The following is a 72,089-nucleotide window of genomic DNA, read 5'->3' on the forward strand; positions in this document are numbered from 1 at the left end:
TGATTTGAACAACTCCTTGACCCAATGAAAAAGACCTATTTTTAAAATTCCATTTTTCGCGAAATTCAAAAGTTCCGTATGAAATTTTAACTTTTTTCCAAGACTAGTTATACCAAAATTCTTTTTGCTTTACTCTCTCATTACACTGGTGATACTCCCTACCAAGCTGGGTTTGATTTTGACATCTCCTCGACCCGATGAAAAAGAACTATTTTTGAAATTCGCAAGAATTCGCAATTCGCGAGATTCGCAAAACTACGTATGAAAACCCAATTTTTTCCTAGACAAGCTATACCAAACAATTTTTTTGCTTTACACTTTCATTACACCGTTGATTTTCAATTCCGAATTTGGTTTGATTTGGACAACTCCTTAACCCGATGAAAAAGAATTTTTTTAAAATTCTCCAGAATTCGCAATTCGCGAAATTCGCAAAGTTCCGTATGAAAAACCATTTTTTTCCTAGGCAAGCTATACCAAAAACTTTTTGCTTTACACTCTCATTACACTGGTGATAGTCCATACCAATTTTTGTTTGATTTCAACAACTCCTTGACCCGATGAAAAAGACCTATTTTTAAATCTCCAATTTTCGCGAAATTCAAAAGTTCCATATGAAATACTAACTTTTTTCCTAGACAAGCTACACCAAAAAACTTTTTTGCATTACACTCTCATTACACTGGTGATACTTCATGCCGATTTTGGTTTGATTTGAACAACTCCTGGATCCGATGAAATAGACCGATTTTTAAAATTCCTTTTTCGCGAAATTCAAAAGTTCCGTATGAAAAACTTACTTTTTTTTCTATGCAAGTTATACCAAAAATTCTTTTTGTTTTAACCTCATATTACACTGGTGATAATCCATAAGGAGTTTGGTTTGATTTGAACAACTCATTGACCCGATGAAGAAGAATATTTTTTATATTCCTTTTTCGCGAAATTCAAAAGTTCCCTATGGAATACTAACTTTTTTCCTAGGCAAGATGTACCAAAAATTCTTTTTGCTTTACACTTTCATTACACTGTTGACACTCCATGCCAAGCTCGGTTTGATTTTGACAACCTCTTGACCCGATGATAAAGAACTATTTTTAAAATTCGCTAGAACTCGCAATTTGCGAAATTTGCAAAATTCCGTATGAAAAACCAATTTTTTTCTAGGCAAGCTACACCAAAAAATTTTTTTGCATTACACTCTCGTTACACTGGTGATACTTCATGCCGGTTTTGGTTTGATTTGAACAACTCCTGGATCCGATGAAATAGACCGATTTTTAAAATTCCTTTTTCGCGGAATTCAAAAGTTCCGTATGAAAAACTTACTTTTTTTCTATGCAAGTTATACCAAAAATTCTTTTTGTTTTAAACTCACATTACACTGGTGATAATTCATAAGGAGTTTGGTTTGATTTGAACAACTCATTGACCCGATGAAGAAGAATATTTTTTATATTCCTTTTTCGCGAAATTCAAAAGTTCCGTATGAAATACTAATGTTTTTCCTAGGCAAGATGTACCAAAAATTCTTTTTGCTTTACACTTTCATTACACTGGTGACACTCCATGCCAAGCTCGGTTTGATTTTGACAATCGCTTGACCCGATGATAAAGAACTATTTTTAAAATTCGCTAGAACTCGCAATTCGCGAAATTCGCAAAATTCCAAATGAAAAACTAACATTTTTCCTAGGCAGGTTATACCAAAAATTCTTTTGCTTTACCCTCTTATTACACTGGTGATATTCCATGCCACAATTGTTTTGATTTAGACAACTCCTTGACCCGATGAAAAAGAATTTTTTTAAAAAATAGCAAAAATTCGCATTTCGCGAAATTCGCAAAGATCCGTATGAAAAACCAAGTTTTTTTCTAGGCAAGCTATACCAAAAGATTTTTTGCCTTACACTTTCATTACACTGGTGATAGTCCATGCCGAGTTTGGTTTGATTTGAACAACTCCTTGACCCGATGAAGAAGAGCTATTTTTAATATTCCTTTTTCGCGAAATTCAAAAGTTCCGTATGAAATACTAACTTTTTTCCTAGGCAAGATGTACCAAAAATTCTTCTTGCTTTACACTTTCATTACACTGGTGACACTCCAGACCAAGCTGGGTTTGATTTTGGCAACCTCTTGACCCGATGAAAAACAACTATTTTTAAAAATCGCTAGGACTCGCAATTCGCGAAATTCGCAAAATTCCGTATGAAGAACTAACATTTTTTTCCTGGGCAAGTTCTACCAAAATTTCTTTTGTTTTACCCTCTCATTACACTGGTGATATTCCATGCCGCAATTGGTTCGATTTAGACAACTCCTTGACCCGATGAAAAAGAAGTTTTTTAAAAAATAGCAAAAATTCGCATTTCGCGAAATTCGCAAAATACCGTATGAAAAACCAATTTTTTTCTAGGCAAGATATACTAAAAGTTTTTTTGCATTAGACTTTCATTACACTGGTGATAGTCCATACCGAGTTTGGTTTGATTTGAACAACTCCTTGACCCGATGAAGAAGACCTATTTTTAAAATTCCTTTTTCGTGAAATTAAAAAGTTTGTATGAAAAACTAACTTTTTTCCTAGGCAAGATGTACCAAAAACTCTTTTTGCTTTACACTTTCCTTACACTGGTGACACTCCATGCCAAGCTCGGTTTGATTTTGACAATCTCTTGACCCGATGATAAAGAACTATTTTTAAAATTCGCTAGAACTCGCAATTCGCGAAATTCGCAAAATTCCAAATGAAAAACTAACATTTTTCCTAGGCAAGTTATACCAAAAATTCTTTTTGCTTTAACCTCTCATTACACTGGTGATAGTCCATACCGAGTTTGGTTTGACTTGAACAACTCCTTGACCCGATGAAGAAGACCTATTTTCAAAATTCCTTTTTCGCGAAATTCAAAAGTTTGTATGAAAAACTAACTTTTTTCCTAGGCAAGATGTACCAAAGACTCTTTTTGCTTTACACTTTCCTTACATTGGTGAAACTCCATGCCAAGCTCGGTTTGATTTTGACAACCTCTTGACCCGATGATAAAGAACTATTTTTAATATTCGCTAGAACTCGCAATTCGCGAAATTCGCAAAATTCCAAATGAAAAACTAACATTTTTCCTAGGCAAGTTATACCAAAAATTCTTTTGCTTTACCCTCTTATTACACTGGTGATATTCCATGCCACAATTGATGGTGATTTAGACAACTCCTTGACCCGATGAAAAAGAATTTTTTCAAAAAATAGCAAAAATTCGCATTTCGCGAAATTCGCAAAATTCCGTATGAAAAACCAATTTTTTTCTAGGCAAGCTATACCAAAAGTTTTTTTGCCTTACATTTTCATTACCCTGGTGATAGTCCATACCGAGTTTGGTTTGTTTTGAACAACTCCTTGACCCGATGAAGAAGACCTATTTTTTAATATTCCTTTTTCGCGAAATTCAAAAGTTCCGTATGAAATACTAACTTTTTTCCTAGGCAAGATGTACCAAAAACTCTTTTTGCTTTACACTTTCCTTACACTGGTGACACTCCATGCCAAGCTCGGTTTGATTTTGACAATCTCTTGACCCGATGATAAAGAACTATTTTTAAAATTCGCTAGAACTCGCAATTCGCGAAATTCGCAAAATTCCAAATGAAAAACTAACATTTTTCCTAGGCAAGTTATACCAAAAATTCTTTTTGCTTTAACCTCTCATTACACTGGTGATAGTCCATACCGAGTTTGGTTTGACTTGAACAACTCCTTGACCCGATGAAGAAGACCTATTTTCAAAATTCCTTTTTCGCGAAATTCAAAAGTTTGTATGAAAAACTAACTTTTTTCCTAGGCAAGATGTACCAAAGACTCTTTTTGCTTTACACTTTCCTTACATTGGTGAAACTCCATGCCAAGCTCGGTTTGATTTTGACAACCTCTTGACCCGATGATAAAGAACTATTTTTAATATTCGCTAGAACTCGCAATTCGCGAAATTCGCAAAATTCCAAATGAAAAACTAACATTTTTCCTAGGCAAGTTATACCAAAAATTCTTTTGCTTTACCCTCTTATTACACTGGTGATATTCCATGCCACAATTGATGGTGATTTAGACAACTCCTTGACCCGATGAAAAAGAATTTTTTCAAAAAATAGCAAAAATTCGCATTTCGCGAAATTCGCAAAATTCCGTATGAAAAACCAATTTTTTTCTAGGCAAGCTATACCAAAAGTTTTTTTGCCTTACATTTTCATTACCCTGGTGATAGTCCATACCGAGTTTGGTTTGTTTTGAACAACTCCTTGACCCGATGAAGAAGACCTATTTTTTAATATTCCTTTTTCGCGAAATTCAAAAGTTCCGTATGAAATACTAACTTTTTTCCTAGGCAAGATGTACCAAAAATTCTTTTTGCTTTACACTTTCATTACACTGGTGACACTCCATACCAAGCTGGGTTTGATTTTGACAACCTCTTGACCCGGTGAAAAACAACTATTTTTAAAATTCGCTAGAATTCGCAATTCGCGAAATTCGCAAAATACCGTATGAAAAACTAACATTTTTTTTTCTAGGCAAGTTCTACCAAAATTTCTTTTGTTTTACCCTCTCATTACACTGGTGATATTCCATGCCGCAGTTGGTTTGATTTAGACAACTCCTTGACCCGATGAAGAAGACCTATTTTTAAAATTCCTCTTTCGCGAAACTCAAAAGTTTGTATGAAAAACTAACTTTTTTCCTAGGCAAGTTATACAAAAAATTATTTTTGCTTTAACCTCTCATTACACTGGTGATAGTCCATACCGAGTTTGGTTTGACTTGAACAACTCCTTGACCCGATGAAGAAGACCTATTTTTAAAATTCCTTTTTCGCGAAAATCAAAAGTTCGTATGAAAAACTAACTTTTTTCCTAGCCAAGTTATACCAGAAATTCTTTTTGTTTTAACCTCTCATTACACTGGTGATATTCCATACCGAGTTTGGTTTGATTTGGACAACTGCTTGACCCGATGAAAAAAAGTTTTTTTAAATTCTCAGAAATTCGCAATTCGCTAAATTCGCAAAATTCCGTATGAAAAACCATTTTTTCCTTGGCAAGCTACACCAACAACTTTTCTGCCTTACACTCTCGTTACACTGGTGATACTCCATGCCGATTTTGGTTTGATTTGAACAACTCCTTGACCCGATGAAAAAGACCCATTTTTAAAATTCCTTTTTCGCGAAATTCAAAAGTTCGTATGAAAAATTAGCTTTTTTCCTAGGCAAGTTATACCAAAAATACTTTTTGCTTTACACTTTCATTACACTGGTGATACTCGATACCGGATTGGTTTGAATTGAACAACTCCTTGAACCGATGAAAAATTTAAAGTTCCTTTTTCGCGAACTTCAAAAGTTCCGTATGGAATACCAACTTTTTTCCTAGGCAAGTTATACCAAAAATTCTTTTTGTTTTAGCCTCTCATTACACTGGTCATAGTCCATACCAAGCTTGGTTTGATTTGGACCACTCTTTGACCCGATGAAAGAGAAGTTTTTTTAAGTTCTCAAAAATTCGCAATTCGCGAAATTCGCAAAATTCCGTATAAAAAACCATTTTTTTCCTTGGCAAGCTACACCAAAAACTTTTTTGCTTTACACTCTCGTTTTACTGGTGATACTCCATGCCGATTTTGGTAGATTTGCACAACTCCTTGACCCGATGAAAAAGACCCATTTTTAAAATTCCTTTTTCGCGAAATTCAAAAGTTCGTATGAAAAACTAACCTTTTTTCTAGGCAAGTTATACCAAAATATTATTTTGTTTTAACCTCTCATTACACTGGTGATAATCCATACCGAGTTTGGTTTGACTTGAACAACTCCTTGACCCGATGAAGAAGACCTATTTTTAAAAATCCTTTTTCGCGAAATTCAAAAGTTCCGTATGAAATACTAACTTTTTTCCTAGGCAAGATATACCAAAAATTCTTTTTGATTTACACTTTCATTACACTGGTGACACTCCATACCAAGCTGGGTTTGATTTTGACAACCTCTTGACCCGATGAAAAACAACTATTTTTAAAATTCGCTAGAATTCGCAGTTCGCGAAATTCGCAAAATACCGTATGAAAAACCAATTTTTTCCTAGGCAAGCTATACCAAAAGTTTTTTTGCCTTAGACTTTCATTACACTGGTGATAGTCCATACCGAGTTTGGTTTGATTTGAACAACTCCTTGACCCGATGAAGAAGACCTATTTTTAAAATTCCTCTTTCGCGAAACTCAAAAGTTTGTATGAAAAACTAACTTTTTTCCTAGGCAAGTTATACAAAAAATTCTTCTTGGAACAACTCCGTGAACCGATGAAAAAGACCTATTTTTAAAGTTCCTTTTTCGCGAACTTCAAAAGTTCCGTATGGAATACCAACTTTTTTCCTAGGCAAGTTATACCAAAAATTCTTTTTGTTTTAGCCTCTCATTACACTGGTCATAGTCCATACCAAGTTTGGTTTGATTTGGACCACTCTTTGACCCGATGAAAGAGAAGTTTTTTTAAATTCTCAAAAATACGCAATTCGCGAAATTCGCAAAATTCCGTATGAAAAACCATTTTTTTCCTTGGCAAGCTACACCAAAAACTTTTTTGCTTTACACTCTCGTTTTACTGGTGATACTCCATGCCGATTTTGGTAGATTTGAACAACTCCTTGACCCGATGAAAAAGACCCATTTTTAAAATTCCTTTTTCGCGAAATTCAAAAGTTCGTATGAAAAACTAACCTTTTTCCTAGGCAAGTTATACCAAAATATTATTTTGTTTTAACCTCTCATTACACTGGTGATAATCCATACCGAGTTTGGTTTGACTTGAACAACTCCTTGACCCGATGAAGAAGACCTATTTTTAAAAATCCTTTTTCGCGAAATTCAAAAGTTCCGTATGAAATACTAACTTTTTTCCTAGGCAAGATATACCAAAAATTCTTTTTGATTTACACTTTCATTACACTGGTGACACTCCATACCAAGCTGGGTTTGATTTTGACAACCTCTTGACCCGATGAAAAACAACTATTTTTAAAATTCTCTAGAATTCGCAATTCGCGAAATTCGCAAAATACCGTATGAAAAACTAACATTTTTTCCTGGGCAAGTTCTACCAAAATTTCTTTTGTTTTACCCTCTCATTACACTGGTGATATTCCATGCCGCAATTGGTTTGATTTAGACAACTCCTTGACCCGATGAAAAAAAATTTTTTAAAAAAATAGCAAAAATTCGCATTTCGCGAAATTCGCAAAATTCCGTATGAAAAACCAATTTTTTCCTAGGCAAGCTATACCAAAAGTTTTTTTGCCTTAGACTTTCATTACACTGGTGATAGTCCATACCGAGTTTGGTTTGATTTGAACAACTCCTTGACCCGATGAAGAAGACCTATTTTTAAAATTCCTCTTTCGCGAAATTCAAAAGTTTGTATGAAAAACTAAATTTTTCCTAGGCAAGTTATACCAAAAATTCTTTTTGCTTTAACCTCTCATTACACTGGTGATAGTCCATACCGAGTTTGGTTTGACTTGAACAACTCCTTGACCCGATGAAGAAGACCTATTTTTAAAATTCCTTTTTCGCGAAAATCAAAAGTTCGTATGAAAAACTAACTTTTTTCCTAGGCAAGTTATACCAGAAATTCTTTTTGTTTTAACCTCTCATTACACTGGTGATATTCCATGCCACATTGGTTTGATTTAGACAACTCCTTGACCCGATGAAAAAGAATTTTTTTAAATATCGCAAAAATTTGCATTTCGCTAAATTCGCAAAATTCCTTATGAAAACCCAATTTTTTTCCTTGGCAAGCTACACCAACAACTTTTTTGCTTTACACTCTCGTTACACTGGTGATACTCTATGCCGATTTTGGTTTGATTTAAACAACTCCTTGACCCGATGAAAAAGACCCATTTTTAAAATTCCTTTTTCGCGAAATTCAAAAGTTCGTATTAAAAATTAACTTTTTTTCCTAGGCAAGTTATACCAAAAATACTTTTTGCTTTACACTTTCATTACACTGGTGATACTCGATACCGGATTGGTTTGAATTGAACAACTCCTTGAATCGATGAAAAAGACCTATTTTTAAAATTCCTTTTTCGCGAACTTCAAAAGTTCCGTATGGAATACCAACTTTTTTCCTAGGCAAGTTATACCAAAAATTCTTTTTGTTTTAACCTCTCATTACACTGGTCATAGTCCATACCGAGTTTGGTTTGGTTTGGACAACTCCCTGACCCTATGAAAGAGAAGTTTTTTTAAATTCTCAAAAATTCGCAATTCGCGAAAATCGCAAAATTCCGTATGAAAAACCATTTTTTTCCTTGGCAAGCTACACCAACAACTTTTTTGCTTTACACTCTCGTTTTAGTGGTGATACTCCATGCCGATTTTGGTTTGATTTGAACAACTCCTTGACCCGATGAAAAAGACCCATTTTTAAAAATCCTTTTTCGCGAAATTCAAAAAGTTCCGTATGAAATACTAACTTTTTTCCTAGGCAAGATATACCAAAAATTCTTCTTGATTTACACTCTCATTACACTGGTGATACAACATACCAAGCTGGGTTTGATTTTGACAACTCTTTGACCCGATGAAAAAGAACTACTTTTAAAATTCGGAAGAATTCGCATTTCGCGAAATTCGCAAAATTCCGTATGAAAAACCAATTTTTTTTCTAGGCAGGCTATACCAAAAGTTTTTTTGCCTAACACTTTCCTTACACTGGTGATACTCCATCATGCCGATTTTGGTTTGAGTTGAACAACTCCTTGACCCGATGAAAAAAACCCATTTTTAAAATTCTTTTTTCGCGAAATTCAAAAGTTCGTATGAAAAACTAACTCTTTTCCTAGGCAAGATATAACAAAAATCGTTTTGTTTTAACCTCTCATTACACTGGTGATAGTCCATACCGAGTTTGATTTGACTTGAACAACTCCTTGACCCGATGAAGAAGACCTGTTTTAAAAATCCTTTTTCGCGAAATTCAAAAGATCCGGAATGAAATACTAACTTTTTTCCTAGGCAAGTTATACCAAAAATACTTTTTGCTTTACACTTTCATTACACTGGTGATACTCGATACCGGATTGGTTTGAATTGAACAACTCCTTGAACCGATGAAAAAGACCTATTTTTAAAATTCCTTTTTCGCGAACTTCAAAAGTTCCGTATGGAATACCAACTTTTTTCCTAGGCAAGTTATACCAAAAATTCTTTTTGTTTCAACCTCTCGTTACACTGGTGATACAAGATACCAAGCTGGGTTTGATTTTGACAACTCTTTGACCCGATGAAAAAGAACTATTTTTAAAATTCGGAAGAATTCGCATTTCGCGAAATTCGCAAAATTCCGTATGAAAAACAAATTTTTTTTCTAGTCAAGCTATACCAAAAGTTTTTTTTGCCTAACACTTTCATTACACTGGTGATACTCCATCATGCCGATTTTGGTTTGAGTTGAACAACTCCTCGACCCGATGAAAAAAACCCATTTTTAAAATTCTTTTTTCGCGAAATTCAAAAGTTCGTATGAAAAACTAACCCTTTTCCTAGGCAAGCTATATCAAAAAATCGTTTTGTTTTAACCTCTCATTACACTGGTGATAGTCCATACCGAGTTTGATTTGACTTGAACAACTCCTTGACCCGATGAAGAAGACCTATTTTTAAAAATCCTTTTTCGCGAAATTCAAAAGATCCGGAATGAAATACTAACTTTTTTCCTAGACAAGTTGTACCAAAAATACTTTTGGCTTTACACTGTCATTACACTGGTGATACCCAATACCGAGTTTGGTTTGATTTGGGCAACTCCTTGACCCGATGAAAAACAACTATTTTTAAAATTCTCAAAAATTCGCAATTCGCGAAATTCGTAAAATTCCGTATGAAAAACCATTTTTTTCCTTGGCAAGCTACACCAACAACTTTTTTGCTTTACACTCTCGTTACACTGGTGATACTCGATACCGGATTGGTTTGAATTGAACAACTCCTTGAACCGATGAAAAAGACCTATTTTTAAAATTCCTTTTTCGCGAACTTCAAAAGTTCCGTATGGAATACCAACTTTTTTCCTAGGCCGGTTTATACCAAAAATTCTTTTTGTTTCAACCTCTCATTACACTGGTGATACAACATACCAAGCTGGGTTTGATTTTGACAACTCTTTGACCCGATGAAAAAGAACTATTTTTAAAATTCGGAAGAATTCGCATTTCGCGAAATTCGCAAAATTCCGTATGAGAAACCAATTTTTTTTCTAGTCAAGCTATACCAAAAGTTTTTTTTGCCTAACACTTTCATTACACTGGTGATACTCCATCATGCCGATTTTGGTTTGAGTTGAACAACTCCTCGACCCGATGAAAAAAACCCATTTTTAAAATTCTTTTTTCGCGAAATTCAAAAAATCGTATGAAAACTAATTCTTTTCCTAGGCAAGCTATATCAAAAAATCGTTTTGTTATAACCTCTCATTACACTGGTGATAGTCCATACCGAGTTTGATTTGACTTGAACAACTCCTTGACCCGATGAAGAAGACCTATTTTTAAAAATCCTTTTTCGCGAAATTCAAAAGATCCGGAATGAAATACTAACGTTTTTCCTAGGCAAGTTATACCAAAAATACTTTTTGCTTTATACTTTCATTACACTGGTGATACTCGATACCGGATTGGTTTGAATTGAACAACTCCTTGAACCGATGAAAAAGACCTATTTTTAAAATTCCTTTTTCGCGAACTTCAAAAGTTCCGTATGGAATACCAACTCTTTTCCTAGGCAAGTTATACCAAAAATTCTTTTTGTTTTAACCTCTCATTACACTGGTCATAGTCCATACCGAGTTTGGTTTGATTTGGACAACTCCTTGACCCGATGAAAGAGAAGTTTTTTTAAATTCTCAAAAATTCGCAATTCGCGAAATTCGCAAAATTCCGTATGAGAAACCATTTTTTTCCTTGGCAAGCTACACCAACAACTTTTTTGCTTTACGCTCTCGTTTTACTGGTGATACTCCATGCCGATTTTGGTTTGATTTGAACAACTCCTTGACCCGATGAAAAAGACCCATTTTTAAAATTCCTTTTTCGCGAAATTCAAAAGTTCGTATGAAAAACTAACAATTTTCCTAGGCAAGCTATACCAAAAAATCGTTTTGTTTTAACCTCTCATTACACTGGTGATAGTCCATACCGAGTTTGGTTTGAACAACTCCTTGACCCGATGAAGAAGACCTATTTTTAAAAATCCTTTTTCGCGAAATTCAAAAGTTCCGGAATGAAATACTAACTTTTTTCCTAGGCAAGATATACCAAAAATTCTTTTTCAATTACACTCACATTACACTGGTGATACTCCAAACCAATTGGGTTTGATTTTGACAACTCTCTGACCCGATGAAAAAGAATTATTTTTAAAATTCGCAAGAATTCGCATTTCGCAAAATTCGCAAAATTCCGTTTGAAAAACCAATTTTTTTCTAGGCAAGCTATACCAAAAGTTTTTTTTTTGCCTTACACTTTCATTACACTGGTGATACTTCATACCAAGTTTGGTTTGATTTTGACAACTCCTTGACCCGGTGAAAAAGAATTATTTTTAAAATTCGTAAAAATTCGCAATTCGCGAAGTTCGTAAAATTTCGTTTGAAAACCCAAATTTTTCCCTAGGCAAGCTATACCAAAAATACGTTTTGCTTTACACTCTCATTACACTGGTGATACTCCATACAGATTTTGGTTTGATTTGAACAACTCCTTGACCGGATGAAAAAGACCTAGTTTTAAAATTCCTTTTTCGCGAAATACAAAGTTCCGTATGAAAAACTAATTTTTTCCTAGGCAAGTTATACCAAAAATTTCTTTTTCTTTTAACCTCCCATTAAACTGGTGATATTCCATGCCAAAAATGGTTCGATTTGACAACTCCTTGACCCGATGAAAAAGAACTATTTTTAAAATTTGTAAGAATTCGCAATTCGCGAAATTCGCAAAATTCCGTATGAAAACCCAATTTTTTTCCTAGACAAGCTATACCAAAAATTTTTTGCTTTACACTTCCCTTACACTGGTGATACTCAATGCCGAAATTGGTTTGATTTGGACAACTCCTTGACCCGATGAAAAAGAATTTTTTTTAAATCCTCAAATATTCGCAATTCGCGAAATTCGCAAAATTCCGTATGAAAAACCAATTTTTTCCTAGGCAAGATATACCAAAAATTCTTTTTGATTTACACTCTCATTACACAGGTGATACAAAATACCAAGCTGGGTTTGATTTTGACAACTCTTTGACCCGATGAAAAAGAACTATTTTTAAAATTCGGAAGAATTCGCATTTCGCGAAATTCGCAAAATTCCGAATGAAAAACCAATTTTTTTTCTAGGCAAGCTATACCAAAAGTTTTTTTTTGCCTTACACTTTCATTACACTGGTGATACTTCAAACCAAGTTTGGTTTGATTTTGACAACTCCTTGACCCGGTGAAAAAGAATTATTTTTAAAATTCGCAAAAATTCGCAATTCGCGAAATTCGTAAAATTTCGTTTGAAAACCCAATTTTTTTTCTAGGCAAGCTATACCAAAAGTTTTTTTTTGCCTTACACTTTCATTACAAAAAAGTTCGTATGAAAAACTAACTTTTTCCCTAGGCAAGCTGTACCAAAAATACGTTTTGATTTACACTCTCATTACACTGGTGATACTCCATACCGATTTTGGTTTGATTTGAACAACTCCTTGACCCGATGAAAAAGACCTTTTTTAAAATTCCTTTTTCGCGAAATTCAAAGTTCCGTATGAAAAAAACTAATTTTTTCCTAGGCAAGTTATACCAAAAAATTCTTTTTCTTTTAACCTCCCATTAAACTGGTGATATTCCATGCCAAATTTGGTTCGATTTGACAACTCCTTGACCCGATGAAAAAGAACTATTTTTAAAATTTGTATGAATTCGCAATTCGAGAAATTCGCAAAATTCCGTATGAAAACCCAATTTTTTTCCTTGACAAGCTATACCAAAAATTTTTTTGCTTTACACTTCCCTTACACTGGGATACTCAATGCCGAATTTGGTTTGATTTGGACAACTCCTTGACCCGATGAAAAAGAATTTTAAATTCTCAAATATTCGCAATTCGCGAAATTCGCAAAATTCCGTATGAAATACCAATTTTTTCCTAGGCAAGATATACCAAAAATTCTTTTTGATTTACACTCTCATTACACAGGTGATACAACATACCAAGCTGGGTTTGATTTTGACAACTCTTTGACCCGATGAAAAAGAACTATTTTTAAAATTCGGAAGAATTCGCATTTCGCGAAATTCGCAAAATTCCGTATGAAAAACCAATTTTTTTTCTAGGCAAGCTATACCAAAAATACTTTTTGTCTTAACCTCTCATTACACTGGTGATAGTCCATACCGAGTTTGGTTTGACTTGAACAACTCCTTGACCCGATGAAGAAGACCTATTTTTAAAAATCCTTTTTCGCGAAATTCAAAAGTTCGTATGAAAAACTAACTTTTTTCCTAGGCAAGCTATACCAAAAAATCTTTTTGTTTTAACCTCTCATTACACTGGTGATAGTCCATACCGAGTTTGGTTTGACTTGAACAACTCCTTGACCCGATGAAGAAGACCTATTTTTAAAAATCCTTTTTCGCGAAATTCAAAAGTTCCGGAATGAAATACTAACTTTTTTCCTAGGCAAGATATACCAAAAATTCTTTTTCAATTACACTCACATTACAATGGTGATACTCCAAACCAAGCTGGGTTTGATTTTGACAACTCTCTGACCCGATGAAAAAGAACTATTTTTAAAATTCGTAAGAATTCGCATATCGCGAAATTCGCAAAATTCCGTATGAAAAAGCAATTTTTCTTCTAGGCAAGCTATACCAAAAGTTTTTTTTTGCCTTACACTTTCATTACACTGGTGATACTTCATACCAAGTTTGGTTTGATTTTGACAACTCCTTGACCCGGCGAAAAAGAATTATTTTTAAAATTCGCAAAAATTCGCAATTCGCGAAATTCGTAAAATTTCGTTTGAAAACCCAATTTTTTCCCTAGGCAAGCTATTCCAAAAATACGTTTTGCTTTACACTCTCATTACACTGGTGATACTCCATACCGATTTTGGTTTGATTTGAACAACTCCTTGACCCGATGAAAAAGACCTATTTTTAAAATTCCTTTTTCGCGAAATTCAAAGTTCCGTATGAAAAACTAATTTTTTCCTAGGCAAGTTATACCAAAAAATTCTTTTTCTTTTAACCTCCCATTAAACTGGTGATATTCCATGCCAAAATAGGTTCGATTTGACAACTCCTTGACCCGATGAAAAAGAACTATTTTTAAAATTCGCTACAACTCGCAATTCGCGAAATTCCCAAAATTCCAAATGAAAAACTAACATTTTTCCTAGGCAAGTTATACCAAAAATTCTTTTTGCTTTAACCTCTCATTACACTGGTGATAGTCCATACCGAGTTTGGTTTGATTTGAACAACTCCTTGACCCGATGAAGAAGACCTATTTTTAAAAATCCTTTTTCGCGAAATTCAAAAGTTCCGGAAAGAAATACTAACTTTTTTTCCTAGGCAAGATATACCAAAAATTCTTTTTCAATTACACTCACATTACACTGGTGATACTCCAAACCAAGCTGGGTTTGATTTTGACAACTCTCTGACCCGATGAAAAAGAACTATTTTTAAAATTCGCAAGAATTCGCATTTCGCGAAATTAGCAAAATTCCGTATGAAAAACCTATTTTTCTTCTAGGCAAGCTATACCAAAAGTTTTTTTTTTGCCTTACACTTTCATTACACTGGTGATACTTCATACCAAGTTTGATTTGATTTTGACAACTCCTTGACCCGGTGAAAAAGAGTTATTTTTAAAATTCGCAAAAATTCGCAATTCGCGAAATTCGTAAAATTTCGTTTGAAAACCCAATTTTTTCCCTAGGCAAGCTATACCAAAAATACGTTTTGCTTTACACTCTCATTACACTGGTGATACTCCATACCGATTTTGGTTTGATTTGAACAACTCCTTGACCCGATGTAAAAGACCTATTTTTAAAATTCCTTTTTCGCGAAATTCAAAGTTCCGTATGAAAAACTAATTTTTTCCTAGGCAAGTTATACCAAAAAATTCTTTTTCTTTTAACCTCCCATTAAACTGGTGATATTCCATGCCGAAATTGGTTCGATTTGACAACTCCTTGACCCGATGAAAAAGAACTATTTTTAAAATTCGCTAGAACTCGCAATTCGCGAAATTCGCAAAATTCCAAATGAAAAACTAACATTTTTCCTAGGCAAGTTATACCAAAAATTCTTTTTGCTTTAAACTCTCATTACACTGGTGATAGTCCATACCGAGTTTAGTTTGACTTGAACAACTGCTTGACCCGATGAAGAAGACCTATTTTTAAAATCCTTTTTCGCGAAATTCAAAAGTTCCGTAATGAAATACTAACATTTTTCCTAGGCAAGATATACCAAAAATTCTTTTTCAATTACACTCACATTACACTGGTGATACTCCAAACCGAGCTGGGTTTGATTTTGACAACTCTCTGACCCGATAAAAAAGAACTATTTTTAAAATTCGCAAGAATTCGCATTTCGCGAAATTCGCAAAATTCCGTATGAAAAACCAATTTTTTTTCTAGGCAAGCTATACCAAAAGTTTTTTTTGCCTTACACTTTCATTACACTGGTGATACTTCATACCAAGTTTGGTTTGATTTTGACAACTCCTTGACCCGGTGAAAAAGAATTATTTTTAAAATTCGCAAAAATTCGCAATTCGCGAAATTCGTAAAATTTCGTTTGAAAACCCAATTTTTTCCCTAGGCAAGCTATACCAAAAATACGTTTTGTTTTACACTCTCATTACACTGGTGATACTCCATACCGATTTTAGTTTGATTTGAACAACTCCTTGACCCGATAAAAAAGACCTATATTTAAAATTCCTTTTTCGCGAAATTCAAAGTTCCGTATGAAAAACTAATTTTTTCCTAGGCAAGTTATACCAAAAAATTCTTTTTCTTTTAACCTCCCATTAAACTGGTGATATTCCATGCCAAAATTGGTTCGATTTGACAACTCCTTGACCCGATGAAAAAGAACTTTTTTTAAAATTCGCAAAAATTCGCAATTCGCGAAATTCGTAAAATTTCGTTTGAAAACCCAATTTTTTCCCTAGGCAAGCTATACCAAAAATACGTTTTCCTTTACACTCTCATTACACTGGTGATACTCCATACCGATTTTAGTTTGATTTGAACAACTCCTTGACCCGATAAAATAGACCTATTTTTAAAATTCCTTTTTCGCGAAATTCAAAGTTCCGTATGAAAAACTAATTTTTTCCTAGGCAAGTTATACCAAAAAATTCTTTTTCTTTTAACCTCCCATTAAACTGGTGATATTCCATGCCAAAATTGGTTCGATTTGACAACTCCTTGACCCGATGAAAAAGAACTATTTTTAAAATTTGTAAGAATTCGCAATTCGCGAAATTCGCAAAATTCCGTATGAAAACCCAATTTTTTCCTAGACAAGCTATACCAAAAATTTTTTTGCTTTACACTTCCTTACACTGGTGATACTCAATACCGAATTTGGTTTGATTTGGACAACTCCTTGACCCGATGAAAAAGAATTTTTTTAAATTCTCAAATATTCGCAATTCGCGAAATTCGCAAAATTCCGTATGAAAAACCAATTTTTTTCTGGGCAAGCTATACCAAAAGTTTTTTATGCCTTACACGTTCATTACACTGGTGATACTCCTTGCCGATTTTGGTTTGATTTGAACAACTCCTTGGCCCAATGAAAAAGACCTATTTTTAAAATTCCTTTTTCGCGAAATTCAAAGTTCCGTATGAAAAACTAACTTTTTTCCTAGGCAAGTTATACCAAAAATTCTTTTTGTTTTAACCGCTCATTAAGCTGGTGATATTCCATGCCAAAATTCGTTTGATTTGGCAACTCCTTGACCCACTGAAAAAGAATTATTTTTAAAATTCGCGAAAATTCGCATTTCGCGAAATTCGCAAAATTTCGTATGAAAACCCAATATTTTTCCTGGCAAGCTATACCAAAAACACTTTTTGCTTTACACTCTCATTACACTGGTGATAATCCATACCGAGTTTGGTTTAATTTGAACAACTTCTTGACCCGATGAAGAAGACCAGTTTTTAAAATTCCTTTTTCGCGAAATTCAAAAGTTCCGTAGGAAAAACTAACTTTTTTCCTAGGCAAGCTATACCAAAAAATCTTTTGTTTTACCCTCTCATAACACTGGTGATATTCCATGCCACATTGGTTTGATTTAGACAACTCCTTGACCCGATGAAAAAGAATTTTTTTAAATATCGCAAAAATTCGCATTTCGCTAAGTTCGCAAAATTCCGTATGAAAACCCAATTTTTTACAAGGCAAGCTATACCAAAATTACTTTATGCTTTTCACCCTCAATACACTGGTGATAATCCATTGCGAGTTTGGTTTGATTTGAACAACTCCTTGACCCGATGAAAAAGACCTATTTTAAAAATTCTTTTTTCGCGAAATTCAAAAGTTCCGTATGAATTACTAACTTTTTTCCTAGGCAAGCTATATCAAAAATACTTTTTGCTTTACACTCTAATTACACTCGTGATACACCATTCCGAGTTTGGTTTGATTTGGACAACTCCTTGACTCGATGAAAAAGAATTATTTTTAAAATTCGCAAAAATTTGCAATTCCCGAAATTCGTAAAATTTCGTTTGAAAACCCAATTTTTTCCCTAGGCAAGATATACCAAAAATAATTTTTGCTTTACACTCGCAGTACACTGTTTATAATCCATACCAAGTTTGGTTTGATTTTGACAACACCTTGACCCGATGAGAAAGAATTATCTTTAAAATTCGCAATTCGCGAATTTCGCAAAATTTCGTTTGAATACCCAAATTTTTTTCCTAGGCAAGCTAAGCTATGCCAATTTTTTTTGGTTTACACTCTCATTACACTGGTTATACTCCATCCCAGGTTTGGTTTGATTTTGACAACTCCTTGAGCCGGTGAAAAAGAGTTAATTTTAAAATTCGCAAAAATTCGCAATTCGCGAATTTCGCAAAAATCCGTATGAAAACCCAATTTTTCCCTAGGCAAGCTATATCAAAAATATTTTTGCCTTACACTCTCACTATACTCGTGGCACTCCATGCCGAGTTTGGTTTGATTTGAACAACTCCTTGACCCGATGAAAAAGACCTATTTTAAAAATTCCTTTTTCGCGAAATTCAAAAGTTCCGTATGAATTACTAACTTTTTTCCTAGGCAAGCTATATCAAAAATACTTTTTGCTTTACACTCTCCTTACACTCGTGATACAACATTCCGAGTTTGGTTTGATTTGGACAACTCCTTGACCCGATGAAAAAGAATTATTTTTAAAATTCGCAAAAATTTGCAAATCCCGAATTTCGCAAAATTCCTTATGAGAACCCAATTCTTTCTCTAGGCAAGATATACCAAAAATGAATTTTGCTTTACACTCACATTACACTGGTTATACTACATACCAAGTTTGGTTTGATTTTGACAACTCCTTGACCCGATGAGAAAGAATTATCTTTAAAATTCGCAATTCGCGAAATCGCAAAATTCCGTTTGAATACCCATTCTTTTTCCTAGGCAAGCTAAGCTATGCCAATTTATTTTTTTTGGTTTACACTCTCATTACACTGGTTATACTCCATACCAAGTTTGGTTTGATTTTGACAACTCAGTGACCCGGTGAAAAAGAATTAATTTTAAAATTCGCGAAAATTCGCAATTCGCGAATTTCGCAAAATTCCGTATGAAAACCCAATTTTTTCTTAGGCAAGCTATATCAAAAATAATTTTGCCTTGCACTCTCACTACGCTCGTGGCACTCCATGCCGAGTTTGGTTTGATTTGAACAACTCCCTGACCCGATGAAAAAGACCTATTTTTAAAATTCCTTTTTCGCGAAGATCAAAAGTTCCGTATGAAATACTAACTTTTTCCCTAGGCAAGTCATACGACGTATTCTTTTTGCTTTACACTCACATTACAATGGTGATTCGTCATGCCGAGTTTGGTTTGATTTGAACCATTGCTTGACCCGATGAAAAAGAAATATTTTTAAAATTCGCAAAAATTCTCATTTCGCGAAATTCGCAAAATTCCGTATGAAAACCCATTTTCTTCTAGGCAAGTTATACCAAAAATACTTTTTGCTTTACGCTATCATTACACTGGTGATAATCCATACCATGTTTGGTTTGATTCTGACAACTCCTTGACCCGATGATAAAGAATTATCTTTAAAATTCGCAATTCGCGAAATTCGCAAAAATTTCGTTTGAAAACCCAGTTTTTTTCCTAGGCAAGCTAAGCTATGCCAATTTATTTTCTTGGTTTACACTCTCATTACACTGGTTATACTCCATACCAAGTTTGGTTTGATTTTGACAACTCCTTGACCCGATGAGAAATAATTATCTTTAAAATTCGCAATTCGCGAAATCGCAAAATTTCGTTTGAATACCCATTTGTTTTTTCCTAGGCAAGCTAAGCTATGCCAATTTATTTTTTTTTTTCGTTTACACTCTCATTACACTGGTTATACTCCATACCAAGTTTGGTTTGATTTTGACAACTCCTTCACCCGGTGAAAAAGAATTAATTTTAAAATTCGCAAAAATTCGCAATTCGCGAATTTCGCAAAATTCCGTATGAAAACCCAATTTTTTCCTAGGCAAGCTATATCAAAAATACTTTTTTGCCTTGCACTCTCACTACGCTCGTGGCACTCCATGCCGAGTTTGGTTTGATTTGAACAACTCCTTGACCCGATGAAAAAGACCTATTTTTAAAATTCCTTTTTCGCGAAATTCAAAAGTTCCGTATGAAATACTAACTTTTTCCCTAGGCAAGTCATACCAAATATTCTTTTTGCTTTACACTCACATTACAATGGTGATTCGTCATGCCGAGTTTGGTTTGATTTGAACCATTGCTTGACCCGATGAAAAAGAAATATTTTTAAAATTCGCAAAAATTATCATTTCGCGAAATTCGCAAAATTCCGTATGAAAACCCATTTTTTTCTAGGCAAGTTATACCAAAAATACTTTTTGCTTTTCACTATCATTACACTGGTGATAATCCATACCATGTTTGGTTTGATTCTGACAACTCCTTGACCCGATGATAAAGAATTATCTTTAAAATTCGCAATTCGCGAAATTCGCAAAATTTCGTTTGAAAACCCAGTTTTTTTCCTAGGCAAGCAAAGCTATGCCAATTTATTTTCTTGGTTTACACTCTCATTACACTGGTTATACTCCATACCAAGTTTGGTTTGATTTTGACCCGGTGAAAAAGAATTAATTTTAAAATTCGCGAAAAAAATTCGCGAATTTCGCAAAATTCCGTATGAAAACCCAATTTTCTCCTAGGCAAGCTATATCAAAAATACTTTTGGCACTCCATGCCGAGTTTGGTTTGATTTGAACAACTCCTTGACCCGATGAAAAAGACCTATTTTTAAAATTCTTTTCGCGAAATTCAAAAGTTCCGTATGAAATAATAACTTTTTCCCTAGGCAAGTCATACCAAAATTACTTTTTGCTTTACACTTTCATTGCAATGGTGATTCGTCATACCGAGTTTGGTTTGAATTGGACAACTGCTTGACCCGATGAAAAAGAAATATTTTTAAAATTCGCAAAAATTCGCATTTCGGGAAATTCTTAAAAATCCGTATGAAAACTGAATTTTTCCCTAGGCAAGCTATATCAAAGATACTTTTTGCTTTACATTCTCATTACACTCGTGATACTCCATCCCGAGTTCGGTTTGCTTTGGACAACTCCTTGACCCGATGAAAAAGACAATATTTTTAAAGTTCCTTCTTCGCGAAATTCAAAAAGTTCTGTATGAAAAATCAACTTTTTTCCGAGGCTAGCTACCCCAAAAACACTTTCTGCTTTACACTGTCATTACACTGGTGATATTCAATGCCGATTTTGGTTTGATTTGGACAACTCCTTGACCCGATGAAAACGAATTATTTTTAAAATTCCCAAAAATTCGCAATTCGTGAAACTCGCAAAAATCCGTAAGAAAACCCATTTTTCTTCCTATGCAAGCTATACCAACAACTTTTTTTGCTCTACACTCTCATTACACTGGTGATACTCCCTACCGCGTTTGGTTTGATTTGGACAGCTCCTTAACCCGATGAAAAAGAACTAGTTTTAAAATTCCTTTTCACGAAATTCAAAAGTTCCGTATGGAATACCAACTTTTTTCCTAGGCAAGTCACACCAAATATTCTTTTTGCTTTACACTTTCATTACAATGGTGATTCGTCATGCCGCGTTTGGTTTGATTTGGACGACTGCTTGACCCGGAGAAATAGAAAAATTTTTAAAATTCGCAAAAATTCGCATTTCGCGAAGTTCGTAAAATTCCGTATGAAAACCCAATTTTTTCCAGGCAAGCTATACCAAAAATACTTTTTGCTTTATACTCCCATTACACTGGTGATAATCCATACCATGTTTGGTTTGATTTGAACAATTCCTTGACCCGATGAAAAAGACCTATTTTTAAAATTCCTTTTTCGCGAACTTCAAAAGCTCCGTATGGAATGCCAACTTTTTTCCTAGGCAATTCATACCAAAAGTTTTTTTTTGCCTTACGCTTTCATTACACTGGTGATACTTCATACCAAGTTTGGTTTGTTTGAACAACTCCTTGACCCGATGAAAAAGAACTATTTTTAAGATTCCTTTTTCGCGAACTTCAAAAGTTCCGTATGGAATACCAACTTTTTTCCTAGGCAAGTCATACCAAAAATTCTTTTTGCTTTACGCTTTCATTACACTGGTGATACTTCATACCAAGTTTGGTTTGATTTTGACAACTCCTTGACCCGGTGAAAAAGAATTATTTTCAAAATTCGCAAAAATTCGCAATTTGCGAAATTCGCAAAATTTCGTTTAAAAACCCAATTTTTTTCCTAGGCAAGCTAAGCTACACCAATTTGTTTTTTGCTTTTCACTCTCATTACACTGGGGATACACCATTTCGAGTTTGGTTTGTTTGAACAACTCCTTGACCCGATGAAAAAAAAACTAGTTTTAAAATTCCTTTTTCGCGAACTTCAAAAGTTCCGTATGGAATACCAACTTTTTTCCTAGGCAAGTCATACCAAAAATTCTTTTTGCTTTACGCTTTCATTACACTGGTGATACTTCATACCAAGTTTGGTTTGATTTTGACAACTCCGTGACCCGGTGAAAAAGAATTATTTTTAAAATTCGCAAAAATTCACAATTTGCGAAATTCGCAAAATTTCGTTTGAAAACCCATTTTTTTTTCCTAGGCAAGCTAAGCTATACCAATTTGTTTTTTGCTTTTCACTCTCATTACACTGGGGATACACCATTTCGAGTTTGGTGTGTTTGAACAACTCCTTGACCCGATGAAAAAAAAAAAAACAAGTTTTAAAATTCCTTTTTCGCGAACTTCAAAAGTTCCGTATGGAATACCAACTTTTTTCCTAGGCAAGTCATACCAAAATTTCTTTTTGCTTTTCACTCTCATTACATTGGTGATACTCCATACCGAGTGTGGTTTGATTTGAACAACTCCTTGACCCGATGAAAAAGACCTATTTTTAAAATTCCTTTTTCGCGAAATTCAAAAGTTCCGTATGAAGTACTAACTTTATTCTTAGGCAAGTCATACCAAAAATTCTTTTTGCATTACATTCTCCTCACACTAATGATACTCCATACCAAGTTTGGTTTGATTTTGAAAACTCCTTGACCCGATGAAAAAAATATTTTTAAAATTCGCAAAAATCCTCAATTCGCCAAATTCCCAAAATTCCGTATGAAAACCCAATTTTTTCCCTAGGCAAGCTATACCAAAAATACTTTTTTGCTTAACACTCTCATTACACTGGTGATACACCATTTCGAGTTTGGTTTGTTTGAACAACTCCTTGACCCGATGAAAAAAAAACAAGTTTTAAAATTCCTTTTTCGCGAACTTCAAAAGTTCCGTATGGAATACCAACTTTTTTCCTAGGCAAGTCATACCAAAATTTCTTTTTGCTTTTCACTCTCAGTACATTGGTGATACTCCATACCGAGTGTGGTTTGATTTGAACAACTCCTTGACCCGATGAAAAAGACCTATTTTTAAAATTCCTTTTTCGCGAAATTCAAAAGTTCCGTATGAAGTACTAACTTTATTCTTAGGCAAGTCATACCAAAAATTCTTTTTGCATTACATTCTCCTCACACTAATGATACTCCATACCAAGTTTGGTTTGATTTTGAAAACTCCTTGACCCGGTGAAAAAAAATATTTTTAAAATTCGCAAAAATCCTCAATTCGCCAAATTCCCAAAATTCCGTATGAAAACCCAATTTTTTCCCTAGGCAAGCTATACCAAAAATACTTTTTTGCTTTACCCTCTCATTACACTGGTGATACACCATTTCGAGTTTGGTTTGATTTGGAAAACTCCTTGACCCGTTGAAAAAGAACTGTTTTTAAAATTCGCATAAATTCGCAATTCGCGAAATTCGCAAAACTCCGTATGAAAACCCCATTTTTTCCCTAGGCAAGCTATACCAAAAATATTTTTTGTTTTACACTCTCATTACACTAATGATACTCCATACCAAGTTTGGTTTGATTTTGACAACTCCTTGACCCGGTGAAAAAAAAATTATTTTTAAAATTCGCAAAATTTCGCAATTCGCGAAATTCGCAAAATTCCGTATGAAAACCCAATTTTTTCCCTAGGCAAAATATACCAAAAAAACTTTTTTGCTTTACACTCTCATTACGCTGGTGATACACCATTTTGAGTTTGGTTTGTTTGAACAACTCCTTGACCCGATGAAAAAGAACTAGTTTTAAAATTCCTTTTTCGCGAACTTCAAAAGTCCCGTATGGAATACCAACTTTTTTCCTATGCAAGTCATACCAAAAATTCTTTTTGCTTTACGCTTTCATTACACTGGTGATACTTCATACCAAGTTTGGTTTGATTTTGACAACTCCTTGACCCGGTGAAAAAGAATTATTTTCAAAATTCGCAAAAATTCGCAATTTGCGAAATTCGCAAAATTTCGTTTGAAAACCCAATTTTTTTCCTAGGCAAGCTAAGCTATACCAATTTGTTTTTTGCTTTTCACTCTCATTACACTGGTGATACACCATTTCGAGTTTGGTTTGTTTGAACAACTCCTTGACCCGATGAAAAAGAACTAGTTTTAAAATTCCTTTTTCGCGAACTTCAAAAGTTCCGTATGGAATACCAACTTTTTTCCTAGGCAAGTCATACCAAAAATTCTTTTTGCTTTACGCTTTCATTACACTGGTGATACTTCATACCAAGTTGGGTTTGATTTTGACAACTCCTTGACCCGGTGAAAAAGAATTATTTTTAAAATTCGCAAAAATTCGCAATTTGCGAAATTCTCAAAATTTCGTTTGAAAACCCAATTTTTTTCCTAGGCAAGCTAAACTATACCAATTTATTTTTTGCTTTTCACTCTCATTACATTCGTGATACTCCATACCGAGTGTGGTTTGATTTGAACAACTCCTTGACCCGATGAAAAAGACCTATTTTTAAAATTCCTTTTTCGCGAAATTCAAAAGTTCCGTATGAAGTACTAACTTTTTTCCTAGGCAAGTCATACCAAAAATTCTTTTTTGCATTACACTCTCCTCACACTAATGATACTCCATACCAAGTTTGGTTTGATTTTGACAACTCCTTGACCCGGTGAAAAAAAAAATTTTAAAATTCGCAAAAATCCTCAATTCGCGAAATTCCCAAAATTCCGTATGAAAACCCAACTTTTACCCTAAGCAAGCTATACCAAAAATACTTTTTTGCTTTACACTCTCATTACACTGGTGATACACCATTTCGAGTTTGGTTTGATTTGGAAAACTCCTTGACCCGATGAAAAAGAATTGTTTTTAAAATTCGCATAAATTTGCAATTCGCGAAATTCGGAAAACTCCGTATGAAAACCCCATTTTTTCCCTAGGCAAGCTATACCAAAAATACTTTTTGCTTTACACTCTCATTACACTAATGATACTCCATACCAAGTTTGGTTTGATTTTGACAACTCCTTGACCCGGTGGAAAAAAAATTATTTTTAAAATTCGCAAAATTTCGCAATTCGCGAAATTCGCAAAATTCCGTATGAAAACCCAATTTTTTCCCTAGGCAAGCTATACCAAAAAAACTTGTTTGCTTTACACTCTCATTACGCTGGTGATACTCCGTACCACGTTTGGTTTGATTTGGACAACTTCTTAACCCGATGAAAAAGAACTAATTTTAAAATTCCTTTTTCGCGAACTTCAAAAAGTGCCGTATGAAAACCCAACTTTTTCCTAGACAAGCTAAACCAAAAATACTTTTTTGCTTTACACTGTAATTACACTGGTGATAATCAATACCGAGTTTGGTTTGATTTGAACAACTCCTTGACCCGATGAAAAAGAAATATTTTAAAAATTCGCAAAAATTCGCAACTCGTGAAATTCGCAAATAATCGTTTGAGAACCCAATTTATTTTACTAGGTAAGCTAAGCTATACCAAAATCTTTCTGCCTTTCAATCTCATCACACTGATGATACACCATTCCAAGTTTGGTCTGATTTGGACAACTCCTTGACCCGATGAAAAAGAATTATTTTTAAAATTTGCAAAAATTCGTAATTCTCGACTTTCGCAAAATTCCGTATGAAAACCCAATTTTTTCCCTAGGCCAGCAATACCAAAATACATTACACTTTCATTACACTGGTGATACTCCATACCAAGTTTGGTTTGATTTGACAGTTCCTTGATCCGATGAAGAAGAATTATTTTTAAAATTCACAATTCGCGAAATTCGCAAAATTTCGTTTGAAAACTCAATTTTTTTCCTAGGCAAGCTAAGCTATACCAATTTATTTTTTTTGCTTTACACTCTCATTACACTGGTGATACACCATTTTGATTTTGGTTTGGTTTGGACAACTCCTTGAACCGATGAAAAAGAAGTTTTTTTTAAATTCTCAAAAATTCGCAATTCGCGAAATTCGCAAAATTCCGTATTGAAAACCTTTTTTCCCCAGGCAAGCTACACCAACAACTTTTTTGCTTTACACTCTGATTACACTGGTGATACTCCAAACGGAGTTTGGTTTGATTTGGACAACTCCTTGACCCGATGAAAATGAATTACTTTTAAAATTCGCAAAAATTCGCATTTCGTGAAACTCGCAAAATTCCTTATGAAAACCCATTTTTCTTCCTATGCAAGCTATACCAACAATTTTTTTTGCTCTACACTCTCATTACACTGGTGATACTCTCTGCCGCGTTTGGTTTGATTTGGACAACTCCTTGACCCGATGAAAATGAATTACTTTTAAAATTCGCAAAAATTCGCATTTCGTGAAACTCGCAAAATTCCTTATGAAAACCAAATATTTTCCTAGGCCAGCTGTACAAAAAATACTTTTTGCCTAACAATGTCGTTACACTGCTGATACTCCATACCGTGTATGGTTTGATTTGCACTCCTTGACCCGATGAAAAAGACCTATTTTTAAAATTCCGATTTCGCGAAAACCAAAAGTTCCGTATGAAATACCGACTTTTTTCCTAGGCAATTCATACCAAAAATTCTTTTTGCTTTACACTTTCATTACACTGGTGATAGTCCATACATAGTTTGGTTTGATTTGGACAACTCCTTGACTCGGTGAAAAAGAATTATTTTAAAAGTTCGCAAAAATTAGCAATTCGCGAATTTCACAAACTTCCGTATGAAAACCCAATTTTTTCCTTAGGCCAGTTCTACCAAAAATTCTTTTACACTCTTATTACACTGGTGGTACTCCACACCGAGTTTGGTTTTAGTTGGACAACTCCTTGACCCGATGAAAACGAATTATTTATAAAACTCGCAAAAAAATTCGCAATTCGCGAAATTCGCAAAATTCCATATGAAAACCCAATTTTTTGCTAAAAAAGCTATACCAAAAATTCTTTTAGCTTTACACATTCATACACTGGTGATACTCCATACCGATTTTGGTTCAATTTGAACAACTCCTGGACCCGATGAAAAAGACCTGTTTTTAAAAATCCTTTATCGCGAAATTCAAAAGCTCCGTATGAAATTCTTACTTTTTTTAGGCAAGCTATACCAAAAATTCTTTTTTTTATTTTCTTATAACCCTGGTGATATTCCTTACCAAGTTTGGTACGATTTGGACAACTCCTTCACCCGATGAAAAAGAACTATTTTTAAAATTCGCAAAAATTCGCAATTCGCGAAACTCGCAAAATTCCGTATGAAAACCCAATTTTTTCCTTAGGCTAGCTATACCAAAAATACTTTTTGCTTTACACTCTCATTACACTGGTGATACTCGATACCAGGACTGGTGGTACTCCACAACGAGTTTGGTTTGATTTGGACAACTCCTCCACCCGATGAAAAAGATTTATTTTTAAAATTCGCAATTCGCGAAACTCGCAAAATTCCGTATGAAAACCCAATTATTTCCTTTGGCTAGAAATAACACAATTACTTTTTGCTTTACTCTTTCATTACGCTGCTGATACTCCATACCGAGTGTGGTTTGATTTGCACAACTCCTTGAACCGATGAAAAAGGCCTATTTTTAAAATTCCTTTTTTGCGAAATTCAAAAGTTCCGTGTGAAAAACTAACTTTTTTCCTAGGCTAGCACAACCAAAAACACTTTTTGCTTTACGCTCTCATTACACTGGTGGTACTCCACACCGAGTTTGGTTTTATTTGGACAACTCCTTGACCCAATGAAAATGAATTATTTTCAAAATTCCTTTTTCGCGAAAACCAAAAGTTCCGTATGAAATACCGACTTTTTTCCTAGGCAATTCATACCAAAAATTCTTTTTGCTTTTCACTTTCATTACACTGGTGATACTCCATACCGATTTTGGTTTGATTTGAAAACCTCCTTGACCCGATGAAAAAGACCTATTTTTAAAATTCCTTTTTCGCGAAATTCAAAAGTTCCGTATGAAATTCTAACATTTTTCCTAGGTAAGCTATACAAAAATTTCTTTTTGTTTTACACTCTCATTACACTGGTGATACTCGATACCAGGACTGGTGGTACTCCACAACGAGTTTGGTTTGATTTGGACAACTCCTCCACCCGATGAAAAAGATTTATTTTTAAAATTCGCAATTCGCGAAACTCGCAAAATTCCGTATGAAAACCCAATTATTTCCTTAGGCTAGATATAACACAAATACTTTTTGCTTTACTCTTTCATTACACTGCTGATACTCCATACCGAGTGTGGTTTGATTTGCACAACTCCTTGACCCGATGAAAAAGACCTATTTTTAAAATTCCTTTTTTGCGAAATTCAAAAGTTCCGTGTGAAAAACTAACTTTTTCCCTAGGCTAGCTCAACCAAAAAACCTTTTGCTTTACGCTCTCATTACACTGGTGGTACTCCACACCGAGTTTGGTTTTATTTGGACAACTCCTTGACCCGATGAAAATGAATTATTTTTAAAATTACTTTTTCGCGAAAACCAAAAGTTCCGTATGAAATACCGACTTTTTTCCTAGGCAATTCATACCAAAAATTCTTTTAGCTTTACACTTTCATTACACTGGTGATATTCCATACCAAGTTTGGTTTGATTTGGACAACTCCTTCACCCGATGAAAAAGAATCATTTTTAAATCTCGCAAAAATTCGCAAAATTCCGTATGAAAACCCAATTTTTTTCTTAGGACAGTTCTATCAAAAATTCGTTACTCAATAACGAGTTTGGTTTGATTTGGACAACTCCTTGACCCGATGAAAAAGAATTATTTTTAAAATTCTAAAATTTCGCAATTCGCGAAACTCGCAAAATTCCGTTTTAAAACCCGTTTTTTTTCCTAGTCAAGCTACACCAACAACTTTTTTGCTTTACACTCTAATTACACTGGTGATACTCAGTACCAAGTTTTGTTTGATTTGGACAACTCTTTGATCCGCTGAAAAATAATTTTTTTTAAATTTCTTTTTCGCGAAATTCAAAAAGTTCTATATGAAAACCCAACTTTTTTCCTAGGCAAGCTAAACCAAAAAAACTTTTTGCTTTACACTGTCATTACACTGGTGATACTCCATACCACGTTTGGTTTGATTGGGACAACTCCTTAACCCGATGAAAAAGACAGTATTTTTAAAGTTCCTTTTTCGCGAAATTCAAAAAGTTCTGTATGAAAACCCAACTTTTTTCCGAGGCAAGCTACCCCAAAAAAAAAACACTTTCTGCTTTACACTGTCATTACACTGGTGATATTCAATGCCGAGTTTGGTTTGATTTGGACAACTCCTTGACCCGATGAAAAAGAATTATTTTTAAAATTCCCAAAAATTCGCAATTCGTGAAACTCGCAAAATTCCTTATGAAAACCCATTTTTCTTCCTATGCAAGCTATACCAACAATTTTTCTGCTTTACAATCTCATTACACTGGTGATACTCCATGCCGCATTTGGTTTGATTTGGACAACTCCTTAACCCGATGAAGAAGACAATATTTTTAAAGTTCCTTTTTCGCGAAATTCAAAAAGTTCTGTATAAAAACACAACTTTTTTCCGAGGCAAGCTACCCCAAAAACACTTTCTGCTTTGCAATTTCATTACACAGGTGGTACTCCCTACCGCGTTCGGTTTGATTTGGACAACTCTTTGACCCGATGAAAAAGAATTATTTTTAAAATTCTCAAAAAATCGCAGTTCTCGAAATTCGCAAAATTCCGTATTAAAACCCATTTTTTTTCCTAGGCAAGCTATACCAACAAATTTTTTTTCTTTACACTCTCATTACACTGGTGATACTCCATGCCGCATTTGGTTTGGTTTGGACAACTCCTTAACCCGATGAAAAAGACAATATTTTTAAAGTTCCTTTTTCGCGAAATTCAAAAAGTTCGTATGAAAAATTAACTTTTTTTCCTAGGCAAGTTATACCAAAAATACTTTTTGCTTTACACTTTCATTACACTGGTGATACTCGATACCGGATTGGTTTGAATTGAACAAATCCTTGAACCGATGAAAAAGACCTATTTTTAAAATTCCTTTTTCGCGAACTTCAAAAGTTCCGTATGGAATACCAACTTTTTTCCTAGGCAAGATATACCAAAAATTCTTTTTGATTTACACTCTCATTACACTGGTGATACAACATACCAAGCTGGGTTTGATTTTGACAACTCTTTGACCCGATGAAAAAGAACTATTTTTAAAATTCGGAAGAATTCGCATTTCGCGAAATTCGCAAAATTCCGTATGAAAAACCAATTTTTTTTCTAGGCAAGCTATACCAAAAGTTTTTTTTGCCTAACACTTTTTTCCGAGGCAAGCTACCCCAAAAACACTTTCTGCTTTGCATTTTCATTACACTGGTGATATTCAAAGCCGAGTTTGGTTTGATTTGGACTACTCCTTGACCCGATGAAAATTTATTTTTCGCGAAATTCAAAAAGTTCTATATGAAAACCCAACCTTTTTCCTAGGCAAGCTCAACCAAAAATACTTTTTGCTTTACACTGTCATTACACTGGTGATACTCCATACCGCGTTTGGTTTGATTTGGACAACTCCTTAACCCGATGAAAAAGACAATATTTTTAAAGTTCCTTCTTCGCGAAATTCAAAAAGTTCTGTATGAAAAACCAACTTTTTTCCGAGGCTAGCTAGCCCAAAAACACTTTCTGCTTTACACTGTCATTACACTGGTGATATTCAATGCCGAGTTTGGTTTGATTTGGACAACTCCTTGACCCGATGAAAACGAATTATTTTCAAAATTCCCAAAAATTCGCAATTCGTGAAACTCGCAAAATTCCGTATGAAAACCCATTTTTCTTCCTATGCAAGCTATACCAACAATTTTTTTTGCTCTACACTCTCATTACACTGGTGATACTCTCTGCCGCGTTTGGTTTGATTTGGACAGCTCCTTAACCCGATGAAAAAGACCTATTTTTAAAATTCCTTTTTCGCGAAATTCAAAAAGTTCTTCATAAAAAACTCAACTTTTCTCCTAGGCAAGCTAAACCAAAAGTACTTTTTGCTTTAAACTTTCGTTACACTGGTGATACTCAATGCCAAGTTTGGTTTGATTTGGACAACTCATTGACCCGATGAAAACGAATTATTTTTAAACTTCCCAAAAATTCGCAATTCACGAAATTCGCAAAATTCCGTATGAAAACCCAAATTTTTTCCTAGGCAAGCCATACCAAAACATTTTTTTGCTTTACACTCTCATTACATTGGTGATACTCCATACCGCGTTTGGTTTGATTTGGACAACTCCTTAAACCGATGAAAAAGACATATTTTTAAAATTTTCACGAAATTCAAAAAGTTCTGTATGAAACCCAACCTTTTTCCTAGGCAGGCTAAACCAAAAATACTTTTTGCTTTACACTGTCATTTCACTGGTGATACTCAATGCCGAGTTTGGTTTGATTTGGACAACTTCTAGACCCGATGAAAAAGAATTATTTTTAAAATTCCCAAAAATTCGCAATTCGTGAAACTCGCAAAATTCCGTATGAAAACCCATTTTTCTTCCTATGCAAGCTATACCAAAAACTTTTTTTGCTCTACACTCTCATTACACTGGTGATACTCCCTACCGCGTTTGGTTTGATTTGGACAGCTCCTTAACCCGATGAAAAAGACCTATTTTTGAAATTCCTTTTTCGCGAAATTCAAAAAGTTCTTTATAAAAAACCCAACTTTTCTCCTAGGCAAGCTAAACCAAAAGTACTTTTTGCTTTACACTTTCATTACACTGGTGATACTCAATGCCGAGTTTGGTTTGATTTTGGAAACTCACTGACACGATGAAAATGAATTATTTTTAAAATTCTCAAAAAATCGCAATTCACGAAATTCGCAAAATTCCGTATGAAACCCGAATTTTTTCCTAGGCAAGCCATACCAAAACAATTTTTTGCTTTACACTCTCATTACATTGGTGATACTCCATAGCGCGTTTGGTTTGATTTGGACAACTCCTTAAACCGATGAAAAAGACATATTTTTAAAATTCCTTTTTCACGAAATTCAAAAAGTTCTGTATGAAACCCAACCTTTTTCCTAGGCAGGCTACACCAAAAATACTTTTTGCTTTACACTGTCATTTCACTGGTGATACTCAATGCCGAGTTTGGTTTGATTTGGACAACTTCTAGACCCGATGAAAAAGAAATATTTTTAAAACTCTAAAAAAATTCGCAATTCGCGAAATTCGCAAAGTTCCGTAAGAAAACCCATTTTTCCTAGGCAAGCCATACCAAAACATTTTTTCGCTTTACACTCTCATTACACTGGTAATACTCAATACCGAGTTTGGTTTGATTTGGATAACTCCTTAACGCGATGAAAAAGAACTATTTTTGAAATTCCTTTCTCGCGAAATTCAAAAAGTTCTGTATAAAAACCCAACCTTTTTCCTAGACAAGATAAACCAAAAATACTTTTTGCTTTACACTGTCATTACACTGGTGATACTCAGTGCCGAGTTTGGTTTGATTTGGACAATTTCTTGACCCGACGAAAAAGAATTATTTTTAAAATTCTCAAAAATTCGCGATTCGCGAAATTCGCATAATTTGGTATGAAAACCCATTTTTTTCCTGGACAAGCTATACCAACCACTTTTTTGCCTTACACTTTCATTACACTGGGAATACTTAATACCGAGTTTGATTTGATTTGGACAATTCCTTGACCCGACGAAAAAGAATTGTTTTTAAAATTCACACAAATTCGAATTCGCGAAATTCGCAAAACACCGTATGAAAACCCATTTTTTTCATAGACAAGCTATACCAACAACTTTTTTGCTTTACATTCTCATTACACTGGTGATACTCCGTACCGCGTTTGGTTTGATTTGGACAGCTCCTTAACCCGATGAAAAAGACTTTTTTTTAAAATTCCTTTTTCGCGAAATTCAAAAAGTTCATTATAAAAAACCCAACTTTTCTCCTAGGCAAGCTAAACCAAAAGTACTTTTTGCTTTACACTTTCATTACACTGGTGATACTCAATGCCGAGTTTGGTTTGATTTTGGCAGCTCCCTGACACGATGAAAAAGAATTATTTTTAAAATTCTCAAAAACTCGCAATTCGCGAAATTCGCAAAGTTCCGTAAGAAAACCCATTATTTCCCGGGCAAGCTATACCAACAATTTTTTCGCTTTACACTCTCATTACACTGGTAATACTCATTGCCGAGTTTGGTTTGATTTGGATAACTCCTTAACCCGATGAAAAAGAACTATTTTTGAAATTCCTTTCTCGCGAAATTCAAAAAGTTCTGTATAAAAACCCAACCTTTTTCCTAGGCAAGATAAACCAAAAATATTTTTTGCTTTACACTGTCATTACACTGGTGATACTCAGTGCCGATTTTGGTTTGATTTGGACAATTTCTTGACCCGACGAAAAAGAATTATTTTTAAAATTCTCAAAAATTCGCGATTCGCGAAATTCGCATAATTTGGTATTAAAACCCATTTTTTTCCTGGGCAAGCTATACCAACCACTTTTTTGCCTTACACTTTCATTACACTGGGGATACTTAATACCGAGTTTGATTTGATTTGGACAATTCCGTGACCCGACGAAAAAGAATTGTTTTTAAAATTCACACAAATTCGCAATTCGCGAAATTCGCAAAACACCGTATGAAAACCCATTTTTTTCATAGACAAGCTATACCAACAACTTTTTTGCTTTACACTCTCATTACACTGCTGATACTCCGTACCGCGTTTGGTTTGATTTGGACAGCTCCTTAACCAGATGAAAAAGACCTTTTTTTAAAATTCCTTTTTCGCGAAATTCAAAAAGTTCTTTATAAAAAACCCAACTTTTCTCCTAGGCAAGCTAAACCAAAAGTACTTTTTGCTTTACACTTTCATTACACTGGTGATACTCAATGCCGAGTTTGGTTTGATTTTGGCAGCTCCCTGACACGATGAAAAAGAATTATTTTTAAAATTCTCAAAAACTCGCAATTCCCGAAGTTCGCAAAGCACCGTATGAAAACCCATTTTTTTCCTAGGCAAGCCATACCAAAAAATTTTTTTGCTTTACACTCTCATTACACTGGTGATACTCCATACCGGGTTTGGTTTGATTTGGACAACTCCTTAACCCGATGAAAAAGACATATTTTTAAAATTCCTTTTTCACGAAATTCAAAAAGTTCTGTATGAAACCCAACCTTTTTCCTAGGCAGGCTAAACCAAAAATACTTTTTGTTTTACACTGTCATTTCACTGGTGATACTCAATGCCGAGTTTGGTTTGATTTGGACAACTTCTAGACCCGATGAAAAAGAATTATTTTTAAAACTCTAAAAAAATTCGCAATTCGCGAAATTCGCAAAGTACCGTAAGAAAACCCATTTTTTCCCGGGCAAGCTATACCAACAATTTTTTCGCTTTACACTCTCATTACACTGGTAATACTCAATACCGGGTTTGGTTTGATTTGGACAACTCCTTAACCCGATGAAAAAGACATATTTTTAAAATTCCTTTTTCACGAAATTCAAAAAGTTCTGTATGAAACCCAACCTTTTTCCTAGGCAGGCTTAACCAAAAATACTTTTTGTTTTACACTGTCATTTCACTGGTGATACTCAATGCCGAGTTTGGTTTGATTCGGACAATTTCTTGACCCGACGAAAAAGAACTATTTTTAAAATTCTCAAAAATTCGCGATTCGCGAAATTCGCATAAATTGGTATGAAAACCCATTTTTTTTCCTGGGCAAGCTCTACCAACCACTTTTTTGCCTTACACTTTCATTACAATGGGGATACTTAATACCGAGTTTGATTTGATTTGGACAATTCCTTGACCCGACGAAAAAGAATTGTTTTTAAAATTCACACAAATTCGCAATTCGCGAAATTCGCAAAACACCGTATGAAAACCCATTTTTTTCATAGACAAGCTATACCAACAACTTTTTTGCTCTACACTCTCATTACACTGGTGATACTCCATGCTGCGTTTGGTTTGATTTGGACAACTCCTTGACCCGATGAAAAAGATTTATTTTTAAAATTCTCAAAAATTCGCAATTCGCGAAATTCGCAAAACAACGTATGAAAACCCATTTTTTTCAAAGACAAGCTATACCAACAACTTTTTTGCTCTACACTCTCATTACACTGGTGATACTCCATGCTGCGTTTGGTTTGATTTGGACCAGTCCTTGACCCGATGAAAAAGATTTATTTCTAAAATTCTCAAAAATTCGCAATTCGCGAAATTCGCAAAAATCCGTATGAAAACCCAAAATTTTTCCTAGGCAAGCTATACCAAAACATCTTTTTGCTTTACACTCTCATTACACTGGTGATACTCCATTTCGAGTTTGGTTTGATTTGGACAACTCCTTAACCCGATGAAAAAGACATATTTTTAAAATTCCTTTTTCACGAAATTCAAAAAGTTCTGTATGAAACCCAACCTTTTTTCTAGGCAGGCTAAACCAAAAGTACTTTTTGCTTTACACTGTCATTTCACTGGTGATACTCAATGCCGAGTTTGGTTTGATTTGGACAACTTCTAGACCCGATGAAAAAGATTTATTTTTAAAACTCTAAAAAAATTCGCAATTCGCGAAATTCGCATAATTTGGTATGAAAACCCATTTTTTTTTCTAGACAAGCTATACCAACAACCTTTTGGCTATACACTGTCATTACACTGGTGATATTCAATACCGAGTTTTGTTTGATTTGGACAACTTCTTGACCCGAAGAAAAAAAATTCTAAAATTCTCAAAAATTCGCAATTCGCGAAATTCGCAAAATTCCGTATGAAAACCCATTTTTTTTCCTAGGCAAGCTATACCAACAACTTTTTTGCTTTACACTCTCATTACACTGGTGATACTCCTTACCACGTTTGGTTTGATTTGGACAGCTCCTTAACCCGATGAAAAAGACCTATTTTTAAAATTCCTTTTTCGCGAACTTCAAAAAGTTCTTTATAAAAAAAACAAATTTTCTCCTAGGCAAGCTAAACCAAAAGTACTTTTTGCTTTACACTTTCATTACACTGGTGATACTCAATGCCGAGTTTGGTTTGATTTTGGCAACTCCCTGACACGATGAAAAAGAATTATTTTTAAAATTCTCAAAAATTCGCAATTCGCGAAATTCGCAAAATTCCGTATGAAAACCCAATTTTTTTTCCTAGGCAAGCCATACCAAAACATTTTTTTGCTTTACACTCTCATTACATTGGTGATACTCCATACCGCGTTTGGTTTGATTTGGACAACTCCTTAACCCGATGAAAAAGACATATTTTTAAAATTCCTTTTTCACGAAATTAAAAAAGATCTGTATGAAACCCAACCTTTTTCCTAGGCAGGCTAAACCAAAAATACTTTTTGCTTTACACTGTCACTTCACTGGTGATACTCAATGCCGAGTTTGGTTTGATTTGGACAATTCCTCGACCCGATGAAAATTATTATTTTTAAAATTCACAAAAATTCGCAATTCGCGAAATTCGCAAAATTCCGTATGAAAACCCATTTTTTTTCATAGAGAAGCTATAACAACAAATTTTTTGCTCTACACTCTCATTACACTGGTGATACTCCATGCTGCGTTTGGTTTGATTTGGACAATTCCTTGACCCGATGAAAAATATTTATTTTTAAAATTCTCAAGAATTCGCAATTCGCGAAGTTCGCAAAATTCCGTATGAAAACCCATTTTTTCCTAGGCATTCTATAGCAACAACTTTTTTGCTTTACACTCTCATTACACTGGTGATACTCCATACCGCGTTTGTTTTGATTTGGACAGCTCCTTAACCCGATGAAGAAGACCTATTTTTAAAACTTCATTTTCGCGAAAATCAAAAAGTTCTGTATGAAAACCCAACTTTTTTCCTAGGCAAGCTAAACCAAAACAACTTTTTGCGTTACACTTTCATTACATTGGTGATAGTCAATGACGAGTTTGGTTCGATTCGGACAACTCCCTGACCCGATGAAAAAGAATTTTTTCTAAAATTCTCAAAAATTCTCAATTCGCGAAATTCGCAAAATTCCGTATGAACACCCAAATATTTTCCTAGGCAAGCTATACCAAAACATCTTTTTGCTTTACACTCTCATTACATTGGTGATACTCCATACCGCGTTTGGTTTGATTTGAACAACTCCTTAACCCGATGAAAAAGACATTTTTTTAAAATTCCTTTTTCGCGAAATTCAAAAAGTTCTGTTTGAAAACCCAACCTATTTCCTCGGCAGGCTAAACCAAAAAAACTTATTGCTTTACCCTCCCATTTCACTGGTGATACTCAATGCCGAGTTTGGTTTGATTTGGACAACTCCTTGACCCGATGAAAAAGAAATATTTTCGAAATTCTCAAAAATTCGCAATTCGCGAAATTCGCAAAATTCCGTATGGAAAACATTTTTTTCCTAGGCAAGCTATGCCAACAACTTTTTCGCTGCTTCACACTCTCATTACAATAGCGGCACTCAATACCGAGTTTGATTTGATTTGGACAACTCCTTGACCCGATGAAAAAGAATTATTTTTAAAATTCTGAAATATTCGCAATTCGCGAAATTCGCAAAATTCCGTATGAAAAAGCAAATTTTTTCCTAGGCAAGCTATACCAAAACATCTTTTTGCTTTACACTCTCATTAGTTTGGTGATCCTCCATACCGCGTTTGGTTTGATTTCGACAACTCCTTAACCCGATGAAAAAGACCTATTTTTAAAATTCCTTTTTCGCAAAATTCAGAAAGTTCTGTATGAAAACCCAACCTTTTTCCCAGGCAGGCTAAACCAAAAACACTTTTTGCTTTACATTGTCATTTGACTGGTGATACTCAATGCCGAGTTTGGTTTGATTTGGACAACTCCTTGACCCGATGAAAAAGAATTATTTTTAAAATTCTCAGAAATTCGCAATTCGCGAAATTTGCAAAATTCCGTATGAAAACACAAATTTTTTCCTAAGCAATCTATACCAAAACATCTTTCTGCTTTACACTCTCATTACACTGGTGGTACTCCATTCCGAGTTTGGTTTGATTTCGACAACTCCTTAACCCGATGAAAAAGACCTATTTTTAAAATTCCTTTTTCGCGAAATTCAAAAAGTTCTATATGAAAACCTAACTTTTTTCCTAGGCAAGCTAAACAAAAAATACTTTTTGCCTTACACTGTCAATACGCTGGTGATACTCAATACCGAGTTTGGTTTGATTTGGGCAACTCCTTAACCCGATGAAAAAGACCTATTTTTAAAATTCCTGTTTCGCGAAATTCAAAGTTCTGTATGAAAACCCAACCTTTTTCCCAGGCAGGCTAATCCAAAAATACTTTTTGCTTTACACTGTAATTTCACTGGTGATACTCAATGCCGATTTTGGTTTGATTTGGACCACTCCTTGACCCGATGAGAATGAATTTTTTTTTAAAATTCTCAAAAATTCGCAATTCGCGAAATTCGCAAAGTTCCGTATGAAAACCCATCTTTTTTTCCTAGGCCAGCTATACCAACAACTTTTTCGCTTTACACTCTCATTACACTGGTGATACTCAAAACGGAGTTTGATTTGATTTGGACAGCTCCTTGACCCGATGAAAAAGAATTATTTTAAAATTCTCAAAAATTCGCAATTCGCGAAATTCGCAAAATTCCGTATGAAAACGCAAATTTTTTCATAGTAAAGCTATACCAAAACATCTTTTTGCTTTACACTCTCATTACACTGGTGATACTCCATTCCGAGTTTGGTTTGATTTGGACAACTCCTTAACCCGATGAAAAAGACCTATTTTTAAAATTCCCTTTTCGCGAAATTCAAAAAGTTCTATATGAAAACCCAACTTTTTCCTAGGCAAGCTAAACAAAAAATACTTTTTGCTTTACACTGTCATTTTACTGCTGATACTCAATGCCGAGTTTGGTTTGATTTGGACAACTCCTTAATCCGATGAAAAAGACCTATTTTTAAAATTCCTTTTTCGCGAAATTCAAAAAGTTCTATATGAAAACCCAACTTTTTTCCTAGGCAAGCTAAACAAAAAACATATTTTTTGCTTTAGACTGTCATCACACTGGTGATACTCAATACCGAGTTTGGCTTGGTTTGGGCAACTCCTTGACTCTATGAAAAACAACTATATTTAAAATTCTCAAAAATTCTCAATTCGCGAAATTCGCAAAATTCCGTATGAAAACCCATTTCCTTTAAGCCAGCTATACCAATAACTTTTTGGTTTTACACTGTCATTACACTGGTGATAATTAATACCGAGTTTGGTTTGATTTGGACAGCTCCTTGACCCGATGAAAAAGAATTTTTTTAAAATTCTCAAAAATTCGCAATTCGCGAAATTCGCAAAATTCCGTATGAAAAACCATTTTTTTTCTAGGCAAGCTATACCAACTACTTTTTTGCTTTAGCCTCTCATTAAACTGGTGATACTCAATGCCGAGTTTGGTTTGATTTGGACAACACCTTGAACCGATGAAAAAGAATTATTTTTAAAATTCTCAAAAATTCGCGATTCGCGAAATTCGCATAAATTGGAATGAAAACCCATTTTTTTCCTGGGCATGCTCTACCAAATTTTTTTTGCTTTACACTCTCATTACAATGATGGTACTCCATACAGCGTTTGGTTTGATTTTTTCGGACAACTCCTTGACCAGATGAAAAAGAATTTTTAAAAAATTCTCAATAATTCGCAATTCGCGAATTTCGCAAAATTCCGTATGAAAAACCATTTTTTTCCTAGGCAAGCTACACCAACAACTTTTTTGCTTTACACTCTCATTACACTCGCGATACTCAATGCCGAGTTTGGTTTGATTTGGACAACTCCTTGACCCGATGAAAAAGACCTTTTTTTAAAATTCCTGTTTCGCGAAATTCAAAGTTCTGTATGAAAACCCAACCTTTTTCCCAGGCAGGCTAATCCAAAAATACTTTTTGCTTTACACTGTAATTTCACTGGTGATACTCAATGCCGATTTTGGTTTGATTTGGACCACTCCTTGACCCGATGAGAATGAATTTTTTTTTAAAATTCTCAAAAATTCGCAATTCGCGAAATTCGCAAAGTTCCGTATGAAAACCCATCTTTTTTTCCTAGGCCAGCTATACCAACAACTTTTTCGCTTTACACTCTCATTACACTGGTGATACTCAAAACGGAGTTTGATTTGATTTGGACAGCTCCTTGACCCGATGAAAAAGAATTATTTTAAAATTCTCAAAAATTCGCAATTCGCGAAATTCGCAAAATTCCGTATGAAAACGCAAATTTTTTCATAGTAAAGCTATACCAAAACATCTTTTTGCTTTACACTCTCATTACACTGGTGATACTCCATTCCGAGTTTGGTTTGATTTGGACAACTCCTTAACCCGATGAAAAAGACCTATTTTTAAAATTCCCTTTTCGCGAAATTCAAAAAGTTCTATATGAAAACCCAACTTTTTCCTAGGCAAGCTAAACAAAAAATACTTTTTGCTTTACACTGTCATTTTACTGCTGATACTCAATGCCGAGTTTGGTTTGATTTGGACAACTCCTTAATCCGATGAAAAAGACCTATTTTTAAAATTCCTTTTTCGCGAAATTCAAAAAGTTCTATATGAAAACCCAACTTTTTTCCTAGGCAAGCTAAACAAAAAACATATTTTTTGCTTTAGACTGTCATCACACTGGTGATACTCAATACCGAGTTTGGCTTGGTTTGGGCAACTCCTTGACTCTATGAAAAACAACTATATTTAAAATTCTCAAAAATTCTCAATTCGCGAAATTCGCAAAATTCCGTATGAAAACCCATTTCCTTTAAGCCAGCTATACCAATAACTTTTTGGTTTTACACTGTCATTACACTGGTGATAATTAATACCGAGTTTGGTTTGATTTGGACAGCTCCTTGACCCGATGAAAAAGAATTTTTTTAAAATTCTCAAAAATTCGCAATTCGCGAAATTCGCAAAATTCCGTATGAAAAACCATTTTTTTTCTAGGCAAGCTATACCAACTACTTTTTTGCTTTAGCCTCTCATTAAACTGGTGATACTCAATGCCGAGTTTGGTTTGATTTGGACAACACCTTGAACCGATGAAAAAGAATTATTTTTAAAATTCTCAAAAATTCGCGATTCGCGAAATTCGCATAAATTGGAATGAAAACCCATTTTTTTCCTGGGCATGCTCTACCAATTTTTTTTTTGCTTTACACTCTCATTACAATGATGGTACTCCATACAGCGTTTGGTTTGATTTTTTCGGACAACTCCTTGACCAGATGAAAAAGAATTTTTAAAAAATTCTCAATAATTCGCAATTCGCGAATTTCGCAAAATTCCGTATGAAAAACCATTTTTTTCCTAGGCAAGCTACACCAACAACTTTTTTGCTTTACACTCTCATTACACTCGCGATACTCAATGCCGAGTTTGGTTTGATTTGGACAACTCCTTGACCCGATGAAAAAGACCTTTTTTTAAAATTCCTGTTTCGCGAAATTCAAAGTTCTGTATGAAAACCCAACCTTTTTCCCAGGCAGGCTAATCCAAAAATACTTTTTGCTTTACACTGTAATTTCACTGGTGATACTCAATGCCGATTTTGGTTTGATTTGGACCACTCCTTGACCCGATGAGAATGAATTTTTTTTTAAAATTCTCAAAAATTCGCAATTCGCGAAATTCGCAAAGTTCCGTATGAAAACCCATCTTTTTTTCCTAGGCCAGCTATACCAACAACTTTTTCGCTTTACACTCTCATTACACTGGTGATACTCAAAACGGAGTTTGATTTGATTTGGACAGCTCCTTGACCCGATGAAAAAGAATTATTTTAAAATTCTCAAAAATTCGCAATTCGCGAAATTCGCAAAATTCCGTATGAAAACGCAAATTTTTTCATAGTAAAGCTATACCAAAACATCTTTTTGCTTTACACTCTCATTACACTGGTGATACTCCATTCCGAGTTTGGTTTGATTTGGACAACTCCTTAACCCGATGAAAAAGACCTATTTTTAAAATTCCCTTTTCGCGAAATTCAAAAAGTTCTATATGAAAACCCAACTTTTTCCTAGGCAAGCTAAACAAAAAATACTTTTTGCTTTACACTGTCATTTTACTGCTGATACTCAATGCCGAGTTTGGTTTGATTTGGACAACTCCTTAATCCGATGAAAAAGACCTATTTTTAAAATTCCTTTTTCGCGAAATTCAAAAAGTTCTATATGAAAACCCAACTTTTTTCCTAGGCAAGCTAAACAAAAAACATATTTTTTGCTTTAGACTGTCATCACACTGGTGATACTCAATACCGAGTTTGGCTTGGTTTGGGCAACTCCTTGACTCTATGAAAAACAACTATATTTAAAATTCTCAAAAATTCTCAATTCGCGAAATTCGCAAAATTCCGTATGAAAACCCATTTCCTTTAAGCCAGCTATACCAATAACTTTTTGGTTTTACACTGTCATTACACTGGTGATAATTAATACCGAGTTTGGTTTGATTTGGACAGCTCCTTGACCCGATGAAAAAGAATTTTTTTAAAATTCTCAAAAATTCGCAATTCGCGAAATTCGCAAAATTCCGTATGAAAAACCATTTTTTTTCTAGGCAAGCTATACCAACTACTTTTTTGCTTTAGCCTCTCATTAAACTGGTGATACTCAATGCCGAGTTTGGTTTGATTTGGACAACACCTTGAACCGATGAAAAAGAATTATTTTTAAAATTCTCAAAAATTCGCGATTCGCGAAATTCGCATAAATTGGAATGAAAACCCATTTTTTTCCTGGGCATGCTCTACCAAATTTTTTTTGCTTTACACTCTCATTACAATGATGGTACTCCATACAGCGTTTGGTTTGATTTTTTCGGACAACTCCTTGACCAGATGAAAAAGAATTTTTAAAAAATTCTCAATAATTCGCAATTCGCGAATTTCGCAAAATTCCGTATGAAAAACCATTTTTTTCCTAGGCAAGCTACACCAACAACTTTTTTGCTTTACACTCTCATTACACTCGCGATACTCAATGCCGAGTTTGGTTTGATTTGGACAACTCCTTGACCCGATGAAAAAGACCTTTTTTTAAAATTCCTTCTTCGCGAAATTCAAAAAGTTCTATATGAAACCCCAACTTTTTTCTTAGGCAAGCTAAACCAATACTTTATGCTTTACACTATCATTACACTGGTGATACTCAATACCGAGTTTGATTTGATTTGGACCACTCCTTGACCCGATGAAAAAAAATTCTAAAAATCTCAAAAATTCGCAATTCGCGAAATTCGCATAATTCCGTATGAAAACCCATTTCCTTTAAGCCAGCTATACCAATAACTTTTTGGTTTTACACTGTCATTACACTGGTGATAATCAATACCGAGTTTGGTTTGATTTGGACAGCTCCTTGACCCGATGAAAAAGAATTTTTTTAAAATTCTCAAAAGTTCGCAATTCGCGAAATTCGCAAAATTCCGTATGAAAACCTTTTTTTTTTTCCTAGGCAAGCTATACCAAAACATCCTTTGCTTTACACTCTCATTACACTGGTGATAATCCATTCCGTGTTTGGTTTGGTTTGGGCAACTCCTTGACTCTATGAAAAACAACTATATTTAAAATTCTCAAAAATTCTCAATTCGCGAAATTCGCAAAATTCCGTATGAAAACCCATTTCCTTTAAGCCAGCTATACCAATAACTTTTTGGTTTTACACTGTCATTACACTGGTGATAATCAATACCGAGTTTGGTTTGATTTGGACAGCTCCTTGACCCGATGAAAAAGAATTTTTTTAAAATTCTCAAAAGTTCGCAATTCGCGAAATTCGCAAAATTCCGTATGAAAAACCATTTTTTTTCTAGGCAAGCTATACCAACTACTTTTTTGCTTTAGCCTCTCATTAAACTGGTGATACTCAATGCCGAGTTTGGTTTGATTTGGACAACACCTTGAACCGATGAAAAAGAATTATTTTTAAAATTCTCAAAAATTCGCGATTCGCGAAATTCGCATAAATTGGAATGAAAACCCATTTTTTTCCTGGGCATGCTCTACCAATTTTTTTTTGCTTTACACTCTCATTACAATGATGGTACTCCATACAGCGTTTGGTTTGATTTTTTTGGACAACTCCTTGACCAGATGAAAAAGAATTTTTAAAAAATTCTCAATAATTCGCAATTCGCGAATTTCGCAAAATTCCGTATGAAAAACCATTTTTTTCCTAGGCAAGCTACACCAACAACTTTTGCTTTACACTCTCATTACACTCGCGATACTCAATGCCGAGTTTGGTTTGATTTGGACAACTCCTTGACCCGATGAAAAAGACCTTTTTTTAAAATTCCTTCTTCGCGAAATTCAAAAAGTTCTATATGAAACCCCAACTTTTTTCTTAGGCAAGCTAAACCAATACTTTATGCTTTACACTATCATTACACTGGTGATACTCAATACCGAGTTTGATTTGATTTGGACCACTCCTTGACCCGATGAAAAAAAAATTCTAAAAATCTCAAAAATTCGCAATTCGCGAAATTCGCATAATTCCGTATGAAAACCCAAATTTTTTCCTAGGCAAGCTATACCAAAACATCCTTTGCTTTACACTCTCATTACACTGGTGATAATCCATTCCGAGTTTGGTTTGGTTTGGACAACTCCTTAACCCGATGAAAAAGACCTATTTTCAAAATTTCTGTTTCGCGAAATTCAAAAAGTTCTATATGAAAGCCCATTTTTTTCCTAGGCAAGCTAAACAAAAAAAACATATTTTTGGCTTTAGACTGTCATTACACTGGTGATACTCAATACCGAGTTTGGCTTGGTTTGGGCAACTCCTTGACTCTATGAAAAACAACTATATTTAAAAATCTCAAAAATTCGCAATTCGCGAAATTCGCAAAATTCCGTATGAAAACCCATTTTTATCCTAGGCCAGCTATATCAATAACTTTTTGACTTTAAACTGTCATTACACTGGTGATACTCAATACCGAGTTTGGTTTGATTTGGACAGCTCCTTGACCCGATGAAAAAGAGTTTTTTTAAAATTCTCAATAACTCGCAATTCGCGAAATTCGCAAAATTTCGCATGAAAAACCATTTTTTTCCTAGACAAGCTATGCCAACAACTTTTTGGCTATGCTCTGTCATTACACTGGTGATATTCAATACCGAGTTTTGTTTGATTTGGACAACTTCTTGACCCGAAGAAAAAAAATTCTAAAATTCTTAAAAATTCGCAATTCGCGAAATTCGCAAAATTCCGTATGAAAACCCAAATTTTTTCCTAGGCAAGCTATACCAACAACTTTTTTGCTTAACAATCTCATTACACTGATGCTACTCCATACTGCGTTTGGTTTGATTTGGACAACTCCTTGACCCGATGAAAAAGAATTTTTTTAAAGTTCTCAATAACTCGCAATTCGCGAAATTCGCAAAATTCCGTATGAAAACCCAAATTTTTTCCTAGGCAAGCTATACCAACAACTTTTTTTCTTAACAAGCTCATTACACTGATGGTACTCCATACTGCGTTTGGTTTGATTTGGACAACTCCTTGACCCGATGAAAAAGAATTTTTTTAAAATTCTCAATAACTCGCAATTCGCGAAATTCGCAAAATTTCGCATGAAAAACCATTTTTTTCCTAGACAAGCTATACAAACAATTTTTTGGCTATACACTGTCATTACACTGGTGATATTCAATACCGAGTTTTGTTTGATTTGGACAACTTCTTGACCCGAAGAAAAAAAATTCTAAAATTCTTAAAAATTCGCAATTCGCGAAATTCGCAAAATTCCGTATGAAAACCCAAATTTTTTCCTAGGCAAGCTATACCAACAACTTTTTTGCTTTACAATCTCATTACACTGATGGTACTCCATACTGCGTTTGGTTTGATTTGGACAACTCCTTGACCCGATGAAAAAGAATTTTTTTAAAATTCTCAATAACTCGCAATTCGCGAAATTCGCAAAATTTCGCATGAAAAACCATTTTTTTCCTAGACAAGCTATACCAACAACTTTTTGGCTTTACACTCTCATTACACTGGTGATACTCCATTCCGAGTTTGGTTTGATTTGGACAACTCCTTAACCCGATGAAAAAGACCTATTTTTAAAATTCCTTTTTCGCGAAATTCAAAAAGTTCTATATGAAAGCCCAACTTTTTTCCTAGGCAAGCTAAACAAAAAAAAACATATTTTTGGCTTTAGACTGTCATTACAGTGGTGATACTCAATACCGAGTTTGGCTTGGTTTGGGCAACTCCTTGACTCTATGAAAAACAACTATATTTAAAAATCTCAAAAATTCGCAATTCGCGAAATTCGCAAAATTCCGTATGAAAACCCATTTTTATCCTAGGCCAGCCATACCAATAAATTTTTGACTTTACACTGTCATTACACTGGTGATACTCAATACCGAGTTTGGTTTGATTTGGACAGCTCCTTGACCCGAAGAAAAAGAATTTCTTTAAAATTCTCAATAACTCGCAATTCGCGAAATTCGCAAAATTTCGCATGAAAAATCATTTTTTTCCTAGACAAGCTATACCAACAACTTTTTGGCTATACACTGTAATTACAATGGTGATATTCAATACCGAGTTTTGTTTGATTTGGACAACTTCTTGACCCGATGAAAAAGATTTTTTTTTTAAATCTTCAAAATTTCGCAATTCGCGAAATTCGCAAAATTCCGTATGAAAAACCATTTTCTTCCTAGGCAAGCTATACCAACAACTTTTTTGCTTTACACTCTAATTACACTCGCGATACTAAATACCGAGTTTGGTTTGATTTGGACAACTCCTTGACCCTATGAAAAAGACCGTTTTTTGAAATTCCTTCTTCGCGAATTTCAAAAAGTTCTATATGAAAACCCAACTTTTCTCCTAGGCAAGCGAAACCAATACTTTTTGCTTTACACTCTCCTTACACTCGCGATACTCAATACCGTGTTTGGTTTGATTTGGACAACTCCTTGACCCGATGAAAAAGATTTTTTTTAAAATTCTCAAATATTCGCAATTCGCGAAATTCGCAAAATTCCGTATGAAAAACCATTTTTTTTCTAGGCAAGCTATACCAACAACTTTTTTGCTTTACACTGTCATTACACTGGTGATACTCAATACCGAGTTTGGTTTGATTTGGACAGCTCCTTGACCCGAAGAAAAAGAATTTCTTTAAAATTCTCAATAACTCGCAATTCGCGAAATTCGCAAAATTTCGCATGAAAAATCATTTTTTTCCTAGACAAGCTATACCAACAACTTTTTGGCTATACACTGTAATTACAATGGTGATATTCAATACCGAGTTTTGTTTGATTTGGACAACTTCTTGACCCGATGAAAAAGATTTTTTTTTTAAATCTTCAAAATTTCGCAATTCGCGAAATTCGCAAAATTCCGTATGAAAAACCATTTTCTTCCTAGGCAAGCTATACCAACAACTTTTTTGCTTTACACTCTAATTACACTCGCGATACTAAATACCGAGTTTGGTTTGATTTGGACAACTCCTTGACCCTATGAAAAAGACCGTTTTTTGAAATTCCTTCTTCGCGAATTTCAAAAAGTTCTATATGAAAACCCAACTTTTCTCCTAGGCAAGCGAAACCAATACTTTTTGCTTTACACTCTCCTTACACTCGCGATACTCAATACCGTGTTTGGTTTGATTTGGACAACTCCTTGACCCGATGAAAAAGATTTTTTTTAAAATTCTCAAATATTCGCAATTCGCGAAATTCGCAAAATTCCGTATGAAAAACCATTTTTTTTCTAGGCAAGCTATACCAACAACTTTTTTGCTTTACAATCTCATTACACTGATGGTACTCCATACTGCGTTTGGTTTGATTTGGACAACTCCTTGACCCGATGAAAAAGAATTTTTTTAAAATTCTCAATAACTCGCAATTCGCGAAATTCGCAAAATTTCGCATGAAAAACCATTTTTTTCGTAGACAAGCTATACCAACAACTTTTTGGCTATACACTGAAATTACACTGGTGATATTCAATACCGAGTTTTGTTTGATTTGGACAACTTCTTGACCCGATGAAAAAGATTTTTTTTTCAAATCCTCAAATTTCGCAATTCGCGAAATTCGCAAAATTCCGTATGAAAAACCATTTTCTTCCTAGGCAAGCTATACCAACAACTTTTTTGCTTTACACTCTAATTACACTCGCGATACTCAATACCGAGTTTGGTTTGATTTGGACAACTCCTTGACCCTATGAAAAAGACCGTTTTTTGAAATTCCTTCTTCGCGAATTTCAAAAAGTTCTATATGAAAACCAAACTTTTCTCCTAGGCAAGCGAAACCAATACTTTTTGCTTTACACTCTCATTACACTCGCGATACTCAATACCGTGTTTGGTTTGATTTGGACAACTCCTTGACCCGATGAAAAAGAATTTTTTTAAAATTCTCAAAAATTCGAAATTGCGTATGAAAAACCATTTTTTCTAGGCAAGCTATACCAACAACTTTTTTGCTTTACCCTCTCATTACACTGGTGACACTCAATGCCGAGTTTGGTTTGATTTGGACAACTCCTTGACCCGCTGAAAAAGAATTTTTTTTTAAATTCTCAAAAATTCGCAATTCGCGAAATTTGCAAAATTCCGTATGAAAAACCATTTTTTTCCTAGGCAAGCTATACCAACAACTTTTTTGCTTTACACTCTCAATACACTCGCGATACTCAATACCCAGTTTGATTTGATTTCGACAACTCCTTGACCCGATGAAAAAGACCTTTTTTTTAAATTCCTTCTTCGCGAATTTAAAAAATGTCTATATGAAGACCCAACTTTTTTTCTAGGCAAGCTAAACCAATACTTTTTGCTTTACACTATCATTACACTGGTGATACTCAATACCGAGTTTGGTTTGATTTGGACAGCTCCTTGACCCGATGAAAAAAAATTTCTAAAATTCTCAAAGATTCGCAATTCGCGAAATTCGCAAAATTCCGTATGAAAAACCAACTTTTTCCTAGGCACGCTCTACCAAAAAATTTTTTGCTGTACACTCTTATTACACTGGTGATACTCAATACCGTGTTTGGTTTGATTTGGACATTTCCTTAACCCGCTGAAAAAGAATTTTTTTTAAATTCTCAAAAATTCGCAATTCGCGAAATTCGCGAAATTCCGTATGAAAACCCAACTTTTTCCTAGGCACGCTCTAACAAAAAATTTTTTTGGTTTACACTCTCACTACACTAGTGGTGTTCCATACTGCGTTTGGTTTGATTTGGAGAACTCCTTGACCCGATGAAAAAGAATTTTTTAAGAACTCTCAATAATTCGCAATTCGCGAATTTCGCAAAATTTCGTATGAAAAACTTTCTTTTCCTAGGCAAGCTATACCAACAACTTTTTTGCTTTACACTCTCATTACACTCGTGATACTCAATACCGAGTTTGGTTTGTTTTGGAAAACTGCTTGACTCGATGAAAAAGACCTTTTTTTATAATTCCTTCTTCGCGAAATTCAAAAAGTTCTATATGAAAACCCAAATTTTTTCCTAGGCAAGCTAAACCAATGCTTTTTGGTTTACACTATCATTACACTGGTGATACTCAATACCGAGATTGGTTTGATTTGGACAACTCCTTGACCCGATGAAAGAAAAATTCTAAAATTCTCAAAAATTCGCAATTCGCGAAGTTCGCAAAATTCCGTATGAAAACCCAACTTTTTCCTAGGCACGCTCCACCAATTTTGTTTTGCTGTACACTCTTATTACACTGGTGATACTCAATACCGTGTTTGGTTTGATTTGGACAACTCCTTGACCCGATGAAAAAGAAAATTTTTAAAACTCTCAAAAATTCGCAATTCGCGAAATTCGCAAAATTCCGTATGAAAAACCATTTTTTTCTAGGCAAGCTATACCAACAACTTTTTTGCTTTACCCTCTCATTACACTGGTGATACTCAATGCCCAGTTTGGTTTGATTTGGACAACTCCTTGACCCGATGAAAAAGAATTTTTTAAGAACTCTCAATAATTCGCAATTTGCGAAATTCGCAGAATTTCGTATGAAAAACCATTTTTTTCCTAGACAAGCTACACCAACAACTTTTTGGCTATACACTGTCATTAAACTGGTGATACTCAATACCGAGATTGGTTGGGTTTGGAAGACTCCTTGTACCGATGAAAAAGACCTTTTTTTAAAATTCCTTCTTCGCGAAGTTCAAAAAGTTCTATATGAAAGCCCAATTTTTTTCCTAGGCAAGCTAAACCAATGCTTTTTGCTTTACACTATCATTACACTGGTGATACTCAATACCGAGTTTTGTTTGATTTGGGCAACTCCTTGACCCGATGAAAAACAACTATTTTTAAAATTCTCAAAAATTCGCATTTTGCGAAATCCGCAAAATTTCGTATGAAAAACCATTTTTTTCCAAGACAAGCTATACCAACAACTTTTTAGCTTTACACTCTCATTACACTCGTGATACTCAATACCGAGTTTGGTTTGATTTGGAAGACTCCTTGTACCGATGAAAAAGACCTTTTTTTAAAATTCCTTCTTCGCGAAGTTCAAAAAGTTCTATATGAAAGCCCAATTTTTTTCCTAGGCAAGCTAAACCAATGCTTTTTGCTTTACACTATCATTACACTGGTGATACTCAATACCGAGTTTGGTTTGATTTGGGCAACTCCTTGACCCGATGAAAAACAACTATTTTTAAAATTCTCAAAAACTCGCAATTTGCGAAATTCGCAAAATTTCGTATGAAAAACCATTTTTTTCCTAGACAAGCTACACCAACAACTTTTTAGCTTTACACTCTCATTACACTCGTGATGCTTAATACCGAGTTTGGTTTGATTTGGACAGCTCCTTGACCCGATGAAAAAAAAATTTCTAAAATTCTCAAAGATTCGCAATTCGCGAAATTAGCAAAATTCCGTATGAAAAACCAACTTTTTCCTGGGCACGCTCTACCAAAAAATTTTTTGCTGTACACTCTTATTACACTGGTGATACTCAATACCGTGTTTGGTTTGATTTGGACATTTCCTTGACCCGCTGAAAAAGAATTTTTTTTTAAATTCTCAAAAATTCGCAATTCGCGAAATTCGCAAAATTCCGTATGAAAACCCAACTTTTTCCTTGGCACGCTCTACCAAAAATTTTTTTGGTTTACACTCTCACTACACTAGTGGTGTTCCATACTGCGTTTGGTTTGATTTGGACAACTCCTTGACCCGATGAAAAAGAGTTTTTTAGGAAATCTCAATAATTCGCAATTCGCGAATTTCGCAAAATTTCGTATGAAAAACTTTTTTTTTCCTAGGCAAGCTATACCAACAACTTTTTTGCTTTACACTCTCATTACACTCGTGATACTCAATAGCGAGTTTGGTTTGTTTTGGAAAACTGCTTGACTCGATGAAAAAGACCTTTTTTTATAATTCCTTCTTCGCGAAATTCAAAAAGTTCTATATGAAAACCCAAATTTTTTCCTAGGCAAGCTAAACCAATGCTTTTTGGTTTACACTATCATTACACTGGTGATACTCAATACCGAGTTTGGTTTGATTTGGACAGCTCCTTGGCCCGATGAAAGAAAAATTCTAAAATTCTCAAAAATTCGCAATTCGCGAAGTTCGCAAAATTCGGTATGAAAACCCAACTTTTTCCTAGGCACGCTCTACCAAAAAATTTTTTGCTGTACACTCTTATTACACTGGTGATACTCAATACCGTGTTTGGTTTGATTTGGACATTTCCTTGACCCGCTGAAAAAGAATTTTTTTTAAAATTCTCAAAAATTCGCAATTCGCGAAATTCGCAAAATTCCGTATGAAAACCCAACTTTTTCCTAGGCACGCTCTAACAAAAAATTTTTTTGGTTTACACTCTCACTACACTAGTGGTGTTCCATACTGCGTTTGGTTTGATTTGGACAACTCCTTGACCCGATGAAAAAGAATTTTTTAAGAATTCTCAATAATTCGCAATTCGCGAATTTCGCAAAATTTCGTATGAAAAACTTTTTTTTCCTAGGCAAGCTATACCAACAACTTTTTTGCTTTACACTCTCATTACACTCGTGATACTCAATACCGAGTTTGGTTTGTTTTGGAAAACTGCTTGACTCGATGAAAAAGACCTTTTTTTATAATTCCTTCTTCGCGAAATTCAAAAAGTTCTATATGAAAACCCAAATTTTTTCCTAGGCAAGCTAAACCAATGCTTTTTGGTTTACACTATCATTACACTGGTGATACTCAATACCGAGTTTGGTTTGATTTGGACAGCTCCTTGGCCCGATGAAAGAAAAATTCTAAAATTCTCAAAAATTCGCAATTCGCGAAATTCGCAAAATTCCGTATGAAAACCCAACATTTTCCTAGGCACGCTCTACCAAAATATTTTTTGGTTTACACTCTCACTACACTAGTGGTGTTCCATACTGCGTTTGGTTTGATTTGGACAACTCCTTGACCCGATGAAAAAGAATTTTTTAAGAATTCTCAATAATTCGCAATTCGCGAATTTCGCAAAATTTCGTATGAAAAACTTTTTTTTCCTAGGCAAGCTATACCAACAACTTTTTTGCTTCACACTCTCATTACACTCGTGATACTCAATACCGAGTTTGGTTTGTTTTGGAAAACTGCTTGACTCGATGAAGAAGAGCTTTTTTTATAATTCCTTCTTCGCGAAATTCAAAAAGTTCTATATGAAAACCCAAATTTTTTCCTAGGCAAGCTAAACCAATGATTTTTGGTTTACACTATCATTACACTGGTGATACTCAATACCGAGTTTGGTTTGATTTGGACAGCTCCTTGACCCGATGAAAGAAAAATTCTAAAATTCTCAAAAATTCGCAATTCGCGAAGTTCGCAAAATTCCGTATGAAAACCCAACTTTTTCCTAGGCACGCTCCACCAATTTTTTTTGCTGTACACTCTTATTACACTGGTGATACTCAATACCGTGTTTGGTTTGATTTGGACAACTCCTTGACCCGATGAAAAAGAATTTTTTAAGAACTCTCAATAATTCGCAATTTGCGAAATTCGCAGAATTTCGTATGAAAAACCATTTTTTTCCTAGACAAGCTACACCAACAACTTCTTGGCTATACACTGTCATTAAAACGGTGATACTCAATACCGAGTTTGGTTGGATTTGGACAACTCCTTGACCCGATGAAAAAGATCTTTTTAAAAATTTTCAAAATTTCGCAATTCGCGAAATTCGCAAAATTCCGTATGAAAAAACATTTTTTTTCCTAGTCAAGCTATACCAACAACTTTTTAGCTTTACACTCTCATTACACTCGTGATACTCAATACCGAGTTTGGTTTGATTTGGAAGACTCCTTGTACCGATGAAAAAGACCTTTTTTTAAAATTCCTTCTTCGCGAAATTCAAAAAGTTCTATATGAAAGCCCAATTTTTTTCCTAGGCAAGCTAAACCAATGCTTTTTGCTTTACACTATCATTACACTGGTGATACTCAATACCGAGTTTGGTTTGATTTGGGCAACTCCTTGACCCGATGAAAAACAACTATTTTTTAAATTCTCAAAAATTCGCAATTTGCGAAATTCGCAAAATTTCGTATGAAAAACCATTTTTTTCCTAGACAAGCTACACCAACAATTTTTTGGCTATACACTGTCAGTAAACTGGTGATACTCAAAACCGAGTTTGGTTGGATTTGGACAACTCCTTGACCCGATGAAAAATATATTTTTTAAAATTTTCAAAATTTCGCAATTCGCGAAATTCGCAAAATTCCGTATGAAAAACCATTTTTTTCCTAGTCAAGCTATACCAACAAATTTTAGCTTTACACTCTCATTACACTCGTGATACTCAATACCGAGTTTGGTTTGATTTGGAAGACTCCTTGACCCGATGAAAAAGACCTTTTTTTAAAATTCCTTCTTCGCGAAAATCAAAAAGTTCTATATGAAAACCCAATTTTTTTCCTAGGCAAGCTAAACCAATGCTTTTTGCTTTACACTATCATTACACTGGTGATACTCAATACCGAGTTTGGTTTGATTTAGACAGCTCCTTGACCCGATGAAAAAAAATTCTAAAATTCTCGAAAATTCGCAATTCGCGAAATTCGCAAATTCCGTATGAAAACCCAAATTTTCCTAGGCAAGCTATACCAACAAATTTTTTGCTTTACCCTCTCCTTACACTGGTGATAATCAATGCCGAGTTTGGTTTGATTTGGACAACTCCTTGACCCGATGAAAAAGAATTTTTTAAAAATTTTCAAAATTTCGCAATTTGCGAAATTCGAAAAATATCGTATGAAAGACCAGTTTTTTCCTAGACAAGCTACACCAACAACTTTTTGGCTATACACTGTCAGTAAACTGGTGATACTCAAAACCGAGTTTGGTTGGATTTGGACAACTCCTTGACCCGATGAAAAATATTTTTTTTAAAATTTTCAAAATTTCGCAATTCGCGAAATTCGCAAAATTCCGTATGAAAAACCATTTTTTTCCTAGTCAAGCTATACCAACAAATTTTAGCTTTACACTCTCATTACACTCGTGATACTCAATACCGAGTTTGGTTTGATTTGGAAGACTCCTTGACCCGATGAAAAAGACCTTTGTTTATAATTCCTTCTTCGCGAAAATCAAAAAGTTCTATATGAAAACCCAATTTTTTTCCTAGGCAAGCTAAACCAATGCTTTTTGCTTTACACTATCATTACACTGGTGATACTCAATACCGAGTTTGGTTTGATTTAGACAGCTCCTTGAACCGATGAAAAAAAATTCTAAAATTCTCAAAAATTCGCAATTCGCGAAATTCGCAAATTCCGTATGAAAACCCAAATTTTCCTAGGCAAGCTATACCAACAAATTTTTTGCTTTACCCTCTCCTTACACTGGTGATAATCAATGCCGAGTTTGGTTTGATTTGGACAACTCCTTGACCCGATGAAAAAGAATTTTTTAAAAATTTTCAAAATTTCGCAATTTGCGAAATTCGCAAAATTTCGTATGAAAGACCAGTTTTTTCCTAGACAAGCTACAGCAACAACTTTTTGGCTATACACTGTCATTAAACTGGTGATACTCAATACCGAGTTTGGTTGGATTTGGACAACTCCTTGACCCGATGAAAAAGATCTTTTTAAAAATTTTCAAAATTTCGCAATTCGCGAAATTCGCAAAATTCCGTATGAAAAAACATTTTTTTCCTAGTCAAGCTATACCAACAACTTTTTAGCTTTACACTCTCATTACACTCGTGATACTCAATACCGAGTTTGGTTTGATTTGGAAGACTCCTTGACCCGATGAAAAAGACCTTTTTTTAAAATTCCTTCTTCGCGAAATTCAAAAAGTTCTATATGAAAGCCCAATTTTTTTCCTAGGCAAGCTAAACCAATGCTTTTTGCTTTACACTAACATTACACTGGTGATACTCAATACCGAGTTTGGTTTGATTTAGACAGCTCCTTGACCGAATGAAAAAAAAATTCTTAAATTCTCAAAAAGTCGCAATTCGCGAAATTCGCAAATTCCGTATGAAAACCCAAATTTTCCTAGGCACGCTCTAACAAAAATTTTTTTGCTGTACACTCTTATTACACTGGTGATACTCAAAACCGTGTTTGGTTTGATTTGGACAACTCCTTGACCCGATGAAAAAGAAACTTTTTAAAACACTCAAAAATTCGCAATTCGCGAAATTCGCAAAATACCGCATGAAAAACCATTTTTTTTCTAGGCAAGCTATAACAACAAGTTTTTTGCTTTACCCTCTCATTACACTGGTAATACTCAAAGCCGAGTTTGGTTTGATTTGGACAACTCCATGACCCGATGAAAAAGAATTTTTTAAGAATTCTCAATAATTCGCAATTCGCGAAATTCGCAAATTCCGTATGAAAACCCAAATTTTCCTAGGCACGCTCTACCAAAATTTTTTTTGCTGTACACTCTTATTACACTGGTGATACTCAAAACCGTGTTTGGTTTGATTTGGACAACTCCTTGACCCGATGAAAAAGAAATTTTTTAAAACTCTCAAAATTTCGCAATTCGCGAAATTCGCAAAATACCGCATGAAAACCCAACTTTTTCCTAGGCACGCTCTACCAAACAATTTTTTGATGTACACTCTTATTACACTGGTGATACTCAATACCGCGTTTGGTTTGATTTGGACAACTCCTTGACCCGATGAAAAAGACCTTTTTTTAAAATTACTTATTCGCGAATTTCAAAAAGTTCTATATGAAAACCCAACTTTTTTCCTAAGCAAGCGAAACCAATACTTTTTGCTTTACACTATCATTACACTGGTGATACTCAATAGCGAGTTTGGTTTGATTTAGACAGCTCCTTGACCCGATGGAAGAAAAATTTCTAAAAATCTCTAAAATTCGCAATTCGCGAAATTCGCAAAATTCCGTATGAAGACCCAACTTTTTCCTAGGCACGCTCTACCAAAAATTTTTTTGCTGCACACTCTTATTACACTGGTGGTGTTCCATACTGCGTTTGGTTTGATTTGGACAACTCCTTGACCCGATGAAAAAGACCTTTTTTTAAAATTCCTTCTTCGCGAATTTCAAAAAGTTCTATATGAAAACCCAACTTTTTTCCTAGGCAAGCGAAACCAATACTTTTGCCTTTACACTATCATCACACTGGTGATACTCAATAGCGAGTTTGGTTTGATTTGGACAGCTCCTTGACCCGATGGAAAAATAAATTTCTAAAATTCTCTAAAATTCGCAATTCGCGAAATTCGCAAAATTCCGTATGAAAACCCAAATTTTTCCTAGGCACGCTCTACCAAAAATTCTTTTGCTGTACACTCTTCTTACACTGGTGATACTCAATACCGGGTTTGATTTGATTTGGACAACTCCTTGACCCGATGAAAAATAACTATTTTTAAAACTCTCAAAATTCGAAATTCGCGAAATTCGCAAAATTCCGTATGAAAAACCGTTTTCCTCCTAGGCGAGCTATACCAACAGCTTTTTTTGCTTTACACTCTCATTACACTGGTGATACTCAAAACCGTGTTTGGTTTGATTTGGACAACTCCTTGACCCGATGAAAAAGAAATTTTTTAAAACTCTCAAAAATTCGCAATTCGCGAAATTCGCAAAATACCGCATGAAAAACCATTTTTTTTTCTAGGCAAGCTATACCAACAAGTTTTTTGCTTTACCCTCTCATTACACTGGTAATACTCAAAACCGAGTTTGGTTTGATTTGGACAACTCCATGACCCGATGAAAAAGAATTTTTTAAGAATTCTCAATAATTCGCAATTCGCGAAATTCGCAAAATTTCGTATGAAAAACCATTTTTTTTCTAGACAAGCTACACCAACAACTTTTTGGCTATACACTGTCATTACATTGGTGATACTCAATACCGAGTTTGGTTTGATTTGGACAACTCCTTGACCCGATGGAAAAAAAATTTCTAAAATTCTCTAAAATTCGCAATTCGCGAAATTCGCAAAATTCCGTATGAAAGCCCAACTTTTTCCTAGGCACGCTCTACCAAAAATTTTTTTGCTGTACACTCTTATTACACTGGTGGTGTTCCATACTGCGTTTGGTTTGATTTGGACAACTCCTTGACCCGATGAAAAAGACCTTTTTTAAAAATTCCTTCTTCGCGAATTTCAAAAAGTTCTATATGAAAACCCAACTTTTTTCCTAGGCAAGCGAAACCAATACTTTTGCCTTTACACTATCATTACACTGGTGATACTCAATAGCGAGTTTGGTTTGATTTGGACAGCTCCTTGACCCGATGGAAAAAAAAATTTCTAAAATTCTCTAAAATTCGAAATTCGCGAAATTCGCAAAATTCCGTATGAAAACCCAACTTTTTCCTAGGCACGCTCTACCAAAAATTCTTTTGCTGTACACTCTTCTTACACTGGTGATACTCAATACCGGGTTTGATTTGATTTGGACAACTCCTTGACCCGATGAAAAATAACTATTTTTAAAACTCTCAAAATTCAGAATTCGCGAAATTCGCAAAATTCCGTATGAAAAACCGTTTTCCTCCTAGGCGAGCTGTACCAACAGCTTTTTTGCTTTACACTCTCATTACACTGGTGATACTCAATACCGTGTTTGGTTTTATTAGGACAACTCCTTGACCCCATGAAAAACAATTTTTTAAAATTCTCAAAAATTCGCAATTCGCGAAATTCGCAAAAATCCGTATGATAAACCATTTTTTTTCTAGGCAAGCTATACCAACAACTTTTTTGCTTTACCCTCTCATTACACTGGTGATACTCAATGCCGAGTTTGGTTTGATTTGGACAACTCCTGGACCCGCTGAAAAAGAATTTTTTAAGAATTCTCAATAATTCGCAATTCGCGAAATTCGCAAAATTTCGTATGAAAAACCATTTTTTTCCTAGACAAGCTACACCAACAACTTTTTGGCTATACACTGTCATTACATTGGTGATACTCAATACCGAGTTTGGTTTGATTTGGACAATTCCTTGACCCGATGAAAAGGACCTTTTTTTAAAATTACTTCTTCGCGAATTTCAAAAAGTTCTATATGAAAACCCAACTTTTTTCCTAAGCAAGCGAAACCAATACTTTTTGCTTTACACTATCATTACACTGGAGATACTCAATAGCGAGTTTGGTTTGATTTGGACAGCTCCTTGACCCGATGGAAAAAAAATTTCTAAAATTCTCTAAAATTCTCAATTCGCGAAATTCGCAAAATTCCGTATGAAAGCCCAACTTTTTCCTAGGCACGCTCTACGAAAAATTTTTTTGCTGTACACTCTTATTACACTGGTGGTGTTCCATACTGCGTTTGGTTTGATTTGGACAACTCCTTGACCCGATGAAAAAGACCTTTTTTAAAAATTCCTTCTTCGCGAATTTCAAAAAGTTCTATATGAAAACCCAACTTTTTTCCTAGGCAAGCGAAACCAATACTTTTGCCTTTACACTATCATTACACTGGTGATACTCAATAGCGAGTTTGGTTTGATTTGGACAGCTCCTTGACCCGATGGAAAAAAAAAATTCTAAAATTCTCTAAAATTCGAAATTCGCGAAATTCGCAAAATTCCGTATGAAAACCCAACTTTTTCCTAGGCACGCTCTACCAAAAATTCTTTTGCTGTACACTCTTCTTACACTGGTGATACTCAATACCGGGTTTGATTTGATTTGGACAACTCCTTGACCCGATGAAAAATAACTATTTTTAAAACTCTCAAAATTCAGAATTCGCGAAATTCGCAAAATTCCGTATGAAAAACCGTTTTCCTCCTAGGCGAGCTGTACCAACAGCTTTTTTGCTTTACACTCTCATTACACTGGTGATACTCAATACCGTGTTTGGTTTTATTAGGACAACTCCTTGACCCGATGAAAAACAATTTTTTAAAATTCTCAAAAATTCGCAATTCGCGAAATTCGCAAAAATCCGTATGATAAACCATTTTTTTTCTAGGCAAGCTATACCAACAACTTTTTTGCTTTACCCTCTCATTACACTGGTGATACTCAATGCCGAGTTTGGTTTGATTTGGACAACTCCTGGACCCGCTGAAAAAGAATTTTTTAAGAATTCTCAATAATTCGCAATTCGCGAAATTCGCAAAATTTCGTATGAAAAACCATTTTTTTCCTAGACAAGCTACACCAACAACTTTTTGGCTATACACTGTCATTACATTGGTGATACTCAATACCGAGTTTGGTTTGATTTGGACAATTCCTTGACCCGATGAAAAGGACCTTTTTTTAAAATTACTTCTTCGCGAATTTCAAAAAGTTCTATATGAAAACCCAACTTTTTTCCTAAGCAAGCGAAACCAATACTTTTTGCTTTACACTATCATTACACTGGTGATACTCAATAGCGAGTTTGGTTTGATTTGGACAGCTCCTTGACCCGATGGAAAAAAAATTTCTAAAATTCTCTAAAATTCGCAATTCGCGAAATTCGCAAAATTCCGTATGAAAGCCCAACTTTTTCCTAGGCACGCTCTACCAAAAATTTTTTTGCTGTACACTCTTATTACACTGGTGGTGTTCCATACTGCGTTTGGTTTGATTTGGACAACTCCTTGACCCGATGAAAAAGACCTTTTTTAAAAATTCCTTCTTCGCGAATTTCAAAAAGTTCTATATGAAAACCCAACTTTTTTCCTAGGCAAGCGAAACCAATACTTTTGCCTTTACACTATCATTACACTGGTGATACTCAATAGCGAGTTTGGTTTGATTTGGACAGCTCCTTGACCCGATGGAAAAAAAATTTCTAAAATTCTCTAAAATTCGAAATTCGCGAAATTCGCAAAATTCCGTATGAAAACCCAACTTTTTCCTAGGCACGCTCTACCAAAAATTCTTTTGCTGTACACTCTTCTTACACTGGTGATACTCAATACCGGGTTTGATTTGATTTGGACAACTCCTTGACCCGATGAAAAATAACTATTTTTAAAACTCTCAAAATTCAAAATTCGCGAAATTCGCAAAATTCCGTATGAAAAACCGTTTTCCTCCTAGGCGAGCTATACCAACAGATTTTTGCTTTACACTCTCATTCCACTGGTGATACTCAATACCGTGTTTGGTTTTATTAGGACAACTCCTTGACCCGATGAAAAACAATTTTTTAAAATTCTCAAAATTTCGCAATTCACGAAATTCGCAAAAATCCGTATGATAAACCATTTTTTTTTTCTAGGCAAGCTATACCAACAACTTTTTTGCTTTACCCTCTCATTACATTGGTGATACTCAATGCCGAGTTTGGTTTGATTTGGACAACTCCTGGACCCGCTGAAAAAGAATTTTTTAAGAATTCTCAATAATTCGCAATTCGCGAAATTCGCAAAATTTCGTATGAAAAACCATTTTTTTCCTAGACAAGCTACACCAACAACTTTTTGGCTATACACTGTCATTACATTGGTGATACTCAATACCGAGTTTGGTTTGATTTGGACAGCTCCTTGACCCGATGAAAAGGACCTTTTTTTAAAATTACTTCTTCGCGAATTTCAAAAAGTTCTATATGAAAACCCAACTTTTTTCCTAAGCAAGCGAAACCAATACTTTTTGCTTTACACTATCATTACACTGGTGATACTCAATAGCGAGTTTGGTTTGATTTGGACAGCTCCTTGACCCGATGGAAAAAAAAAATTCTAAAATTCTCTAAAATTCGCAATTCGCGAAATTCGCAAAATTCCGTATGAAAGCCCAACTTTTTCCTAGGCACGCTCTACCAAAAATTTTTTTGCTGTACACTCTTATTACACTGGTGGTGTTCCATACTGCGTTTGGTTTGATTTGGACAACTCCTTGACCCGATGAAAAAGACCTTTTTTAAAAATTCCTTCTTCGCGAATTTCAAAAAGTTCTATATGAAAAATGAAAACCCAACTTTTTTCCTAGGCAAGCGAAACCAATACTTTTGCCTTTACACTATCATTACACTGGTGATACTCAATAGCGAGTTTGGTTTGATTTGGACAGCTCCTTGACCCGATGGAAAAAAAATTTCTAAAATTCTCTAAAATTCGAAATTCGCGAAATTCGCAAAATTCCGTATGAAAACCCAACTTTTTCCTAGGCACGCTCTACCAAAAATTCTTTTGCTGTACACTCTTCTTACACTGGTGATACTCAATACCGGGTTTGATTTGATTTGGACAACTCCTTGACCCGATGAAAAATAACTATTTTTAAAACTCTCAAAATTCAAAATTCGCGAAATTCGCAAAATTCCGTATGAAAAACCGTTTTCCTCCTAGGCGAGCTATACCAACAGCTTTTTTGCTTTACACTCTCATTACACTGGTGATACTCAATACCGTGTTTGGTTTTATTAGGACAACTCCTTGACCCGATGAAAAACAATTTTTTAAAATTCTCAAAAATTCGCAATTCGCGAAATTCGCAAAAATCCGTATGATAAACCATTTTTTTTCTAGGCAAGCTATATCAACAACTTTTTTGCTTTACCCTCTCATTACACTGGTGATACTCAATGCCGAGTTTGGTTTGATTTGGACAACTCCTGGACCCGCTGAAAAAGAATTTTTTAAGAATTCTCAATAATTCGCAATTCGCGAAATTCGCAAAATTTCGTATGAAAAACCATTTTTTTCCTAGGCACGCTCTACCAAAAATTCTTTTGCTGTACACTCTTCTTACACTGGTGATACTCAATACCGGGTTTGATTTGATTTGGACAACTCCTTGACCCGATGAAAAAGACCTTTTTTAAAAATTCCTTCTTCGCGAATTTCAAAAAGTTCTATATGAAAAATGAAAACCCAACTTTTTTCCTAGGCAAGCGAAACCAATACTTTTGCCTTTACACTATCATTACACTGGTGATACTCAATAGCGAGTTTGGTTTGATTTGGACAGCTCCTTGACCCGATGGAAAAAAAATTTCTAAAATTCTCTAAAATTCGAAATTCGCGAAATTCGCAAAATTCCGTATGAAAACCCAACTTTTTCCTAGGCACGCTCTACCAAAAATTCTTTTGCTGTACACTCTTCTTACACTGGTGATACTCAATACCGGGTTTGATTTGATTTGGACAACTCCTTGACCCGATGAAAAATAACTATTTTTAAAACTCTCAAAATTCAAAATTCGCGAAATTCGCAAAATTCCGTATGAAAAACCGTTTTCCTCCTAGGCGAGCTATACCAACAGCTTTTTTGCTTTACACTCTCATTACACTGGTGATACTCAATACCGTGTTTGGTTTTATTAGGACAACTCCTTGACCCGATGAAAAACAATTTTTTAAAATTCTCAAAAATTCGCAATTCGCGAAATTCGCAAAAATCCGTATGATAAACCATTTTTTTTCTAGGCAAGCTATATCAACAACTTTTTTGCTTTACCCTCTCATTACACTGGTGATACTCAATGCCGAGTTTGGTTTGATTTGGACAACTCCTGGACCCGCTGAAAAAGAATTTTTTAAGAATTCTCAATAATTCGCAATTCGCGAAATTCGCAAAATTTCGTATGAAAAACCATTTTTTTCCTAGACAAGCTACACCAACAACTTTTTGGCTATACACTGTCATTACATTGGTGATACTCAATACCGAGTTTGGTTTGATTTGGACAACTCCTTGACCCGATGAAAAGGACCTTTTTTTAAAATTACTTCTTCGCGAATTTCAAAAAGTTCTATATGAAAACCCAACTTTTTTCCTAAGCAAGCGAAACCAATACTTTTTGCTTTACACTATCATTACACTGGTGATACTCAATAGCGAGTTTGGTTTGATTTGGACAGCTCCTTGACCCGATGGAAAAAAAATTTCTAAAATTCTCTAAAATTCGCAATTCGCGAAATTCGCAAAATTCCGTATGAAAGCCCAACTTTTTCCTAGGCACGCTCTACCAAAAATTTTTTTGCTGTACACTCTTATTACACTGGTGGTGTTCCATACTGCGTTTGGTTTGATTTGGACAACTCCTTGACCCGATGAAAAAGACCTTTTTTAAAAATTCCTTCTTCGCGAATTTCAAAAAGTTCTATATGAAAACCCAACTTTTTTCCTAGGCAAGCGAAACCAATACTTTTGCCTTTACACTATCATTACACTGGTGATACTCAATAGCGAGTTTGGTTTGATTTGGACAGCTCCTTGACCCGATGGAAAAAAAATTTCTAAAATTCTCTAAAATTCGAAATTCGCGAAATTCGCAAAATTCCGTATGAAAACCCAACTTTTTCCTAGGCACGCTCTACCAAAAATTCTTTTGCTGTACACTCTTCTTACACTGGTGATACTCAATACCGGGTTTGATTTGATTTGGACAACTCCTTGACCCGATGAAAAATAACTATTTTTAAAACTCTCAAAATTCAAAATTCGCGAAATTCGCAAAATTCCGTATGAAAAACCGTTTTCCTCCTAGGCGAGCTATACCAACAGCTTTTTTGCTTTACACTCTCATTACACTGGTGATACTCAATACCGTGTTTGGTTTTATTAGGACAACTCCTTGACCCGATGAAAAACAATTTTTTAAAATTCTCAAAAATTCGCAATTCGCGAAATTCGCAAAAATCCGTATGATAAACCATTTTTTTTCTAGGCAAGCTATACCAACAACTTTTTTGCTTTACCCTGTCATTACACTGGTGATACTCAATGCCGAGTTTGGTTTGATTTGGACAACTCCTGGACCCGCTGAAAAAGAATTTTTTAAGAATTCTCAATAATTCGCAATTCGCGAAATTCGCAAAATTTCGTATGAAAAACCATTTTTTTCCTAGACAAGCTACACCAACAACTTTTTGGCTATACACTGTCATTAATTGGTGATACTCAATACCGAGTTTGGTTTGATTTGGACAACTCCTTGACCCGATGAAAAGGACCTTTTTTTAAAATTACTTCTTCGCGAATTTCAAAAAGTTCTATATGAAAACCCAACTTTTTTCCTAAGCAAGCGAAACCAATACTTTTTGCTTTACACTATCATTACACTGGTGATACTCAATAGCGAGTTTGGTTTGATTTGGACAGCTCCTTGACCCGATGGAAAAAAAATTTCTAAAAATCTCTAAAATTCGCAATTCGCGAAATTCGCAAAATTCCGTATGAAGACCCAACTTTTTCCTAGGCACGCTCTACCAAAAATTTTTTTGCTGCACACTCTTATTACACTGGTGGTGTTCCATACTGCGTTTGGTTTGATTTGGACAACTCCTTGACCCGATGAAAAAGACCTTTTTTTAAAATTCCTTCTTCGCGAATTTCAAAAAGTTCTATATGAAAACCCAACTTTTTTCCTAGGCAAGCGAAACCAATACTTTTGCCTTTACACTATCATCACACTGGTGATACTCAATAGCGAGTTTGGTTTGATTTGGACAGCTCCTTGACCCGATGGAAAAAAAATTTCTAAAATTCTCTAAAATTCGAAATTCGCGAAATTCGCAAAATTCCGTATGAAAACCCAACTTTTTCCTAGGCACGCTCTACCAAAAATTCTTTTGCTGTACACTCTTCTTACACTGGTGATACTCAATACCGGGTTTGATTTGATTTGGACAACTCCTTGACCCGATGAAAAATAACTATTTTTAAAACTCTCAAAATTCAAAATTCGCGAAATTCGCAAAATTCCGTATGAAAAACCGTTTTCCTCCTAGGCGAGCTATACCAACAGCTTTTTTGCTTTACACTCTCATTACACTGGTGATACTCAATACCGTGTTTGGTTTTATTAGGACAACTCCTTGACCCGATGAAAAACAATTTTTTAAAATTCTCAAAAATTCGCAATTCGCGAAATTCGCAAAATCCGTATGATAAACCATTTTTTTTCTAGGCAAGCTATACCAACAACTTTTTTGCTTTACCCTGTCATTACACTGGTGATACTCAATGCCGAGTTTGGTTTGATTTGGACAACTCCTGGACCCGCTGAAAAAGAATTTTTTAAGAATTCTCAATAATTCGCAATTCGCGAAATTCGCAAAATTTCGTATGAAAAACCATTTTTTTCCTAGACAAGCTACACCAACAACTTTTTGGCTATACACTGTCATTAATTGGTGATACTCAATACCGAGTTTGGTTTGATTTGGACAACTCCTTGACCCGATGAAAAGGACCTTTTTTTAAAATTACTTCTTCGCGAATTTCAAAAAGTTCTATATGAAAACCCAACTTTTTTCCTAAGCAAGCGAAACCAATACTTTTTGCTTTACACTATCATTACACTGGTGATACTCAATAGCGAGTTTGGTTTGATTTGGACAGCTCCTTGACCCGATGGAAAAAAAATTTCTAAAATTCTCTAAAATTCGCAATTCGCGAAATTCGCAAAATTCCGTATGAAAGCCCAACTTTTTCCTAGGCACGCTCTACCAAAAATTTTTTGCTGTACACTCTTATTACACTGGTGGTGTTCCATACTGCGTTTGGTTTGATTTGGACAACTCCTTGACCCGATGAAAAAGACCTTTTTTAAAAATTCCTTCTTCGCGAATTTCAAAAAGTTCTATATGAAAACCCAACTTTTTTCCTAGGCAAGCGAAACCAATACTTTTACCTTTACACTATCATTACACTGGTGATACTCAATAGCGAGTTTGGTTTGATTTGGACAGCTCCTTGACCCGATGGAAAAAAAAATTTCTAAAATTCTCTAAAATTCGAAATTCGCGAAATTCGCAAAATTCCGTATGAAAACCCAACTTTTTCCTAGGCACGCTCTACCAAAAATTCTTTTGCTGTACACTCTTCTTACACTGGTGATACTCAATACCCGGTTTGATTTGATTTGGACAACTCCTTGACCCGATGAAAAATAACTATTTTTAAAACTCTCAAAATTCAAAATTCGCGAAATTCGCAAAATTCCGTATGAAAACCCAACTTTTTCCTAGGCACGCTCTACCAAAAATTCTTTTGCTGTACACTCTCATTACACTGGTGATACTCAATACCGTGTTTGGTTTTATTAGGACAACTCCTTGACCCGATGAAAAAGAATTTTTTAAAATTCTCAAAAATTCGCAATTCGCGAAATTCGCAAAAATCCGTATGATAAACCATTTTTTTTCTAGGCAAGCTATACCAACAACTTTTTTGCTTTACCCTCTCATTACACTGGTGATACTCAATGCCGAGTTTGGTTTGATTTGGACAACTCCTGGACCCGCTGAAAAAGAATTTTTTTAAAATTCTCAAAATTTCGCAATTCGCGAAATTCGCAAAATTCCGTATGAAAACCCAACTTTTTCCTAGGCACGCTCTACCAAAAATTTTTTTGCATTACACTCTCACTACAATGGTGGTGTTCCATACTGCGTTTGGTTTGATTTGGACAACTCCTTGACCCGATGAAAAAGACCTTTTTTTAAAATTTCTTCCTCGCGAATTTAAAAAATTTCTATATGAAAACCCAACTTTTTTCCTAGGCAAGCTAAACCAATACTCTTTGCTTTACACTATAATTACACTGGTGATACTCAATACCGAGTTTGGTTTGATTTGGACAGCTCCTCGACCCGATGAAAAAAAAATTCTAAAATTCTCAAAGATTCGCAATTCTCGAAATTCGCTAAATTCCGTATGAAAACCCAACTTTTTCCTAGGCAAGCTCTGCCTAGGAAAAAGTTGGGTTTGGACAACTCCTTGACCCGATGAAAAAGACCTTTTTTTAAATTCCTTCTTCGCGACTTTAAAAAATTTCTATATGAAAACCCAACATTTTTCCTAGGCAAGCTAAACCAATACTCTTTGCTTTACACTATAATTAGACTGGTGATACTCAATACCGAGTTTGGTTTGATTTGGACAGCTCCTCGACCCAATGAAAAAAAAATTCTAAAATTCTCAAAGATTCGCAATTCGCGAAATTCGCTAAATTCCGTATGAAAACCCAACTTTTTCCTAAGCACGCTCTACCAAAAATTTTTTTGCTGTACACTCTTATTACACTGGTGATACTCAATACCCATTTTGTTTTGATTTGAACAACTCCTTGACCCGATGAAAAAGACCTTTTTTAAAATTCCTTTTTCGCGAAATTCAAAGTTCCGTATGAAAAAAACTAATTTTTTCCTAGGCAAGTTATACCAAAAAATTCTTTTTCTTTTAACCTCCCATTAAACTGGTGATATTCCATGCCAAATTTGGTTCGATTTGACAACTCCTTGACCCGATGAAAAAGAATTTTTTTAAAATTCTCAAAATTTCGCAATTCGCGAAATTCGCAAAATTCCGTATGAAAACCCAACTTTTTCCTAGGCACGCTCTACCAAAAATTTTTTTGCATTACACTCTCATTACAATGGTGGTGTTCCATACTGCGTTTGGTTTGATTTGGACAACTCCTTGACCCGATGAAAAAGACCTTTTTTTAAAATTTCTTCCTCGCGAATTTAAAAAATTTCTATATGAAAACCCAACTTTTTTCCTAGGCAAGCTAAACCAATACTCTTTGCTTTACACTATAATTACACTGGTGATACTCAATACCGAGTTTGGTTTGATTTGGACAGCTCCTCGACCCGATGAAAAAAAAAATTCTAAAATTCTCAAAGATTCGCAATTCTCGAAATTCGCTAAATTCCGTATGAAAACCCAACTTTTTCCTAGGCAAGCTCTGCCTAGGAAAAAGTTGGGTTTGGACAACTCCTTGACCCGATGAAAAAGACCTTTTTTTAAATTCCTTCTTCGCGACTTTAAAAAATTTCTATATGAAAACCCAACATTTTTCCTAGGCAAGCTAAACCAATACTCTTTGCTTTACACTATAATTACACTGGTGATACTCAATACCGAGTTTGGTTTGATTTGGACAGCTCCTCGACCCGATGAAAAAAAAATTCTAAAATTCTCAAAGATTCGCAATTCGCGAAATTCGCTAAATTCCGTATGAAAACCCAACTTTTTCCTAAGCACGCTCTACCAAAAATTTTTTTGCTGTACACTCTTATTACACTGGTGATACTCAATACCCATTTTGTTTTGATTTGAACAACTCCTTGACCCGATGAAAAAGACCTTTTTTTTTAAATTCCTTCTTCGCGAACTTAAAAAATTTCTATATGAAAACCCAATTTTTTTCCTAGGCACGCTCTACCAAAAATTTTTTTTGCATTACACTCTCATTACAATGGTGGTGTTCCATACTGCGTTTGGTTTGATTTGGACAACTCCTTGACCCGATGAAAAAGAATTTTTTTAAGAATTCTCAATAATTCGCAATTCGCGAAATTCGCAAAATTCCGTATGAAAACCCAACTTTTTCCTAGGCACGCTCTACCAAACAATTTTTTGCTGTACACTCTTATTACACTGGTGATACTCAATACCGCGTTTGGTTTGATTTGGACAACTCCTTGACCCGATGAAAAAGACCTTTTTTTTAATTCCTTCTTCGCGAATTTAAAAAATTTCTATATGAAAACCCAACTTTTTTCCTAGGCAAGCTAAACCAATACTCTTTGCTTTACACTATTATTACACTGGTGATACTCAATACCGAGTTTGGTTTGATTTGGACAACTCCTTGAGCCGCCGAAAAAGAATTTTTTAAAAATTCTCAAAAGTTCGCAATTCGCGAAATTCGCAAAATTCCGTAGGAAAACCCAACTTTTTCCTAGGCACGCTGTACGAAAAATTTTTTTTGCTTTACACTCTCACTACACTAGTGGTGTTCCATACTGCGTTTGGTTTGATTTGGACAACTCCTTGACCCGATGAAAAAGAATTTTTTTAAGAATTCTCAATAATTCGCAATTCGCGAAATTCGCAAAATTCCGTATGAAAACCCAACTTTTTCCTAGGCACGCTCTACCAAACAATTTTTTGCTGTACACTCTTATTACACTGGTGATACTCAATACCGCGTTTGGTTTGATTTGGACAAGTCCTTGACCCGATGAAAAAGACCTTTTTTTTAATTCCTTCTTCGCGAATTTAAAAAATTTCTATATGAAAACCCAACTTTTTTCCTAGGCAAGCTAAACCAATACTCTTTGCTTTACACTATTATTACACTGGTGATACTCAATACCGAGTTTGGTTTGATTTGGACAACTCCTTGAGCCGCCGAAAAAGAATTTTTTAAAAATTCTCAAAAGTTCGCAATTCGCGAAATTCGCAAAATTCCGTAGGAAAACCCAACTTTTTCCTAGGCACGCTGTACGAAAAATTTTTTTTGCTTTACACTCTCACTACACTAGTGGTGTTCCATACTGCGTTTGGTTTGATTTGGACAACTCCTTGACCCGATGAAAAAGAATTTTTTTTAGAATTTCAATAATTCGCAATTCGCGAAATTCGCAAAATTCCGTATGAAAACCCAACTTTTTCCTAGGCACGCTCTACCAAACAATTTTTTGCTGTACACTCTTATTACACTGGTGATACTCAATACCGCGTTTGGTTTGATTTGGACAACTCCTTGACCCGATGAAAAAGACCTTTTTTTTAATTCCTTCTTCGCGAATTTAAAAAATTTCTATATGAAAACCCAACTTTTTTCCTAGGCAAGCTAAACCAATACTCTTTGCTTTACACTATTATTACACTGGTGATACTCAATACCGAGTTTGGTTTGATTTGGACAACTCCTTGAGCCGCCGAAAAAGAATTTTTTAAAAATTCTCAATAATTCGCAATTCGCGAATTTCGCAAAATTCCGTATGAAAAACCATTTTTTTCCTAGGCAAGCTACACCAACAACTTTTTTGCTTTACACTCTCATTACACTCGCGATACTCAATGCCGAGTTTGGTTTGATTTGGACAACTCCTTGACCCGATGAAAAAGACCTTTTTTTTAATTCCTTCTTCGCGAATTTAAAAAATTTCTATATGAAAACCCAACTTTTTTCCTAGGCAAGCTAAACCAATACTCTTTGCTTTACACTATTATTACACTGGTGATACTCAATACCGAGTTTGGTTTGATTTGGACAACTCCTTGAGCCGCCGAAAAAGAATTTTTTAAAAATTCTCAAAAGTTCGCAATTCGCGAAATTCGCAAAATTCCGTAGGAAAACCCAACTTTTTCCTAGGCACGCTGTACGAAAAATTTTTTTTGCTTTACACTCTCACTACACTAGTGGTGTTCCATACTGCGTTTGGTTTGATTTGGACAACTCCTTGACCCGATGAAAAAGAATTTTTTAAGAATTCTCAATAATTCGCGAATTTCGCAAAATGTCGTATGAAAAACCATTTTTTCCCAGACAAGGTATACCAACAACTTTTTGGCTATACACTGTCATTAAACTGGTGATACTCAATACCGAGTTTGGTTTGATTTGGACAACTCCTTGACCCGATGAAAAAGATTTTTTTTAAATTTTCAAAATTTCGCAATTCGCGAAATTCGCAAAATTCCGTATGAAAAACCATTTTTTTCCTAGGCAAGCTATACCATCAACTTTTTTGCTTTACACTATCATTACACTCGTGATACTCAATACCGAGTTTGGTTTGATTTGGACAACTCCTTGACCCGATGAAAAAGAATTTTTTTAAAATTCTCAAAATTTCGCAATTCGCGAAATTCGCAAAATTCCGTATGAAAACCCAACTTTTTCCTCGGCACGCTCTACCAAAAGTTTTTTGCTGTACACTCTTATTACAGTGGTGATACTCAATACCGTGCTTGGTTTGATTTGGACAACTCCTTGACCCGATGAAAAAGAATTTTTTTAAAATTCTCAAAAATTAGCAGTTCGCGAAATTCGCAAAATTCCGTATGAAAAATCATTTTTTTTGGCAATCTATACCAACAACTTTTTGCTTTACCCTCTCATTACACTGGTGATACTCAATGCCGAGTTTGGTTTGATTTGGACAACTCCTTGACCCGCTGAAAAAGAATTTTTTTTTAAATTCTCAAAAATTCGCAATTCGCGAAATTCGCAAAATTCCGTATGATAAACCATTTTTTTTTCTAGGCAAGCTATACCAACAACTTCTTTGCTTTACCCTCTCATTACACTGGTGATACTCAATGCCGAGTTTGGTTTGATTTGGACAACTCCTTGACCCGCTGAAAAAGAATTTTTTTTAAAATTCTCAAAATTTCGCAATTCGCGAATTTCGCAAAACTCCGTATGAAAACCCAACTTTTTCCTAGGCGCGCTCTACCAACATTTTTTTGCATTACACTTTCATTACAATGGTGGTGTTCCATACTGCGTTTA

Source organism: Convolutriloba macropyga, chromosome 7, assembly GCF_964194025.1.
Source record: "Convolutriloba macropyga chromosome 7, txConMacr16.3, whole genome shotgun sequence".
NCBI lineage: Eukaryota > Metazoa > Xenacoelomorpha > Acoela > Convolutidae > Convolutriloba > Convolutriloba macropyga.